The 70,426-nt window shown below is 51.0% G+C and overlaps 1 protein-coding gene and 1 long non-coding RNA gene across 5 annotated transcripts; one reads left to right on the top strand and one right to left on the bottom strand.

The window, feature by feature from the left end:
* Positions 1-13,503: 13,503 nt before the first annotated feature.
* On the bottom strand, positions 13,504-17,522 carry LOC118583186. The gene is made up of 3 exons (XR_004944831.1): positions 17,449-17,522; positions 14,032-14,141; positions 13,504-13,754 (listed from the first exon to the last, which is right to left on the bottom strand). It is a non-coding gene; the product is annotated as an uncharacterized LOC118583186 (long non-coding RNA).
* An 848-nt stretch (positions 17,523-18,370) lies between these two features.
* On the top strand, positions 18,371-56,805 carry Olfm1 (olfactomedin 1). Of its 4 annotated transcripts, none has more exons than XM_036186580.1 (6): positions 18,371-18,833; positions 33,971-34,120; positions 38,610-38,765; positions 40,813-41,032; positions 48,627-48,733; positions 55,117-56,805. In XM_036186580.1, the coding sequence occupies exons 1-6, from the start codon at positions 18,768-18,770 to the stop codon at positions 55,789-55,791; spliced, it is 1,374 nt and encodes a 457-aa protein (XP_036042473.1). In that variant the 5' UTR covers positions 18,371-18,767; the 3' UTR covers positions 55,792-56,805. The 4 variants fall into 4 exon arrangements, with proteins under 4 accessions (XP_036042473.1, XP_036042476.1, XP_036042472.1 ...); XM_036186579.1 differs by lacking the exon at positions 18,371-18,833 and adding an exon at positions 31,524-32,020; XM_036186583.1 differs by lacking the exons at positions 40,813-41,032; positions 48,627-48,733; positions 55,117-56,805 and adding an exon at positions 40,298-40,634 and having other exon boundaries at positions 18,470-18,833.
* The last annotated feature ends 13,621 nt before the right edge of the window (positions 56,806-70,426 follow it).

The following is a 70,426-nucleotide window of genomic DNA, read 5'->3' as shown; positions in this document are numbered from 1 at the left end:
GAGGTCCCTTCATGATGGCCAGGAAGCAGAGAAAGGAAATTCAACAATCAGCTCTTTTCCCCCACTCTGCTCTGTGTGGGCTCCCAGGCCGGAGCATGGTGCTACACACATTCAGAGGTCTTTCTCCTACTGTCGACACACCATTGGTAGGTCTCCACCTCCGAAGAGACCTTAGATCTCATGAAGTTGATGGTGAAGATTGTCACAAATGACCCATTGATGGGTACCTGGGCAATCAGCTGAACAGTTAAACAATCAGCTGGGCAGTATAACAAGGTGCGTCTCTGAGGGTGTTTCCAGTTGTGGTTAATATTTGTGTTGATGAACCCAGTTAAGCTGAGGAGCCTCCACAGTGATGGGAAGACCAGCCTACCAAGGTCGGCAGGGGCAGGAAGAGGAATAAATGACAGCAGCTGATACCAGCCCTCTGCTGCTGCTTGACTAGGAGTCACACCGTGCTTCCTCTGGCTTTCTGACCTTGGCCTTGAACTGGAACTGATGGCCACATTCAGCAGCTAGTCAACCCTGTGACTCCCAAACTATGTGATTACGGGAACTGGTCCCCCCACCTTCCTCTCCAACTTTCATCCAACCAAGTAATTGACCATTAAAGCAAAACAAAACAAAAATCAGGGTGAGGGGGACAATATATCAGAATCCGAAGTCTCACAACATAACGTTAGATAATGATCTATGAAATTATCTGACATTTAAGTATCAAGACCACGTGAGTCCCTGTGAAGAAGGGGTGCTCAGATGAATCAGCCCTGAGATGAGCAAATGTTGGGATTGCTAGACAAAAGCTGCTATTTTAAATGGTGATGTGTGTGGAAAAGGAAAATGTTCTCATGTCGGAACGGAAGACAAAAAACATCATATTGCAAAGGCAAATTTTTTAAATTATTAGATTTATTTATGCAGTGTGTGTGTGTGTGTGTGTGTGTGTGTGTGTGTGTGTGTGTGTATGTGTGTGTGTCCCAAGTGTGGAGGTCAGAAGACAACCCACAGGGGTCAGTTATCTCCACCTATCCTATGGGTCCTGGGGGTCAAACTCAGGTTGTCAGCTTGGCAACAAGCACCCTTACTTGCTGAACCGTCTGCCCGTCTGAAGGAGAGAAAAAATCGAACTGGAAAACAAGAACAACGTGAAAAGAGTCACCTGGCAGAGGGAAGACCTGTATTCTTACAGTTAGAAACACCAAAATCACCCAGTGTGCAAGAAAGAGGAAATGCAGAGTACCTCAGAAACTCATGAATGTTTCTCAAAATCTTATACATAAGCACTTGAGTCTCAAACAAAAAAGAGAGAGAAACAGTGGATCTGGGAGGGGATAAAAATGAAATAATGTTGCCAAAATCACCAAATTTCATGAAAGATGATGCTCAGGGACCCACGAATCGGACCCATCCACAGGAAGCCACATCTAGACATACTAGAGTCAAAGAGTTAAAACACAAGGTAAGGAGTTGATATTAGCGAGAGTCGTGTGTGTGTGTGTGTGTGTGTGTGTGTGTGTGTGTGTATGTGTGTGTGCGTGTGTGTATGTGTGTACCTGTGTGTATGTGTGTGCATGTGCATGTGTGTGTGTGTGTGTGTGTTAATTAAATGGTGATAATTCCCCCAAACTACAGCACTTTGCATTCCCCGAACTGAAGGAACATCTTGTCCCTGACCTTTGCCGACCCTGCTCTACAAAGGTTGGCCACTGAAGATGTTTACCCATCACATGCCATTCTATAACTCATCCTCCCTGGCTACCCTAACAAAAAAGAAAACATTTTAATCGTCCCAGGAATCCCCAGGTACCCAGCATCCAAGCAGACAGCGGCTCTAATTCTCACACCAGGGATTTCCCCATGGCAGCCTTTCTCCCAAATTAAAAAAGCCTATTCTGGGGGCTAGAGAGGTGGCTCAGCACTTGCTGCTCTTCCAACGGACCCAGGTTCAACTCCCAGCACCCACATGGCAGCTCACTCCTGTCTGTAACTCCAGTTCCATGGAATCGAACACTCTCACACAGACATATATGCAGGCAAAATACCAATGCACATGAAATAAAAATAAATATTTTTTAAAAGCCTATACTGCAATGTAATTGTTCATACCCTTGTCTGTCTTTCCCTCCATAGATCTTTTGATGGAAGCAGAGGAAAAAAGACAAAAGGAGACCCCAGTGTCTTAGTTAGGGTTTCTCTTGCTGTGAAGAGACATCATGACCGGGGTAACTCTTATAAAGGAAAGCATTAAATTGGGCTGACTTACAGTTCAGAGATTTAGTCCATTATCATCCTGGTGGGACATGGTAGTATGCAGGCAGATAGGATGATGAGAGTTCTACATCTTGATCCACAGGCAGCAAAAAGAGACACTGGGGGTAGCTTGAGCATATGAGACCTCAAAACCCACTTCTACAGTGATACACTTCCTCCAACAGGGTCACACCTACTCCAACAAGGACACACCTCCTAATAGTGTCACTCCATACGAGTCTGTGGGGGCCATTCCTATTCAAACCATCACCCCCCATGTAAATGATCTCAAAGTTCTCATCGGAAATAAAGACAAGTTCAGCATGATGGCACACATAAGATCCCGGTGCTGAAGACTGAGAAAGGAGGATGACAAGTTCAAATCCAGCGTGGGTTACATAATGAGATCTTTTCAAAGGAAAGGAAGGAGGGAGGAAGGAAAATAGAGGGCTGGAGCGAGGGCAGGGGGGAGAGGATAGACTCAAGCATCGACTGAGTACAGTCTCCCGTGAGAAGCAAGAGGTCATCAGAATGAACTTTGAAACACAGACCATACCTTTGTACTGTCCAGTAGAGATGCTCTTTAAAAAAAATATTTAATTGTTTACATGCGTGTATGTCTGTGGGTGGGTATGTGCACCTAAGTGCAATGCCCTTAAACGCCAGAAGAGGGCATCAGATCCTCCAGAGCTAGAGTTACAGGTGACTGGGAGCTGCCTGGTGTGGGGGCTAGGAACCAAATTCAGGTCCTCTGCAAGGGCAGCAAGCTCAGGACTGGAGAGATGGCTCAGCAGTCAGAAGCTCGGCTGCTCTTGCACCCACATGCTCACACCCATCTGTAACTCCAGTTCTGGTTCTAAAACCTGCAGCCCAGAGGTCTACCTCAAGAACTCAAAGATACAAACTCGATCTCTAAAAGCAAAACAACAACAACAACAACAACAACAACAAAATCAGCAACAAAGGAATCAAACAGGAAACCAGCATCAAGAGGAGAAACAGACACTGGGACAGAGGATGAAGCCAAGCTTGAAAAGATGGAGCGACTGAAAACAACTAGGTGAACCAAAAGAACAAACTAGCCCAAACCAAGAATAGTTATTTCATATCTTACACGCATCCAGAGCGTAACAAGAACATGAGTGACAAGATGCCAAGCCCTTAAAAAGATAATATGACAAACAGCTTTGTGCCATCCAAATTGACAACTCTGATAAAAGGACAAATTCCTTCTAAAAAAAATATATAGCTTGCCGAAAGTGCGATATCAGAAGAGAAAAAACTATCTCCAATAAAAGTATCGTGTGTGTGTGTGTGTGTGTGTGTGTGTGTGTGTGTGTGTGTACCCATGCCATGTTCACACAGTGCCCTCTGAGGCAGGTGTTGGATCTCCTGGACCTGGAGTTACAGGTGGGTATGAACCACCTGACTTGAGTGCCAGAAACCAAACCTGGGGCATCTATAAGACCAAAAGGGCACAACCACTGAGCCATTTCCCCAGCCTTTGTATAGTTACTTTTTGTTTTTTTGAGACAAGGTTTCTCTGTGTAGCCCTGGCTGTCCTGGAACTCACTCTGTAGACTAGGCTGGCCTCAAACTCACAGAGATCCACCTGCCTCTGCCTCCCAAGTGCTGATATTAAAGGCTTGTGCTGCCCTACCACCCAGAACATAGCTACTTTTAAAAACAACTCTTCTATTAAAAACAAATAAGCTGGGCACCCAGTCTTGATGCAGGGGGAGGAACTTGGTCCTACCTCAATTTGATGGGTCATGCTTTGTTCAAGCCCATGGGAGACCTGCCTCTTTCTGAGTGGAGAAGGAAGAGGAGTGGATGGGGAGGGAGGTAGATGGGAGTCAGTGAGGTGGGGATGGGAGGAGAGTGGGGGGGGGACTGTGGTCAGTGTGTAAAATAAATGAAAAAAAATGTTTAAAAAATAATAAGCATCCCCAACAAGAAAAATCTCAGACTCAGCTGGTTTCACTGGTGAATTCAAGTGTCCCAGGAAAGAAAAATAATACAAATTTGCACAGACTCTTTCAGAAAATAGAGGAGGAAGGGAACTTCACTACTTGTTTGTGAGGCTGGCAAAACCTCTCTACCAGATGGAAAAATTTATTAGAAAAATCTTCGAAATCTCCCTAACTGTTCTCTGTCATGAATACACTGGAAAACATCCTCAACAAGATGTCTGTGACTCATGAGATCCAGCAACATATAAAAAGATAATTCGCTTCTGCTAGGTAGGGCTTATACCAGAATGCAGGTGGTTTTTGACATTTAAAAATTGAACAATTAATTCACCATATTAACGGCAGAAAGGAGGGAAACCATACAATCATTTCAACAGGTACAAAATGCCATTTGGCATGATTAAATACCATAGAATAAGCCCAATATAACACTTACAGAGCCAAGAGGAGGCAGGAAGGGGGAGAAAGCCATGCAGACTGAGGCTAGTGTATACTCCGTGCTCTTCTTGTGAGATCAAGGGCCCCTGCTCTCACCACTTCCCCTTGGTATTTATTGGATGATTTAGTGATTCCAAAAGGATGTCCAAAAACAAAAAAACAAAAACAAAACAAACAAACAAAAAAAAACCATACAGATCTGTGAACATATCAGCCAGCCTTTATTAACAAGTAAGGAATTGCTTGTGTAAAAATTTCCAAGATGCCCATATAGGAAACTCCCACCAAAACCACGTGAAGTCAGCAAAGATGCACAATACAAGACCCAGCTGCATCTATTAGCAAACAATTAGGAAAAGAGGTTTTAAAACCTCCTGTGAGAATACCGCCGAAGACCACAGAAGGATAAATTTAACAAAGCAGGTGATTCATGCTCCAGACAGCCATGGGCATTGCCGAGAGAAGCTGGTGGTAACTCCAGAAAGCGGAACAAGGATCCCATCTGTGTCCTGAGACTCCAGCACCCTGGGCAGTCTAGTTCTCCATAGGGGAGAAGTCAGGGCGAGTTGATGAAACCTCAGCAACCTTCTAGGGGAACTGAAAGGGGGTGAAATTCAGATGGTAACAACCTCTATCCAAAGCTGTGTTTTACCAAACAAAATTGAAGTACTTAAACCACTGGGCATCAAGTATGCCCACCATGAGCATATTGTAATAAAGACAGGGGAGTTCGGCACGGTGGCACTGGTAAGAACATGTTAGAATCCAGCTGCTCCAGCAACAATAACCTCCTTTCACACACACACACTCACAGGCCCCCTACTGTGACAGCCTCAGTGAGACCCCAGCTCACTACCAGGGTCTCTCATCAAAGAGGTCCCCTTTCCCACTCCTCACCTCTTCCCTGCCTCCTGCCTGGGAATCAGAGAGCCCGGCTGCAGCCCAGGAACCTCCCCATCCTCAGAGAGGTGAAGAAGAGACTCTATTTCTGTCCTGTGGGCTCTGATTCCTCTCCTCAGAGGCCCCACCAGTGTGTCTGTCCCTAGTGCTGGGACCTGATTCTCCTTGGAGCCCCCCACCACATTGTTGCCCCTGTGCCTATCTGTCCATGATATTGAGAACTATCTAGCAATCTCCTTTCTCCCCAGTGATCTGTCTCAGTGTCTTGGAACCTCCTCATCCCAAACCTTTCACTATACACCCATAATCCCAACACTTGGCAAGAGGATTGCTGTAAATTCAAGAATAGTCTGGGCTATGTAGAAAGTTCCAGCCTGGCTAGGGCTACATAGTGATAACCTATCTCAATAATAATAGTAAAGGGGGTTGACTTAGTGAATAAAGCACTTGCCACACAAGCTCCAAGACCTGAGTTCAAATCCCTGGGCCCCATGTAAACCTGGATGCAGTGGATGCAGTAGCACAAGCCTGTGATTCCAGTTCCTGCTGTGTAATGGGAGGTGAAAAATGGGAAATTTGGGGGCATCAGTAAATAAGAGACCCTGACTCAACAAGGTGGGAGGTGAGGCCAACTCAAGGCTGTCCTCTGACCTCTAAACCTGCACAATGGCATGTGTGGACCCACACTCATGCACCTATACAGGAATGAGCACACACACAAAGACCTTTGCAAAAGGCTACCCCATATAAACCTACAATGCCTAACAGAGTCCAGAGGCACTCTTACAGGTGATGTTAAACAGATGTCCCATGGGGCGCATCAATGTCTCAAAGTGGGAGGAAGGCCACTTGGACAAAAGTTCCTGAGCCAGCAGGAGAGGATGTGAGAGGAAGTAGGTATTGTCAATTCCACAGATTCGAGGAGAAAGGCCACCAACCCAAATCACAGCCAAGCTAAATTCATGTGCATAGGCTGTCTCCCCCTAAGGCGGGGTTCAAGACATCGGCTGTGGACATGGGAAAGATTGGGTTTTTATAGCTCAGGAGTAGGGATTTCCACATGGGGGATTTGGCAGGCAAATGAGTGGATTACAGAAGCAGAACATAAGCATAACAAGGTGGTCATAACAACCTCCTGAAACAAAGGCATGGTTGCTGTTTCCCAAAACAGGCAGTACAGAAACATTTGTGGTTAAGGTCACAGGAGGAGTATAGCTTGATCCTTGAAAAACAGAGATTTAGTCATAAACAGGAACAAACCTCATTTGATTTTGCTGTAAGATGGTTTCCAAGCCCAAGCTGGAGGCCAGCTGCTTCATTAGCATCGACCCCTACCTACCTCACATGCAAAGACCAGAACCACAAAAGCTCAGGAGAAAAATCTTCCCGTCTCTGGGGCAACAATGTCCTATTTTAGTCCAAAGCACAACTCTCAAAATAGAAATAGATACATTGGACTATGTAAAAAGTTAAAACCTTTGGGCTTTGGAAATACCAACCACTAAGAAAACAAAGATGGGGTGGTGAGATGGCACAGTGTGCGAAGGTGCTTACTACCAAGTCAAGCAACCTGAGTTTGATCTCTGGAATCTACCTAGCAGAAGGAGAGAAGGGGCTCCCAAAAGTTGTCCTCTGACCATCACACATACCGGAGCACACAGACATATACAGACACAATTAACTAATTAATATAGAACAAAGCAAAGGACAGAGTGGGAAGAACATTCAAAATCTGTATTTGACAAAAGATTTGTCTACCCAAAATATGTAAAGAAATTTTACAAATCACTAAGATTATGACCCCCTGAGACAAAGGGCAAGACAGTGCAGAGGTTCTTCCATCTTGCATTCTTATTGAGGCCATTTCAGGTTTAACTAGAATTTAATCTCCTTGATGGAGAATCTGTGGGAAATTACCCAACTCTATTCCAGGACCTGAGGCCAAGATGCCCGAGCTAACTGATTATCTCAGCTTCTGTAAACTGCCTGCTTGGGCAAACCTCCCTTAGCAACTGCTGAGCATTGAGGTACCAGGATGTGGTTTTGTCCTTAAAAACCTCTTGGTCTAAAAGCTCGGGGGCTACATTTGGGTTCTCAAATATCTGAGTGTGGTTCCAGCTGGCTGGAACAAAGACTTTCAGTTGGCTAGAAACTGTGTCTTGGTGCTTATCTCTCGTAAGCTCCCTGTAATAAGATGACCCCCACTCCTCCAAAAAAACACCTTAATTAGAAAATGGTAAAGACATTTGGATACTGTAAAAAAAAAAAAAAAAAAAAAGACAAAAGAAAAAGAAAAAGAAAAAGAAAAGCCCACAGCACTGTCATAGGACAAAGATGAATCAGGGGGGAGGGCAGCAGGCTGCTGGGAAAGCCAGGCTGAGGCCCAAGGTGGCTCCAACTGGCCCACCCGAAGTCACAGACTACCACAGATGCAATAGTCCTGAGGCCAGTTTAGAGGGAGAAGGGGGCTCCGCCCCACAGGAAGGAGGAAACATGGCTCACACAGGAACAAGTTTGATTTCGGCCAGGGAGGAGGCACTCAGACAGAGACATGGAGTCCTATGTGGATTCTTCGGCTCCCTCTGTCTGCTGGTGCCTGCAGTGACTGCTCTGTCAGAAACATTCAGATGTCAGGTTATAGAAACAGCAGGCCCGGGGAATTGGAATTTCTCCAGGAATCTCATGCTGAAAAGGAAAAGGCTGAGGTTTGGTGCCAGTTACAGCAGGACATCTTGTCTCCCAGGAAGCGAGTCATCACAGTTGGGATAACCTTGCAGGAGAGACCGGAGCTGAAATAATGGCGGGTCGTGATGGGGGACCACACCTTGACCAGAATTGCTGAGTTATGCATACCTCTTACGCTCTAATTAAACCTGAGCCTCCTGTCAATACCCTGGAGATGGACTTGGGGGGTCACTGAACCTCTTTATCTGTCTTCCAATATGACCATGTTGAATAAACCCCCTCTGCTTCTTGCTGTTTACTTTGTCTCTTTAACTGGGCTGTTGAGGATAAATGACTGAGTTTATCTTGCTAGCCTGGGCTCAGACCCTAAAACTCCAGTTAACAGCAGGATGCCCTGGGTGGTCCCAGATACCCCCCAAAGAGGCGCAGGCAGATCTAGCTGTAAAGATGAAACCTGAGGGATGAAGACAAGGGTGGACCCCAGAAGACTGACCACCCCTGAATTCTGGCTCTTACTCTCTTCCCTCTTGACCAGGGTGGGCACCTAGGAAGGCTTTGGTGAAGGGAGTCTGAGATGCTGGTGACAATGGCAGATAAATATTCCCAGATCCAGCACAGCCCTCCAAGCCCTCACCTGGAGGACTGGGGCAGGGTTCTTCTGTACATGATAGTGCACAGAAGTGCATGATGGTGCAAAGCCAATCTGGTCCCAGCGTGTTACCACAGCCAGAGATGCTGTCACCACAGAGCCAAGGAGGCAGAGACCTTGGCTGTCCATCACACCTGTCCTCACTTCTCACAAATTTGTGCCATCTGAGCATTGGGAGTAAATGTGGTGCTGGTTCTGGCTGGTCACTCGGGGAGCCAAAGCCCACTGGAGGGTCCTTGTTCAGCCCTTTCGTATACCCATCACTTTTCAAGCTCAGAGACCTGGAAACAAATGTGAAGGTCAATCAATGGGCAGCTTTGTTCCTGTCCCCTGGCCACACCAAGGCATCTGGTGAGCTTGCTCCTGGAAGTGGATTTGGTACAGAAAAAGAGGTACCCCTTTTCTCTCTCCCCTTCTTTCTCTCTCTCCTTCTTTCTCCGCTCTTTCCTGTCTTTCTTCTCTTTCCCGTTTGTCTTTCCTGTCTCTATCTTCCTCCTTTCCCCCTCTCCTCTGCCTCCTTTCTTGACCTGTCTCTCTCCATCTTTCTCCTCTCTTTCATCCCTTTCCCATTTCTCCCCTCTGCTCTCTTCTTTCTCTCTCTACCTCCCTCTCTCTCATCCCCCCTCTTCTTTCCCATCTTTCCTTTCTCTGCTATCTCTCCACTCTCTGCTCCTTGTGTCTCTGTCTCTCCCCCTCCCTGCCTCTCCCTTCTCTCCTCACTCCCCCATGATTAATTCTGATGGAACATGGAATACAAGCAATAAGGACGGTGGGAATGGCTGGATCTTATCTCCTTTCGCCTTTTTCTACACCAATGACCATCACTAATGCACTTAATAGCCTGTGAACAAATAGCCTTTGTTCTTAACCTGAAGCCCCAGGAGGGCAGCTGATGAGGCTCCAGGTTCAATAAAGCACTCTAGCTGCAGATGTACCTGTGTACCTTAGAGGCAGGATACCCATGAAAGCGAAGGAGCCGGGGTGAGGGAGCCTGCCCAGGTTGGATCCTATGGGTCCTGCAGTTAGGGCAACCTCTGCTACCTCCCAACCCTGTAACCTTGAGCCAGCACTTCCCCTCATGTCTGCCTCAGTTTCCACATGAGTGCCTAGCTCAGATGGTGAGGGAGCAAGGAAACGGTGCAGCACAGGGCTTAGCTCAGAGCATCTCACAAGCCGATGTTCAGTGGAGCAGCGTGCTCCTCGCATTCCCAGTAGTACTCTGATAACTCACAGCTGCAAGAGTGGGATTCAGAAGCGGCACCCAGCTGTCCAGCCCTGGTGGGGGAATGGCCAAATCAAAAAGCAGCAGTGTGGTGTCGGGAAGAATGCGCATCCTGGAAGGCTGCAGAGCCAGGCTCTGCCACAACCTGAGGCAGAGACTTCACACATCTGAGCTTCTGCTTCCTCAGCTTGAGAAGGTGAAGGTAGGGGTGCTCAAATATAGAAGTGAGGATGCATGTCCCCCAAGTGCGCCAAATGCACACACAGTCCTGACGCTGTGAGCCATGACGGGATCAGCACACCCTCATCTTCTTCCTGCTCCCCTCACCCAGAAGAACCTGCTACCTGCAGACCCACGGTGGGAACCGCCCAGAACCTGCCTGCTTTCTGCTGAGAGTCTGTGCTCCCAGGCAGGAACAGGGCCACCGAGTGAAGACCCACTCCAAAGTAGACACCCAGAGCCTCAAACCAATGCCTGTAAACTAGCTGGTTTCCCTTCCTTCCCCACCTCAACCCCAGCACCCTAGCCCTGGCCTTCACCAGAACAATGCACTCCCATACCCTTCTGGAGCTCTACTGGCCCTCAAGAATGGTCATGCTTCACATGAACCAACTTGGCGCTCCTAGGATGATGTCCTACCCCATGGGGTCCCACTTAAACTCCCCACTCTCTACTGAGAGACAGAGTCCCAAAATGAAAGCCAGACAGACCTCTTCCCTTCCTATTTGATCCCCCACCCCGGTCTGCATTCTCATAAGAACAGAATCCACAGGTCATGCACTCTGGCCCCATACCCACCCAGCTTCACCTCACACCTCCTTCCTGCCCCCATTGTGCCTCTCTCTGCCTCTCTGTCTCTATCTGTGGTTCTGTCTCTGTTTCTCCACTGTCAGCCTCTGTGTGTCTCTCTCTTTGTAACTTTGTGTCTCTGTCCATCTCTCTCTATGTCTCTCTGTGTGTCTCTCTCTAGGTGGCCTGGCAGAGGGATAGGCTGAGGGTCTTAGCTGACCTTGAAGTCTGGAGTGATGTGGCCACAAGCATGGGGCACCGGGCAGTGCAAGAGGCAGGAAGGACATGTCTCTGGAGGGAGCACAGCCCTACCCATGCTTTGGTCTTGGAGTTCTGGCCCTCAGACTTGGGAAGGAATAACCAAATGTCTGTTATGCCAAGTCTTCCTATCCCTACCACGGGAGAGCACAAAGCGCCCTCCAGTATGCAGGCCTGGCCACTCGGCCTTCAGGTGGGGGGAGCAGAGGAGACGCATATGCCTACATCAGGCAGTAAGAAGAGCTAAGCAGAAAATGAAGAGGCCCAAGGGAGGCCATGCTGATCTTGCCTTGGGGGTTAGGGCGAGTGTCCTGGTTAGCTTTCTGTGGCTGCAATAAACACTATGACCAAAAGCAGCTTAGAGAGGAAAAGGTTTATTTGACTTACACATCCTGACCACAGATCACCACTGTGGGAAACCAAGGCAGGAACCAGGAGGCAGGAACTGAAGCAGAGGCCATGGAGGGGCGCTGCTTACTGATTTGATGAGGTTTTTCACTGTTTTGTTTTGTTTTCTTATACAACCCAAGACTACCTGGGACACACAGAGGGCTGGGCCCTCCCACATCAATCATCAACCAAGATCATGCCGCACAGACTTCCTACAGGCTGAGCTAATGGAGTCATTTCTCAAGTGAGGTTCCCCCTCATCAATGGCCCAAGCTTGTGTCACACTGACAAAACCTCACCAGCACAGAGGGCTTCCCAATAAGAAGACACCTAAGCAGAGGTGTGAAGGACACTACTGAGTTTCTGACAAGTGACAAAGGAGACAAAGGAGACAATAAGATGAGATAATTAAACTATATATATTTATATATATATATATATACACACATATATATACACACACATATATATACACACACATATATATACACACACACATATATATACACACACACACACATATATATACACACACACATATATACACACACACACATATATATACACATATATATATATACACACACACATATATATACACACACACATATATATACATACATACATACATACATATATGCATGCATGCATGCCAGGAGTTGTGGCACATGCCTTAATCCCAGCACTCAGGAGGCAGAGGCAGGCAGATCTCTGAGTTCAAGGGGCCAGCCTGGTCTACAGAGGGAGTTCCGGGAAAGCCAGGGCTACACAGAGAAACCCTGTCTGGATAAACAAAAACAAAACAAAATACAAACAGAAAAAATTAATTTAAAAAAAAAAAAGATCAGAAACCCAACCCGAAAGTAGGTGGCTTTGTTTGTGAACACTGGTGGTTGGGTGGTGGACCCACAGGATCTGCTGCTGGGCTGGCTGTGGGGACTGAGAGACCCTGGGGCCGGGAGAGCTGAGCTCCTGTACGCCCAGTTACAGAAACAGAAGAGCAAACTCGCTGGCGGTGGGCATGGGAAAGGGCAGGGCAGGGCTGAGGTGGTTGGAGTGGGCCTGCAGACATGGCAGTTACTCAGTCCAAGAGAGCCACCAGCTGCAGGCCAGGTGTGAGTCTCTAATTCAGGGGAGAGACTCTTCAGGCATGAAAGGATGTGAGTACTGAGGAGCGGGGGAGGACCCGGCGGGGAGCGCTGAGGCCTGAACTCAGGGTCATCTCAATCTTTAAGGATGGCAGGTTGGAGAAACCACAAAGAGCTGAGGGGGGCTAAGAGGGCCTGAGGGTATAGAAAGGGAAGCTGTGTCCAGGCCAGGAGCAGCCATGGCTCCAGGGAGTGGGTGGCGGCCACTGTGGATAAGGTCATTGCTAGATTGTAGACATTGCTGGTAAACTCGTTTGCAGTGGTCCTGAGGAGCAAGACTTGCCACTGAGGAGGCTGGGAAAAGCAGCTGCTGACTCGGTCGGTGATGACCCACAGCTCTGCATAGGGGTCTAAGAGGTGAGCACAGTGGATGCTGGCCGGAAGGGGTGGGGCGCACTTAACTGAAGGTGGGCAAACAGCTATGTGTTGATGCTCATAGAAATGAACAGGTGGAGAGGCTGGTCTCCTGGGCCAGAGCTCACCTATCTACAGAATGAAGTGGAAGAAGGCCCAGCTTGTGGTCACAGAGTGGAGATGGGATGAGGCATCAGGCTCCCCAGAGAGCACCCAGTTAATTTCCCCCACAGTAGCAAGAACACAGAGTTGGGGTTGGAGGGAGTGAACTTGAGTGGGAAGGAAGGTCAAACAACTTCTAGGGTACCTGAGACCCCTTGAGTTGGGAGGCCAAGACAGCAAAATGGGGTTGGGGATTTAGTTCAGTGGTAGAGCGTTTGCCTAGCTCAATTCAAAAAAAAAAAAAAAAAAAAAAACCTTAAAGGGAACAGAGTTCGTAGTGCCTGCTCTGCTATCTGGTAGCAGGGGATGGGGGAAAAGAGACTGGGCTCAACATAGCCCATGTGGCCAGGACAAGAAAGGTAGTGGCTAGGCAGGAGTGGCTGTATCATGGTGCTGGAAACTTCCCAGCCCTTCCTCAGGACAAGGGTTCCATAGGAGCATGTAGGTTACTGCTTCATGACCAATCCAGATGAAGGGCTAAGAATTGCAAATAACTGGGATGATGGGTTGAGTCTTCATGACCATAGCTGTCAATCCTGCAGAAATAGCACACAACACACAGGGGTGAAAGCAGACACCCCATCATCCCCCAACAGCTTCCAGATAGAAACAGCTGGTCATAATGCCCAAGTCTGTTGTCCTTCGTATGAGCCCATCTGCCATTGACCCTTTCTCCAGCCTGCCCTCGGCACAGTGCCTGTCAAATAGTGCGTTTCCAATAAACAAACGTCATTCATGAGACCCAACTTAACAAGCTCGGTCAGAGGAGGCAGAGCAGAGACCTGGGAACAGCAGGCTGCATGGGGTACCTACCTCAATTGCACCATGACAATGGGAAGCTGGCCATCCGAAGGCTCTGGGCTTGGTTCTGGTGGCAAAGACCATCGAAGCTGGACAGCTGGGAAGGTTTCAGGCCCCATTTGCTAGGAAATTCAAAGAGAGGACAGGGAGTTAGTGCCGTTACCTTGGCAACACTCTGTCACATTATAATGAGGCTCAGTGGTAGCAGGAAGCCTAGCTTAAAGGAGTACAAAGTATATCGATTTGCCGGTGTCCTGAGGAGGCACACCAGGCAAGCTGGCTGGTCCATCAGGAAGACAGCGGGTGAGGTAGTTAGGGAGCTAGGAAGTGGGGCGGACCAAGCTGGCCCTTGTGTAGGGTAGCCCCGGTGGCTGGGCACCCACTGAGTCATGACTGAGACAGCACAGATTCAAGGCTGGCATGGGGAAGCTAGGGCTACCCAAAGTGCGAGCCCTTGAACCTAGGCAGGAAAGCCTTGTATCTGGAGAGTTGCATGAGGTGTGGCAGCCTGGAGGACTGGGCCACCCTGAGACAGGGTGGGTCCAAAAGAAGCCAGTGGGCAGTGGGACAGGAAGGGTGACCACTGCATCCACCCTAACACAGAAATAGGGCCAGCCTGCATAGGCTTCAACCTTGACAGCACAAGCTGAGAGAAGGGCCAGGCATGGAGCACTAAGGGCCACAAGGAGGAGAAACTGAGCACATGAGCTGCTGGCCTTCAACACAGGACTGAGAGTCCAAGTGAGGATGTGGGGTGGAAATGCATGGGCCCCCCATCCGTGGCAATCTTCACAGATGTCTTTCCCCACGATGATGAACTCGAGGGGAGGCAGTAGCTTTGGCTCTGCCTTATTCTCTCCTTTATATTCAGTGCAGTACTGTTGGCTTCTGTGTCTGTGGGTCCCAAGTCCACAGATGAAAAACAACCCCCAGGAATGAGAGATTAGAGAGGTGGGCTGAATGGTACAGCATAATAACTGTTATACATTTTACATTGCACTGAGTATTATAAACAAGGCAGTATGTGGGAGAAAAAGCAAATATGATGAATCAATTAAAAATACAAAATTTCACAAACTGAAATAGGGGACTAGAGAGAGTCAGCTCTTAAGAGCCATTGCTGCTCTTTCGGAGGCCTGTAGTTACGTTTCCTGCAACCACTTTGGATGGCTCACAACCACCCATAACTCCAGTTCTAGGAGATCTGACACTCTCTTCTGTCCTCCATGGATACCTGTGCTCACCTGCACAGACACATAATTAACAATAATACAAACAAATGTTAAAAATTAGAATACATAAAGCTGAAAACATTGACTAAAATAAGCAAGGCAGTAAGATATACAGGAAAGTGTGTACAAGTCATAGGCAAACTCCACACCACTGTGCTGAGGGATGCTGAGTTTCCAGGTGGAACATGCAAGGCACAGCCTCACTCTCTCCCCGTCTCCAGCCATCCCTGAGTGCCAGACAGGGCTGGGTGCTTGACTCTCACTGGTCTCCTTGCTCCATTGGGTGGACACAGTGGGGAACTGATCACCCACTCCACTGGCAAGGGTGGGTGGGGCACCCAGAGGTGACCAGCCAGGATCACAGCCACTCCTGAGAGGCAGGGCTGGATCAGAACCTAGGCCCTGTGGCTGTAAAGACCCAAAACTCCCAATCATTTGTTTGTCTTCTGTTCATGTGCATGACAGAATGGACGTGTAAGAACCAAGTTGTGCCTCAGTGGTTCTGAGGGTGGGCTTTCTTGATGCTAACCTCATTGTATTATGTTTGATTATGTTTTTTAAATCATGCAATAAAACTATGTGTAAGCTCTCTCTCTCTGTCTCTCTGTCTCTCTCTCTCTCTCTCTCTCTCTCTCTCTCTCTCTCTCTGTCTCTCTCCTCTCTCTCTCTCTGTCTCTCTCTCTCTCTCTGTCTCTCTCTCTCCAATAAAGGATTGTCCCTTATAAGGTTAGTCCACTGACAAGAAAGATCTGTGTGGCTCTTTTTGGCATATGGATTTTTTTTCTGTGTGTGTGTGTGTGTGTGTGTGTGTGTGTGTGTGTGTTGTTGTTGTTGTTGTTGTTGTTTATGGAACCCATGGCCCTGTGCCTGCTCTATCACTGAGCTACATCCCAAGACTGTGTAAGTAATTTTTTAAAACCAGTTTTATCAACACTAACTCCCATCCTACAGAATTCTTCCATTTAGAGTGCTGGGCTGTTCTTCCGGAAGACCTGAGTTCAGTTCTCAATGCCCATATTAGGAGGTCACAACCACTTGTAACTCCAGCTCTAGCGGAACCAATGCTCTCTTCTGACTTCAGTAGGGACTCTCATACATGGCACACACACACACACACACACACACACACACACACACACACAAATAGATAGATAGATAGATAGATAGATAGATAGATAGATAGATAGATAGATAGGTAAGTCTGAAGTGTGCAAGTCAAAGGTTTTGAGTCTATGACATTATTATCTTTTTATTGGGCTAAGAATATATCCAATACATGACATTTCAAGTGTACAATTTACTACCATGAATTGAAGAGTCACCATTCTGTTCAGCCATTGCCTCCATCTTCAGAACCTTTCTCATGACCCCAAACATGACTTTGTTCTCAGTATCCATTCCTTACTCCCCTCCCTTCAGCCTCGGGAATGCCTAATCTCTCTTCCGACTCATGAGTGTGTGTGTGTGTGTGTGTGTAGGCCTGAGGTCACTGTCAGGTATCTCCACCACTCACTCCTCTTCTCTCACTGTACCTGGAACTCTCATGGACTGGCTGGATTGACTGACCATCAAGCTGAAGGATCCCATGGCCTCTGCCTCCCTGGCACTAGATTACAGGCTTGCCCAGCTTCTTACAAGTGTGCTGGGGATCCGAACTCAGGCCTTCAGGCTCCTGCAGCAAGTGCTTTGCCAACTGAACCATCTCCTCAGCCCATTTGTACTTTTCAAATTACACAGCCGTCTGGCCACTCCATTTCTAGGAATTGAAAGCAGCACCTGAGGCAGGTGTTTACCCTCAGCTTCACAGCAGCTTTCTGCCATAGCTGAGAAGGGAAACACCCAAACACGTGAATAATCCCTGAACAAGCAGACAGATGGAGAATCAAGGTCCACCCTCAGAGCCATGCCCCATGAAACACTGTTCAACAGTGAAAAGGGAGAACATTTGTCAGCTGTTACCATGGGGATGAACTTCACCCAGCCACACTATTCTTGTGCCACTGGACCTAAAAGAAGCCATCTTGTGGCCTACTCATGATCCAAAGCACAGACCAGGCCTGCTTCCCTGCTAGAGTCCGCTCTCAAGAGCTTGGAGTGGCCCTGGCAAAGCCCCTGACGATGCCCACACAGGAACTCACACCCCACCTTGCTCGGAACTATCTGGGTAGGTCCCACACCAGAGCCCCTATGTCCTCACCTGCAACGTGAAAGCCTGGGGCCACATCCCATCACTGCTCTGCTATTTGCTACTGGGGATTTTCTTTCTGGAGTTCGTTTTCCCAAGACTGAAAACAAAGCGATGGGAACAAATCAGCTGAGAGGCCTCCAAAGCTTTCAGCTGCCTGAGCTTCTCAGCAAACAGAGGTCCTTGGGGACTCCTCCCCCAAAGTGTGCGATTTAAATGGAAGACAAGCCTGGCCCCAAAACAAGCTCCTCCAGTCTGCAGCTTTGGGTACAAGAATACACAAAAAGGGCATTTCCACCCCAGCTGAGGACTCTAGAGCCAAGAGAAGGGACAAGGACAGGTAGGCCCCAGCCACGGACCCTCTTGGGTGCTCCTTTCCTGACCTACGGCTCTAACAAGGTATCTAGGGGAAAGAGTGACGAGGACAGACCCCCACCGCATGTATGTGGGTGTCACACACACCAACACAAGATCAGACCCCCATCCCAGCCCCCACCTGGGCATGGAGCACAGCACCTCTCCCTACTCACACTTCAGCCCCTACCTGACCACCTACAGGGTAAAGGAAAGGCCTCTCCCAGTCTTGGATGACCTGACTCCTCAATGTTTCTGGAAATATCCTTGCCACCCTGCTCCTTAAGGGTCCCTTAAGAGGGACCCATGCAGCTTATGGGCCCGGCGTCTGAGGATGCCACTTCACCCATCCCCAACACCTCTCTTTACCACCATGTCACCACTCAGGGGTCCCTAACTCAGTCTCCAGCACGGGTCTCCAGAGCTCCCCCTTGGCCTAAGGCTGCCGGGATGGAGTTGTCTGGCCCAGTTCAATTTCCCCCGCCTTTTTGATGTCACATCCTGTCCCAGCCTGCTTCCCCGCCGGTCGCCGCCCTCCCTCCTCCCTTCCCCGAGCGAGCTAGGCGCGCCGGTCCCTCGGCGCCGCCCCCGCCCGCTCCCCTCACCGAGCAAACTTTTGGCATCGCTGCAGCCCGGGCGCGCCGCCGAGCTCCGCAGGGCGCGCCTCTCCGCCGAGCCCGGGCTCGCGGGGACCCGCCTGGCGCGCGGGGAGAAGCAGGCGCAGCCCCCGCCCCGCCGGCCCAGCCCTGCCCGAGAGGCAGTCGCTCCGGAACCGGGACCATAAATATGCAGAGCCGAAGCTCAGCGCAGCACAGCCCGCGCGCCGCCCGCCCCGGCTGCTGAGCAGGCGCCGCCGGAGCCGAGCCGCGGCCGGAGCCCCAGCCCCAGCCCCAGCCAGGAGCGCGTCCACGTCCCCGCAGCTGCCAGCCGCCAGCACCCAGGCCCCGCACGCCAGGACGTCGGAGTGGCCGCGAGACATGCAACCGGCCCGGAAGCTCCTCAGCCTCCTGGTCCTCCTGGTGATGGGCACCGAACTCACCCAAGTACGTGTGACCAACGCCATTTTCTTCTGCCAGGGCCACTGAGAGCCGGGCAAAGTCGGGGAGCTGTCCCCGGGGCTGGGGCTGAAGAGGGGACCCTGAGTGCCATCCGTCCGGGGCTTGAGGGAGGGGTGCTGACTGATCTAGACAGGTTTCTGCGGCGCTGGCTCTGTGGGGCACAGCAGCCCCTCTCTCAAGACCACCTCCCCACTCCTGCTGAGAAGTTCAGAGGGCAAACTAGGGTCTTCATTTCCTGGGTTTGTCATCTAGTAGGGAAGAAAGAGGTGACAGCCAAGCCCCCAGGCATTTTTGCCAGCGGAGGTACTTAACTCCTGCCTCCCAACACACCCCCCTCGGTGGCCCGTCTGTCCCTTTGGGAACAACGCTACCCTCTGCACGGTGGGCATGGTGCCACCAAGCCCTGGAAGGGCAGCTGCAAGGCGCTGGGGTGCATTGTTGGCTGGTTGTGGAGGGTTTGAGTGATGTGCTGTGTGCATGTGGGACGGCTGGAGATGCCCAGCGCTCATCTGTCCAGAACAATGTACCAAGCGAAGTGTGTGTCTGGGAGGGTATTCTCCATTTTAAAATTGCAGCTTGGGAGGCTGTGAGCTCTCAGCTGGGAGGCTGTTTTGCTACTAGGGTGCTTGTGCTCACAGGAAAGAGCCTGCCAGCTTTGGGGCTGCTCAGGAGTGACATTAAAATGCCCTTTGTGCGGTGCCACTGTGCCCTGATCTGAGTTGAGCCCCCCACCGTGGGCAGTCGGAAGTCCAGGATGTGGATGACAGCCCACCTTTTGGTCCCAATCCCAGCTGCCTGGACGATCTATCCATCTCTCAGAATAAAAAAGGAGACAAAGGAGAGGAGAGACCAGAGAGCAGGAGGAAGACTCTAGAACACGCTTCCCTTGTTCACCTGGAAGCCCTTGCTGGCTTGGTTAGCCCTGTCCAGGTCACACAGTTCAAACTTAACCTGACAGTGGGATTTGTTCACCCTCTGTGCCTTTTGTTTGGAGCTTCCTGGACAGTTACTCCTAGAGAGGGTCTTTGTGGAACTCTGGGAAAGGAGCTTCTTTGACCCCTCTGGGGAAAGCCTGGAAGAGGGTTCTGGCTGGGCATGGTGTATGGATGGATGGATGAATGAACACACACACACACACACACACACACACACACACACACACACACACGTGCCAAAAAGAGCCACACAGATCTTTCTTGTCAGTGGGCTAACCTTACAAGGGGAAATCCTTTATTGACATATCTTGGCATAGAGATGGCTGGTCCTGGGTAGTCTTGAAAGTGACTGTCCCCATAGACCCTCCAGCCTTAAAGGCTTTTTTGTCCTTCTGGGCACCCTAGGCCTCCACTGCCTGACTACAAGCTTTTCCTCCCTAAATCCTCTACCTGTCTTTTCAAATATCCACTGTTACAGGGAGAAACTTTTAGTTCAACTTCAGATAGAAGCTTTGTCTCTATGGTGGTTGTTTGTTGATCTGTGAGAACAGAGCCTGCTCTCCAGCAAGGGGCCTCGGCAGACCCCCTACACACTCAACACTGGCATCTCTGGGCCCAGAAGGAGCTCCCTCCCCAAGGGCTGCCTTCAGGACCCTGGTCAGCTCCTGCAACCCCAAGCCTTCACAGCACTTGAAAGACAATGAAATTATTTGCTTACCTAGAGGGTTCTCTCTTAGGGCCTGAGCCCTGAGGTTCCTCTGAGGACAGCCAGGTGCACTCCCTCCTCACCTCTCCTGCCCTCCTTGGGCTGGCCCCTGAATTCTCCTTTGTAGAATCATGTCTGAGAAACCCGTTATCCCCGAAAGATGGGATTTCAGCACCAAGTCTCATGAGCCAAGATCTCTCAAACTGCCCAACCACATTGTGTCTAGGAAGGCTCAGGTGCCTCTACCCAGGTCAGAAGCCCCACTGGGATGGGGACAGGTGGTTCTTGTAGTCAGTGGTGACAACCTGAGATGTGAGTCCAGGCTTCACTGAGTCAGTTGGTCCCTCAGGATATCTATGCCTAGAGATCTGCTTTCTCAATTCTACTGTGACGAGAGACACTACTCAAACACCCTTGGGCCTCAGAAAGCATTCATATTCCGCCGCCACCACCCGTGACAGGGTAAGTGCCCCCCACAGCCACACTTGCTTTCAGCTCTTCTAAACAGTGAGGACCCAAGATCCCAGGGTGGTGAGTTTGGACTGGTGCAGGTGGGCATGGGAGCCAGTCAGAGATGGATGGGCCATCCCAGCCCATAATGAGGGCTGCCTTCAGGATCTAGGCAGGCAGGTGGGGCATAGAGCATGTGCTGGGCCATCTGTTCTCCCAGAAGCTGGCTCAGAATGATCCACTCAATCAAATGCCAAGTACTGATTGACAGCTTGCTCCATGCAAAGCTGTGGCCGTCATGAACTTTGTCCTCAGACAGAAAGCACTTTGGTGTGGCTTTGTTCTGTGGTTTTCAATAAAAGGCTGACATCCATGCTCTTTGAGGACAGTGTCAGTGACATCACCCTGAGCCTCCTGGTGGGGGCACTGGGTTGTTTATTTCATTCCTGGGTTGGAGGCATGACTGGGGCTCCCTGTCCCAGGCCCATGCACAGCCACCCCAAGCCTCTGCTTACAAAGAAGTGTGGTCTGTGGGAGTGGAATAGGAAAGGCTGGGAAGCTCTGCAGCAATGACCTTGAACCCAGGGTTTTGTTCTTACTCTAGTCACACTAAGCACTGACCAGGTGACCTTGAGTCAGGTCTCTGCCTCTCTGAGTCTGATTTTCCATCTTTTTAGAACAAGGACAATTAAATGGGACGATTTCATGGATTTCTCTGTCCCACAAACCCCCTGTCCAATTCTTGCATCTTCTCCACTCAGTAGCCCTCTTCTGTAACAAGCCTTGGCCATCAGCCAGTTGGATTTAACCCCTTCAGCTATGGCCTTATGGTCACACACCAATCTAAGTCCTTGTCATCGTCACCTGGGGCAATACACTTTGTTGGAAGATGTAGGGCTCTGCCATGTCATTTAACACAAGTGGTGTCTGGGTCAAGTGCTCTAGAGGGGAACAGAAGAAACTGGGGAGAAGGGTGACACCCCAGCTGGGTACTAGAGTTGTTTCTGAGTGACCCCTAGCAGGAAGATAGAGAGGAGGATGCAGGAAGGAAGGGGGCTGGAGAGGCTTCTGTTGATCAAAGGCTCAGAAACCTTCCCTCCTGTACCCCATGCTCTGCAACTGTGCTGGGGAGCTGCGTCTCATCAGCCATCACTCCCAGCCCAGCGTGGCTTTCTCTAGCAGTGCAGTGTCACTGGCGGTCACCCTAGTGAGGCCAAAGCTGTCCCTGCTCATAGAACTTTCCCTCATTCCAGCTATTACTGCGAGTGTTGTTCCGTTTCTGTCTTTACTGAGTGACTACTATGCACTTGGTCCTAGATTCTGATGGACTGTTGGTCACTGTAGGTGCTTGCAGCTATAACAAGCCTTGGCCCCCACCGGGCACCTGGCTACACCTAGGTAGTTCTGTGGATGGGACAGGTAGAGACAGAGCAGGTAACGTTAACTTCACCTTTCAGAATCCCAGTAAGCCTGAGTCAGGGGGTGTCATGGACAACTTGCGCATCTGCCCAGCCCTCCCCTCACTGCACCCCTCATCTGCCTTGGTCACACAGCATATGTGACGTGGAGGACCAGGGAGCCAGGCAGGACTGGGCTCTTCTCCTGCAGCTGTCATGTTAGAACACATAGAACTTCCTCACTGGGCACTGCCTCGGGGACTGGTGACACTTCTCACCACAGTTGGGGGCTCCTGAGGCACAGCACTGATACCTGGGCCTACCTTGCTGATGGGCAGAGTACTTTAAATCCCTCACACTCATAGCAATTTGCTTCTCATTCCCACCTCAGCTTTCTCCAGTCAAGAGCAGGTGGTTGTCTGCCTTGGGTAGTATTTATTGCTAAAGTTATCAGGCCCTGTAATCAGTATTAACATCACCGTGTAAGGCAATACAAAACTAATTACCAGCTACACTGAATTAGATGTGGGGGGGGGGGAGCTGTGAGCCTGAGCTGGGCTGGTGGGGAGAAGAGGCAGCTTCTGGCCTTTAGAGAGGGTGTGGATGCTGTTTCTGTGCAAGTTGGCAGAGACCAGCAGCCTTTGGCTAGTCCCACCTCCAGGTGACGGAGGTCAGCACTGTAGTCCAATGGAGGGTGGGAGATGGAAAGCAAAACCTCCCCCTCCCCCTTTACTCTTGTTCAGATTGTTACACATAGAGCAGCTCTCTAGAGGCTTAGGGTGCGGGAGGTCAGCCAGCTGTCTCTGACACCCTCCTGTCTGTAGGGGACCAGCTTTTCATATCATAATGTCCCTATGGCCTGGGGTTGCCCTCATTCTCCAAATGAGGACACTGAGGCTCAGGGAGGAGGAGCAATCTTTGTGGGGGGCCCCGGATGCAGCTCCAGTTCTGTCTGACACCTGAAATTCAGGTGCCTGCTAAAACAGAAAAATAAACAACTCTGTGTCATGAAGCACCTGAAAGAGGAGGTGCCTGGTGTGTCCCCAAGTCACACCAACCTCTAGTACAGAGCTGTGGGTGGCTATCTAGTTGTGGGACAAGATGCTGACCTAGACAGTTGACATTCAAGGAGAAGCAGGAAAGGCAGGAAGGAGCAATCATAGGGTCTGAACTCCATGATAGAGGTTTCTTTCCTCCCACTAAGGCTCAGGCTTCAGGGGGCCCCCTCACCTGCAAAGACCCAGAGGCATCTGATAATGCATGCTGAGGTTCCTGGGCTCAGTCTTAGAGCAATGCCAGAGTTTGCATGGGAGTCCAGCACCTCCTTGGCATTCCAGCATTTGCTCAGTGACTTGAGATCCCAGAAGTTACAAGTGGAACCTAGCCATGTGGAACAGATGTCACCTACTTCCAAGTCTCTAGATCACCCAATCTCTCTGTGTGTGGCTCCATTACTTGCAAGATCTGTGCAGTTTGTACAGTGCAGGGATGACCTAGGCCTCCTCAAAGGGACCAGTGCTGTCTATGTGTGACCTGCCTTGTTTGAGGCTCCTCACCAATAACTTTTTTGCCTAGACCACCAGCTCTCTGCACCCAGGTTATAGCTAATGACAACCTCTCAGGAGACAGCCAGAAAGAGTGGCTTCTTTACAAATATGAACATGACTTCTTCTTGCTCCACAGAGCTGTTGGTTTCTTCCGATCCCAGCTCTAACCAGGATGCTCCTTAGGTACAGCTTGGTGACATTTAAAACCTGACACCCCAAAATACAGCACAATTGGTGGAGTGTTTGCCCAGCATGTATGCAAGTCCTTCTGAGTTCTGTCCTCAGTGCCACATAAAACTGGGCTTGCTGGAGAACACCCCATCACCCCAGAAGTAGAGCCTGGAGGAGCCAAAGCTTGGCGTCAGCTGCATAGAAAGTGTGAGTCAGTCTAGGATCCCCAGGACTCATCTGAAAATAAAATCTGAAGCCAGGTGTGGTGGCTCATGCCTATAGTCCCAGCATTCATGAGACTCAAGGATTGCCTTGAGTTTGAGGCTAGCCTGGGCTACAGAGTAAGACCCTTTTCTAAACAAAACAAAGTATTTGGTAACAGAGTAAATAGAGTAAATGAGAGAGAGAGAGAGAGAGAGAGAGAGAGAGAGAGAGAGAGAGAGAGAGAGAGAGACTGAGGAATCCCAGGGAGAGATGGGAGAATGTTGACTCTTCAGCATCTCTGATTGGTTGACCAGTAGTGACCTTACTTACCTAAATCAATTCTATCCAATCCAGTGTCTGAGTGGATCCTGAGAGGAACTGTGCTCCTGCTCAGAGCTGCCCCAGCATACAGAACGGCTCTTCCTTCTATAGGCTCTGAGAAGGGACTTTCCACGGGCTGCCGGTGAGCCTCAGAGTCTGAGGCTCAACGAGAGAACATGGGTGCATTTCTCACTGCATCGCAGGGTGCTAGTTACATTTAGAAGCCATAGCAGAACTCCAAGAAATGGCAAGAGGCTTTTCCAGTAATTGTGCCTTTAGAATACTAGTCCCTACACCCTGCCGCTTACCCAATACATGGGGGCTCCTGCTCTGTTACCTAGGACTGCCTGGCCTCTGAGTCAGTCTCCTGATTAGGTTGTGTGTATGGCAATCAGGGAGAGGGCCTGACTACTGTCCTGTGCTTATCAGTGTCACTGGGGACTCTCAGGCAGGAGCTTTTCCAAAGATAGCAGAACCTTTGTTAGCAGTTGCTGAGAATCTTCACAGCTCAGCCTTGACTCTGCAGCAAGAGGCCCCCATGCAGGGTTTAGGGAAAGCCCAGCTTGGAGAGTAAGTGTCTTCAAGAGAAGGGAACAGGTCTACAGAATCTGACAGCGTTAGAGTCCACAGGCTGAGCAGGTATGAGCTCCTTGGTGTTCCTCCACTCCCAGCTGGACAACCCCAGTCAACGTGATGTTGCTAATCATGCATAGTTTAATTCACATCTAGGTCAGGTGCTGCTGCCAGAGAAGTCAGCCTGTCCTCCGCTGTGGAGACTTCTCTCTCCTGGGAAGGAGGAAATGGAGTGTTTATAGCTCCTGGAAACTGTAGCTTAGCCCCGAGGGTAATGTGCCCACTGAGAGGCGCCACTCCCAGGGTTTGGCCCCAGTTCTACTGGACAGCTGAGGGCACTTGTGCTGAGGCTTCCCACAGACATTAAAGAAGCTAGAAAAGGACAGGGGCACCGCTAAGGCCCGAGGGGGCAGCATGGCAATCAGCTCTCTGGATGAACACAGGAAGCAGGTGCAGACACAGTGAGCCAGAAACACAGAAGATCTGGCCTCAGTAGGGGTCACTGTCTTAGGGACAGCTGGGGGTCATGGAGTCTTCTGCTAAGAGGGTGTGGCACTTGGTCACTGGGAGACTTGAATGGTTGGGACCAGAGTAGAAGAGAGTGGGGAGGGAATGTCAAAGGACCTCAGGTCCCTGGATTAGCTCTCTTGCTAGCTCTGAGAACAAACCCCAAATACAGTGGATCCTGGTGGCTGCAGTGTATTTCCCTCACATGGCTGGGCTGGCCCTGGCAGCTCTGCCTTCTCACCAGGACCACAGGGAAGGACAGCCCCTCTTGCCCTCACTTCCCATGATACAGACAGAGAACAAGGGCAACAAGACATAGGGCAGCAAGACATAGTCCCCAAAGCCACTCAGGCATGCCAAAAATGGCAGGTCATATACCCGTGGCCTGCAGGTGGTAGTCCAGAGTCCAAGGAGCCAGGCTGAGGTGGGAGTGGAGAATACAACTTCACCCATCTGTGTGCTCCTGGAGGACCCACATGGGCTTATGTGAGCAATATAAGGTCGGGCTGCCCATGGGGCCTTTTGTGACTGCTGGAAGAATGTCCTGGGCTAAAAGCAATTATTTTCCTATTCCCAGAATGGTCCTGTCTGTGTTAGAGAATGAGAAAAAGCATGGAAGGGGGAAAGAAAGCTCCATGTGGGAACTCTTCTGTTTGTCTCTCTGCCACTGTCTGTCTCTCTGTCCCTCTCTCTGCTTCCTACCCATCTCTGTATGCCTCTTTGTCTCTATTTTCCTTTCTCTGTGTCTATATCCCTGTCCGTTTGTCTGCCTCTGTATTCTCTGTGTTTCTTGATGTCTGCCTCAATCTCTCTATCTTGGTCCCTCTATTTCAGTCTCTCCTCGTCTCTGTTGCTCTTCTTTCTCTTTCCTCTCTCTCTCCTACCCCCTTTCCCTCTTCCTCCCTTTCTGGTTTTCCTCCCCTCTTCTCTTCCCCCCTCCTCTCAAACTATTTGAAAATAGGCCACACGGACATTGTCATAGTCAGTGTGTTGTCCAGGCTTTGTCCTATGGAGCTGTCCTTTGCTAGGGAGCATCAAGAAATGAACTGGAGACCTGCTTCCCTCCAGCGGTCACTGCCGGCCCCATGCCTGAGCAGGTTCCTGCATTATGACCTCAGTTCTCTGGTGCTGAGGTGGTGCTGGTGTCCTGTGCATCCCTGGCCCTCGTACCCTGTCATTGCCAAAAAAATTCCTTAGTATCCCTCACCCCCTACCTACCATGTGCTAGTCCCTGGCAGGAGGGCTGTGTCTGGGCAAGTGTCCTGACCCAGCTTGTAGACTCAGCTCTCACTTTCAGAGCTGAGGAACTCAGGCCATGGAGGGAGGCCAGTATTCTTCTTTTATGATTGTTGATACATTTGCCAAGGCTGGCCAGGGGAGGGTATGAGGATAGATACCTGACAGTGTCACCACAGGTGACAGAAACACAGGTCTTCCGAGATCTTACCAGCTTCAGCAGAGAGCTCTGACTGATTTCCAGAGGTCATCAGGATTGAGAGTTGTATAGGTTGCATAGTCCCAGCACTCAAGAGACTGTTGCCAAGACATCCAAGAGGCAAGGACACTGCCATGATTTGGGGCTTTGCCCTGAGAATGCGCTGTCTCACCACACTGCCTGGGCCATACCTGGTCATCTTCCAAAGCCAAGCAGCTCATACGCACAGTGGAGCTGGGGGTAGCACTCCCCTGTGGGCTTCTGTGACACAGTGACATCCTGGATGGCAAATCCTCAGGACTGTCTGCGCACAGCACCTGCTCTGTCAGTGTGATGATTATTCAGTGGCAAATGTGGGCAAACCCTTGCTTCAAGGGAAAGCGTGTAAAATCAGGGTTTGAGTTTCTCTTTAGGAACACTGGCTATTGGCTGGCACCATGGATGCTTTAATGTAAATGCCTATGTTCTTCCACAACCCAAGGATCATTTCTGGAAATGCTGTGTAGCACACTAAATCAAACGACACTCCAGCTCTTCCCAAGGTCCCTCACAAATGCCTATGGGAGAGTCAACCCTTCTGCCAAATCTGGAAAAAGACTCTCAGCAGGACTTTGCTTGGGACCTGGAAGAGTTGGGAGAGATTAGCTTGAACCTCTCAGCTCCTCAGATTAGCTAAGGTGAAGGTGGGGCAATTTTGTACAGGTGAGAGAAACTGAGGTACAAGAGGAGAGGCTCGGGTGCAGGGGAGAGGTTCAGGCCCAGGCGGAGAGGCTCGGGTGCAGGTGAGAAGTTCGGGTGCAGGTGGAGAAACTTGGGTGCAGGTGGAGAGGCTCAGGTGCAGGTGGAGAGGCTCAGGTGCAGGTGGAGAGGCTCAGGAGCAGGTGGAGAGGCTCAGGAGCAGGTGGAGAGGCTCAGGCACAGATGGAGAGGCTCAGGCGCAGGTGGAGAGGCTCAGGCGCAGGTGGAGAGGCTCAGGCGCAGGTGGAGAGGCTCAGGAGCAGGTGGAGAGGCTCAGGTGCAGGTGGAGAGGCTCAGGCGCAGGTGGAGAGGCTCAGGAGCAGGTGAGAGGCTCAGGTGCAGGTGGAGAGGCTCAGGCGCAGGTGGAGAGACTCAGATGCAGATGAGAGATTCAGGTGCAGGTGAGAGGCTCAGGAGCAGGTGGAGAGGCTCAGGAGCAGGTGGAGAGGCTCAGGAGCAGGTGGAGAGGCTCAGGCGCAGGTGGAGAGGCTCAGGTGCAGGTGGAGAGACTCGGGTGCAGGTGGAGAGGCTCAGGCACAGGTGGAGAGGCTCAGGAGCAGGTGGAGAGGCTCAGGTGCAGGTGGAGAGGCTCAGGAGCAGGTGGAGAGGCTCAGGTGCAGGTGGAGAGGCTCAGGCGCAGGTAGAGAGGCTCATGTGCAGGTGGAGAGGCTCAGGTGCAGGTGGAGAGGCTCAGGTGCAGGTGGAGAGGCTCAGGTGCAGGTGGAGAGGCTCAGGCGCAGGTGGAGAGGCTCAGGTGCAGGTGGAGAGGCTCAGGTGCAGGTGGAGAGGCTCAGGTGCAGGTGGAGAGATTCAGGTGCAGATGAGAAGTTCAGGAGCAGGTGGAAATGCTCAGGAGCAGGTGGAGAGGCTCAGGAGCAGGTGGAGAGGCTCAGGCACAGATGGAGAGGCTCAGGTGCAGGTGGAGAGGCTCAGGCGCAGGTGGAGAGGCTCAGGTGCAGGTGAGAGGCTCAGGCGCAGGTGGAGAGGTTCAGGCGCAGGTGGAGAGGCTCAGGAGCAGGTGGAGAGGCTGGTGTTCTGGTGAGAGAGGATCAGATGTGGGTTGGAGCTGGAAGGCTAGTTCTGTATTCACTGTACACCTCTGTGCCAATCACACTGTCTATGGGGTGATCAGATGTGTGTTTCTCCAGTTCTCTGTCACTTTAGACAAGCACCAATGTGGGTAGGGTTAGCACTTCTTTCCACCTGGGTGAATGCTTGCCATTCGATGTCAGCTTAGTTCCCAGGGACCTTGGGAATTTAGTGGCCAGTTCTCTGGCAAGTTCTATGTGAGTTGCATCAACTACATTTAGTACTCCTTAGCTATGACTCCCCACATAGGCTCACAAGGAATATGAGCTTGGGGTCAAATCTCCAAGTCATGGCACAATGATCTGTCCTGGTGAGGGTGGAAGACAGCCCCTGGCCGGTGGTACTGAAGGCTTTCTACTTATTTCTGGAACTACTTGAACAGTCCCAGGCTTCATTGTTGCAAACGCCCTGGATTCCATTTCCGTTCAAAAGCTCAGCTAAGTTAAGCTTCTCCAATTCAGGGCAGCAATTGTGAACCCAGGCACATTACTCACCTAAAGAAGACTTGGGAGCTCTTCAAAACCATTATGGTTACATGTCTACCATAGATTACCCCACCCAGAAGGGATCTCCACTTATGGGGGGCCACTTTCAATTCTCCATGGCATTTGACTGACAGCAGCCCCAGAGAAATGTCAGAGGGCTCAGGGGCATCACATCTTGCATCAAATCCCAGCTCCACAGCCTGCCCAGCACAGGTTGCTGGCTGAGTCCACTTTGTCATTTGAAAAGGTGACAATGACTGTCACCACAGCATGCAAGGCTTGTTCCTGCACTGATCCTTTATTCTAATGACACCTTGCAGAGGAAAATTACTATTGTTAAGCCCATTTTTCAGGTGAGAGAGCTGAGCCACAGAAAGGCTCATTAGCTGGTTCATCATCTCATGGAAGTTCATGGCAAAGCTCAGCTTGATCCCAAGGTCTACATGTAGAGTGGCCACTTGAGGCCTTCTTCCGCTTGGGGACATCTGCCTGTCAGACAGACAGCAAGAAAGGTTTTACGTATTTGGCCATGTAATGTGTCTAACAAAGCCAATTATGTCCTCCATGTTACATCTGACGTGGAGCTTGGGGCCATGCTGCCCCTTGTATTGCACTAAGTAGGGTATTCGATAAAAGTCTGTGACTTCTGAGATGGCAGCGACTTTGGTGGACTGGACTGGCTAGATTTGTAGTTGTTGAGAAACATTAAGCATCCCTTACCTTTGTATAGTGGAGAGCAAGTGTGTATGACTTGGGCAGACACAGCTCTGGCCCTGAATCTGTGTGAAATAGGCAAGTCAGGACAAGTAGGACGGAGCCTTCGCATCTCTGTGCGTGCTGAATCCAGCAAGACCACTGGGTGTGACTAGCCTGCAGTACCAGCTTTCACTGAGAGATGGTGCCCTTCCCCAACTGTTGTAATTTGCTGGCATTCGACCCAAACCGGAGGCACCAATGAATGCCAGGCATTAACCAGAGAAACAACTCCAATTGACTTCTTGAGCCAGCAAGTCTCACACCCAGCACTCAGGCCAGGATCATCTTGGCTGTTGTTGAAGTTTTCTCCGTAAATAGGGACAGAAAACAGAAAGACAAGCCCTAGAAAGGTGTCACATCCCTCTTGGCAGATATCTGCAAGTCTCCCGTTGTCCTGACATCTCTTTCAAGGCCCCTTCCAGGGAGTCTCTAATCGACCAGGTTAGAGTGCAGTGGGAGTTGGGGAATAGGATGTCTTTCTTTAACCAGGGCTGGGACAACTTGGAGGAATGCCCATAGGAACTGGCTTTCCTCAGCTTCTTCGAAGGCTGCTGCAAAGTCAAAAGCACTATTAAGGTGTGGTGCCGGCTGTGCTGTTGTACTGAGAGACTGCTAAAGCTCGCCCTGCCCCTGAGCTGGATTCCTGAGAGGGACCCCTGCCTATCTAGACCCACAGCACAGACGCTCGCGATCCTGGGTGTGGTCCCTCTAGCGCCTGCTGAGCCCTAAGCTTCCAGCAGCTCCTGATGGTAGGTGGGCACACTCTCCTGCACCCCCTATTGTGCACAGCGGGCACACCAACCCCCTCTCTGTTTAAACCTGCTCCCAGAAGCCCAGGGAGGTCCCCGCTAGGAATTCCAACTGTCCCTTCCTTCAGAGATAGTTGCCAAAGGTTCCCGGGAGTTTCTTTCACTTTGTAGCCACCTCTTTACTCCTGCGCCGGCACTGGAGACCTCACCCGAGCTTCTCTTCCTTTCTGGAGCTCAGGGGAAGCCCCAGACTGCCTGGGACTCAATCCACCTGGGAAGACAGACCCCAGCAATAAAGGTGGTGTGGCCCATCCTCAAGGAGACTCTTAGCCACAAGCAGGCCTGAGCGAAACCGGGGCCTCAACGAGGCAGGGTCGTGAGTGTGACCGAGAGAGTTGAGGAGGGAGGACAGTGGACGGGTGCCATGCGAGATTTGGGGGCTTATATTTGTTTACGGTTTGGGGCAGCGTTGTGTCTGTCCTCCTGAGTGACCCTAACTCTTCGGCCGACGAGTTTGCAGACCTCGCTGCCTGCAGCCAGGGGGCGGCGGGGAGCCGGAGCTCGGAGGAAAAATCCACCCATTTCCTGGGCAGATTGCGTCGGCCGCCGCCCGGCCGTGTCCCCGCCTCCCAGCCGCGGCCCCCGCGCACAGCCCGCGCCGCGCTCAGAACCCGGTGGCCCTTCTCGGCAGCGGAGCGCGCGGGGACGCGGCAGCGGCGGGCAGCGCGGGCGGGCAGCGCGCGCTGGGCAGGGCCGCCTGGTCACCTCCCAGCGCCGGGGCGGCGCGGCGATGGCCAGGGCGCACAGGGCGGCGAAGACGGGCGGGCGGCGGCGGGCGGAGGGGGCGCGGGGACGCGGCCAGGCGCCCCTGCCCGCCGTGGTGCCCGCCGCCTGAGGCTGCCCGGGGCGCGGGAGCCAGCGCCGACGCGGCGCGGGCGCAGGAGGCCACTCGAGGCGCGATGTCGGTGCCGCTGCTGAAGATCGGGGTCGTGCTAAGCACCATGGCCATGATCACCAACTGGATGTCCCAGACCCTGCCCTCGCTGGTGGGCCTCAACACCACCCGGCTCTCGGCCGCCAGCGGCGGGACGCTGGACCGCAGCACCGGCGTAAGTGAGCCCGCCTTGCGCCCTCGCGGCCCCTCCTCCCTCCTGCCTCCTCTTGGGTCGGAGCCCCGGGCTGGCCAGGCTGTGCGACACAGGATGGGTTCACTCGGGGAGGGAGGGATGCAGGGGCCGGGGTCACGAGCCCACCCTCTGCTTTGCAGCTAAGCAGCACCTCCAGTTGCGGCCGCCACCCGCACTCTGGCGTCTCGGGGCGATGCTTCCTGCGCCCGGTCCCCTCAAGGGGCTTGAGGACACCTGCTCAGGTGGTAGTGGAGGGGTTCAAAAGTCCAGAGTCCTCGTTCACCAATATTAGGAAGTCCTTCCTTGCGAAGCTTAGGAAGCCGAAGCTAGGGACTTGGGGACTTAGCCAAGGTCACTCAGCAAGTAAGGGGTGGAGATGCTGCTTAAAGCCTTTTGTGGGTTAGGTCCAGCCAGGACTCAGCTTGCCCCACTTTGTAAACGGCAGACTGGACTGGCCCAGAGTGGGGCCCAAGGCAGAAGATAAGAGCTCGGTGGTCTCATCTGAGTCCCCCCAAATCCCAAGGCACCCTTCTCTTCCCATCCCCATTCAAAGATCTAAGTAAGGATCCACTCCAGAGGAGGTTGAGGAGCTGGGCGGGACTGGACTCCCCACCACCACCTCCTCCTCCGTGTGCCTTCACCCACCCCTCTCTACCCGCCTCTGAAATGGAAGTCGCATCTCCGTGTCATCAGCAACCTAGGGAGGGGAGTGATGGCTAGGGTTTGGGGTGGAGGGTCTGGGTAGGGCTGACTTCCATAGTGGCTGGAGCAGGCTGAGCTGAGACCACCCTTCAGTGAGGGGTCCCGGCCTAACCTTCTAAGTGGAAAGGAGAGGTGAAGGACGAGTCTCCTTTTTCCTCCAGTTCTGCTTCCAAGGGCTTGGTGGTGTGACCCCACACAAACACACCTATGACTCTTGTTGGGTCTACCTCTTCTGTTGTTTTGAGTTTCCCTAGTGCCGGGAGAGGTGTCAAAACCTTTAATCCCAGCACTCAAGAAGCAGAGGCAGGTGGATCTCTGTGAGTTCGAGGCCAGCCTGGTCTACAGAGCGACTTCCCCAAAACCAAACAACCAAACAACCAAATCAAGATGAGTTTCCCCGATAATGACTTTGCCTGCTTCTATGTCCTGAGCTGCTGAGGTGGGGTGAATGAAATATATCACTACTGTAGCTTCCCTGCCTTCCTCCCCATCCTATCTAAAAATAGCAGAGAAGAGCAGGATGCCAGGGAAAGATTGGGAGACAGTGGGCAGGCTGCCGTGGCAGGAGGGCAGGAGGGCAGGAGGGCATGGGGGTGTGTGCAGAAGCCTTGGTGTCTGTTGCCCCTCTTGTGTCTCTGAAGGTCAGAGTCACTGGTGGTATAGAAGACCCGCAAGGTGAACCTAGCCACTCACAGCTCTGGGTCCCTGGTGGTCGGTCTTTGGACTGAGGTTGGGGGTGACCCTTACACAACATGTTTGTTGACATCCACCAAATGGCTGGTGGGTGGGAGCTGCATGGAGTTGGAAGGCCAGCCTCTTAGCCAGGCTGCTTTCGGGGAGACAGCACAGCTCTAGGCCATTGCTGCTCTCAGTTTGTAGGTGCTGATGGAGACTGTTAGCAATGGTGCTTGTCTTCAAGTGTTAGGGAACAGCAGATCAAGGCTTGACTGACCTACTACAGAAAGACAGTGTCTGATTCCCTAAGATGTTAGCCACTTGGTTTCTCATATGGCCCCTCAGCCAGCCTAGCACATCTGCAGCCCCTCCCACCTCCCCAAGCATTAACCTGGTTAGATGTCAAAACTCTGAGCATCCAGGGCTGAACTTGGATTTTAAGGCATTGTGTCCCTCTGACCTGCTTCTGTCCTTGGCACCTAGGCACAAGCCTCCCTCATTCTCACACTCATTCTCTCGTTCTCTCCCATTCCCTTCCCCATCTGCCCCCTCCAGGTGTTGCCCACCAACCCCGAGGAGAGCTGGCAGGTGTACAGCTCTGCCCAGGACAGTGAGGGCAGGTGTATCTGCACGGTAGTCGCCCCCCAGCAGACCATGTGTTCACGGGATGCCCGCACAAAACAGCTGAGGCAGCTACTGGAGAAGGTGAGTCTGTGCAAGGGGGGGGAGGTGAGCTTGCACATGCAGAGTGCTGTGTGCCAGCATGAGGGTTGGCCAGCCTGCAGGGCCCACCCCAGGCTTTCCCTGGCATGGCCCCACTCTAAATATTTGTGAATGAATGAGTGGGCAGATGGCTGCCTGGAAAGGAAGATGGAAAAGAACATGGTGACCCTGGTGGGGAGATGAATACACCTGCTTCCTGGGCTCTGGGGGCTCCATGAAAGAGCTTGTTGGTAAGACCAGAAGCATGGCTCCATCCTATGCCATTTCCCCTCTGAGCAATGCTCAGGGTCTGGTCCAAAGGGCTCAGCAAAGCTGCCAGGAAAACTGTAGACTACTGGTGCCTGGCACACAGGCTTTACAATGGCGATGCTTCTGCTCCATTTGTGAGTGGTCACACCTGGCAATTCATTCCCACCATGGGTGCTTCTAACAGAAGGACAGTAGTGTGTAGTCCATGCATACCTTTGAGTCTTATCTCATTTAATTGTCACAAGGCCAGAGTAGAGCTGGTGGCATTGGTTGCTCAGATTGATGTCCCCAGGCCACCACAGCTGGTTGGAAAGGGAGCTAGTCGGAGTCATAGGACCAGCTATCTTCCTGTTTGGCTTCTGTTTCTCAGTAAGAGTGCCTATAGGCTGCCCCCCAGAGACCCCAGACTCTGCGGCTAACCTCACTACTGTAAGTCCCTGGAGTGCTATCATGAGGAGAAGGAAAAATGAGGACTTTTCTTCCTGCCCATCTCACTCCCCCAAGAAAAGATGCCTCCAGGTGGGAACCCTTCCCACACAGAGACAGTGAGGTCACCTCTCTCTCTCTCTCTCTCTCTCTCTCTCTCTCTCTCTCACACACACACACACACACACACACACACACACACACACACACACACACACACACACACACACATACACACACACACCAGGAAAGCTGGGACTATCCCTACTGAGCAGACTTGGAATTTTCAAGTCTTCACCTGTTCAAAATCTATGGGGTGAGGGGTCCTTTGTAACTTGAACACAAGCTCTGTGGACAGACATCACCTTGGTTTCCCTCCAGCTGGGGAAGGCAGGCTGACTTTGGAGGCCAACTTGAACCCCTTCGAGGACCTGGCCTCTCCAGCTAGAATGGGGATGGCTGCAGGCCTCCCACCTCCTTGGGCACAATGGTTCTTTTTCCTGGACTCAGCGGCTGAGGCAGGAAGCAGCCTGGGGACTGGGATGACTCCTGAGTTGCCAGTCCCCATCTGCAAGAGACGTGGGACCTGCTCTCCATTACGTGCCTGTGGAGAAGGTTCACAGTAAAGGGGTAGAGTGTGTGTTGGTTTCTTGGCCTGTTTTGCCACCTTTAGCCACCAAAGTAAATCATTTGAAGAGAGTTCAAGTAAAATACATTTAACAGATCCCACGGACATTTATTTACACCAAACTAGACTGGAGCCTAATTGAACCTTTAATTATTCAGAACTGTAGCAAAGGGGCGGGGCTTGGAGGGGCCTGAGGCCCAAGCCAAGGGGCCTTGGGAGAAGGGCAGAGCTGGGAAATGGTTCCAGAAAGCTCTAGGGGCCCCTGAGAATGAGGCCGCCCAGCTTTCCTTTCTGCCTATGCAGGCCACAGTTTTGCTGCTTAAAAATTTAAAGCCCCATTTCCTGCCTCGTAGACTCTATTTTGGGAGGGCCTGAGCACTAGCTGGAAGAGAGGCCCTTCATTTACTGTGCCTGCCGGCATTGCTGAGACAAGCCTGCTCCACCTTTGTGCTCTAGGGCTGGGCCTGGTCAACAGGCCTCCTGTCTCTTCTACTTTGCTTTTTCTCTGCCGATGGGGCGGGGCCAGGCCTGGCACAGACAGCACCTGCCATCTTGAGCGGCAATAGAGGAGGCCCTGGATTCCTTGGTCCCCTGCGGCTCGCCGTAGCTGAGCATCCTGGAGCTGGTTCTCTATTGCTACCATCTGCCTTGGAGTTAGACCCACCTGGTGGCACAGCAGGGCAGGTCCTGGGACCCAGCACTAGAGGCTCTGTTTTTGTCTAGCTTGAGTCCTTGCTGAAGACTGAGTAGCAGCATGCCTGGGCAGTTCCTCTAGGATCTGATGCCAGAGGAGGGGATAAGGTGGACATAAGGATGGGGCTGTGTCCTCTGAAGAACACAGTCTGAGTCTGAGAGCAGAGGCTTTGCAGTCCCAGACCTTGAGCTGGCTGTGTGATGGGACCAAGTTTTCTTAACTCCTGAGCTGGCATATCTGTTAGCATGGGGGACTCAGAACTGGTTTTATGAAGATCAAATGAGATAAATAGCATAGCCATCAGGCCAGTGCCTACGTGGGCAAAAAACATTAGCAATTAGTCATTCCCACATGGGGACAGGTGTGTGGCTGTGGTGCATGTCCCCTCCTCACTTCAGGGCACCTGCTGCAACAGCAGCTAAGAGCATCCTGTGACCTTGTGACCTTGTACATTGCTTGTTGGCTTCTGGGGATACTCCAGGAACTAGAAGAGGTGTGTGGAAGCAGATGTTGCCAGAGAGTTAGTATGTTTGTCACCCATGTTTTGTTATGGGAGACTTAGCTGAGTGGATGGCCAGAAAGTGGGGTCAGATGTCTGTTGGTTCATCTTAAAGCAGCCAAATAATTTGGCATCTTTAAGATTTTTTGTTTGTTTGTTTAATTTAAAGGCTAATCTTTACATTTTAAAATTCATTAGAAGCATTGGTCCTTGGTAGGGAAGACAGAAAATCTCCTCCCCACACTGTGTGGTCTCTTCCTGAAAGCTGGTGTTGGGCTGAGCCCTTCCCCCGCTCCCAAAGGCCACCCACTATTTGACCGGTTGATATCTGAGCCCTGTTCTTCTTGTCTGTGTCATATCTCCAAGGAGGAGACTAGGAAGAGAGGCTCTGAGCAGAGATGCCCATGTTGTCCTTCCTCTGAGCCAGACAGGCGGCACAGGCTTCCTGCACTGGCTGTCCTTATTGTGGGTTCAAGTGTGAATAAAGCCCACCTCACCCTCCAGTAACGTGGTATTGTTCCCAAGTAGTTCAGTGTCCTTGGTCTGAGCTCATCCAGGAAGCCTCCTTGGAGGCAATGGCCTTCGGGCTGGGCCTTGAAGGATGGACAAGAGCAAACTTGACATCTTTTCCCAGAAGCAGCATTGCAGTCATTCAGAGGGGCGGCGAGCGGGGAGAGAGGCTGTCAAGCAAGAGCAGGTCGATTCCCCCTAAGAGAAGGGAGCAGTCAGCCTCATGCACAGCTGTGCTATAAATTGAAATGTGAAGGTGAATGTGTGTGTTGCTTTCAAGTCCTAAAATCCCATATGGTTTTAAGTGCTGAGATGGGCAATATCGGCCTTTGGCCAATGAGAAGGCATCTTGCCGCTCTTTCCCATTTTACTCCACTTACTGGTCTGAAGGGTTTGTGGTGGGAGATGGGAACCCTGACCACTGAGCAGGGAAGCCAAGCCTCTATCCCAAGGACTTTGTTCCTAGAAGGGGACAAATTTCTCTTTTTCAAATTCAGAAAGAAAAAAAAAATCCAGCAGTAAGACCTGTCATTCAGGACGCGTCTTCCTTGCTAGTAATTGGATTAGATTCTGAGAAAATGACCCAACCCACTGCGGCATCCTCAGCAGCATCCTCAGCACCTTGGCTCCCTGCCCCCCTCGCCCCTGGTGAGCATACATTCTCACATCAGCCATAGCCAGTTTCCTGAAAATGAAATGTGCTGGCAGGTGGCCGCACCAAAACTGTTTTTCTTTGACGCTCTCTGGAATCGTGCTGAATAATAGAGTCCCATCTTGAGGCTGCACTCCATTCAACAATGCCCGTAAGGATGTAAAACAGCGATCCTTCATTTGCTGGGTGATTGATTCCTGACTCTGTGTTCTGAATGTGTGTGTTTGCCGAGCAGTCATCTGCCTATGATATTGTGGGGGGTGATGGATGGCATGTGCAGTGGGGGAAAGGCTCGGCACGGAGCCTAGAGCGGCTCGCTACCCCTTCGTTCCACACTTAGAACACCAACGCTGTCAGCAAGGACACTCCAGGAGACTTCAGGGGAAAGGGGATTTATACCCTAAGCAGGCCTGACGTCGTTCCGGATTCATCTCTTGCTATGTGCGCTTGCCTAATGATGTCAGTCATTCCCCAACGTGGAATAGAAACAGGCCTCACCCTTAAATGCAGAGAGAAATGGCCCCCAACCCTGTGCCTGGAGCAACTCAAGGCTCCTGCCCTGATCTGTGTACCTACTGTCAGAGTTCTGCTGGAAGAGGGTAGAGGGAATGTTTACCCAGCCGATCAGCCGTGTTTGGGGAGTTCTTGGTCCTAACGATCTGATGCTGGTGATTAACTGGTAAATCATGCTTGGGCCACTTCTGGCTCCCGGGGTGGTGCTGTGGGAAAGGTCAGCCTGGCTGATGAGCAGACAAATGAAACCGCCTGACATCTGCTGCAGCTCTTGCCTTGAACCTGTTACCCTTTTGACAGGTGCAAAACATGTCTCAATCCATAGAAGTGTTGGACAGGCGGACTCAGAGAGACCTGCAATACGTGGAGAAGATGGAGAATCAAATGAAAGGACTGGAGTCCAAGTTCAAGCAGGTGGAGGAGAGCCATAAGCAACATCTGGCCAGGCAGTTCAAGGTATGTGTGTCCCTCCTGGAGCTTTACTCCGCCCCTCTCTTCCTCCTCTCTCCTTCCTCTTCCCTGCCCTCCTCCCTCTTGCTTTCCCTCGTCTCCTCCTTCTATCCCCCTCCTCCCCTCCCTCCTCCTTTTCCTCTATTATCCACTTCTCTTCACCCCTCCTGCCTTCCCTCCTCCTCCTTCTCCCCCTCCTCCTCTTCTTCCTCCTCCTTCAAGTCAGATTGTATCCCCCTTCCTGTTCCCTTTCCCCACAGAGGTAGTGACTGGGGACCTGGGGACCACCACAAGAAATGTTCTCTGCCTTGCAAAGCTGTGACACTCTGAGAGGAGCGAGGCCACCCACTCTGGCCACTAAAGAGGTTGGGGCTTGATCAGCCCCGTCATTGCACACTGGCCCCTCTCTCCTTCCTTCATCAGAGGAGGAAGCAGGGGTCCCAGGCCCCCTCCTCCTCCAGCTGAGGCATTTTAGCCAGGCAGGGTATCATTAGAGGCCCTCAGCATTCCACAGCTGCTGCAGGTAAATCACATTAGCTGAGGATTAGCTTAATTGATTAGAGCCATTTCTGGGCCCAGATCACTCAGGGCAGTTTTTCACTTCTGACCTAATTTAGCTGTGACAAGGCACACTGTAGATGCAGCTGCGTTAAGTGTTCTGTGTCTCCAGGTGACCCTGGCCGTTAAAACCTCCATTCCTTTGACCTGAAATTATATATACATATGTCCAAGTATGTATATATACATGACTCTCCGCTAGGACTAGGCTGGGAATTATCTGCCACCTTAATTAAGGTGTTCATGCATGTTAATTAGGAATCAGGCCCAGATGTAAATGAACAGGTCAAATTACACAGCCGCTTGGCTGGAAACCGCTGAGCCCTTGCCTGTCCCCCCTTTCTTTTATGCTAATGTTATCCTTTGATGCACTCCCTACGTGAAGCAGGAACTAATTCTCCTTTTAAAAGCAGTGCATTAGGTAGGCAAAATGGCAAGCTAATGAAGTTATAAATCTATAATATACATAAAATAATAGCAGACAAATCCCACTGAGGCAAAACAAGCCACTGATTCTTGTCCCAGGCAGGGCAACACTGTGCCCCTTTTCTCATGTACCATCATGACTTAACCTTGGAGAGAGATTCTTGACCTTACAGACCAAAAAGAGTTTGTGTCTCTCCTGCCCAGCATCTGCCCTCCTGCGCTCAGCAGACTGTGAAGACAGAGGTGTCTTCAGCGACATGAGGTAGCTCTCCTTGGAGAGTGTCATCCACAGAGCACCCTCTGAGTTCCAAAGTTGGGGACTCTGAGACTCTGGGACAGCAAAAGCAAGCCCTTGCCTTTTACACTGTAGTCACTGCATGAAGGGATTCCAGGAGAAACCGTGAGGGAGACCCTTCACCATTTGAGTAACTTGTTTTGCTATCATTAAAGTGTGATTTTTCTTACGTGACCATGCAAATATGTGTCTTTTAATGGCTGTTTGAGGCAGGCTAGTGAGCTAGCTTTTCAACAGTGTTTCATTTTCTTGCTTGCAGGGCTAACTTAAGAGTTTTTTCAATGCGCCAGTGACTGAAGAAGCAGTCCCCCATGTAACCATGAGAGAGCCAGAGAGCCTTTTGCACCATGCATTTTTACGATTCTTTTCCAATCCTTAGCACCATTTCACTAAGGAACCTTGAATCCAACCAGGATCCTCCTTTTGCATGCGACTCTAGATGCATCCCATGAATAGTTTGAACCCTTGTCAATGCACTTTTTGAAAAAGAAAGAAAGAAAAAAAAAAAAGAACCACAAACTTTGTGTATGTGACCTAAAGCATGTAACCTTAAGATGTTGCATTCTCGACTGACAAATAAAGAGCTTTCCCAAATATGTTGGTGTTCTGAGGACTGTTTAATACGCTATCCTGACTCACTGGGACCAGATAACTGATGGATGACTAAAATGGGAGTGTGCACACCTTCCCTCTCAGAGCGAGAAGCCAGGCCAAGGCAGGGCATTTCAAGTTCTTGCATGCACCGCACTGAACCAGCTTATTTTAACCTTGCAGGCAATAAAAGCGAAAATGGATGAACTTAGGCCTTTGATTCCTGTGTTGGAAGAGTACAAGGCCGATGCCAAATTGGTATTGCAGTTTAAGGAGGAGGTCCAGAATCTGACGTCAGTGCTTAACGAGCTGCAAGAGGAGATTGGCGCCTATGACTACGATGAACTTCAGAGCAGAGTGTCCAATCTTGAAGAAAGGCTCCGTGCATGCATGCAAAAACTAGGTAGGCCCAGCAGCCTGCGGGTGTGGCACTGCCTGGCCCGACTCTGCCACACACGCAGGTGTAGGGAGTGGTGCTGAAGCCACAGTGCCTGCCTGGCCTCAGCAGGTGATGGCTGCATCAGGGCTTCTGGGTAGGGCCACCCAGAGAGAGCATCAAGGAGTGCAGGCAACACCCACCTCAGGGCATCACCCACGTGCAAGCCCCATGCCAAAGCCAGTTCTAGACCCCAGTGAATCCCACATTTGTAAAAAAGAAAAAGAAAGAAGGAAGGAAGGGAAAGAAAAGAAAAAAGAAAAGAAAAGGAAAAAGATGATTTTTAGATGCCACATACTATCAAATGGATGGGTGTGTGTGTGTGTGTGTGTGTGTGTGTGTGTGTGTGTACACGCTCATGCACGCACAGGAGTGAGTGCTTAATATGTATGTGTGTGGTCCATGCATGTGTTTTTAGGATAACTTTAGAAGGGCTGGAAACACATCTCCACCCAGGCTGAGAAGAGAACTGATAAAACACCTTGAGACAATGCACCAGGGTTAGTTGGAACTAAAAAGATGTGGTATAGTGGCAGCAGGTTTTGGACAGAACAAGTGGGGGCCCTCAGCAGCTTGGATGGAATGGTCTAGTGAGCAAGTCCCTCTCGGAGTCATGTTCCCTGACAGTCTTGGGGGCCGGGGGTGGGCATCTGAGTTCTCATGCCTGACTAATTACCCAGTCAGTGGCTTCGGCCAGACTGCACTTGTTGGACATTCAGGGCCATTTTTAAATGGTACATTTCATGTCCTGACGCCAGCTTTAGCATTCCTCCACAGAATGACCAACTCATTCGTTTTTATACCGTGTATTGTTAGGGTGACTTTGCCTCCACAAAGATTTTTTTGGACTCCATTTGATGCTCTGACTCCATCTCCCTTTATCCTTACCTTACAAATTTAAAACATCCCAAAGAACAAATACCTTTCAAAAGCCTTGGCATGAGCCAAACAAATAGTTCTCTTGATTAAGTACTTCCAGAGCAAGCAGAAGGACATGAGTTCAACACCCAGAACTCATGTAAAAATAATCCTAGCACAAGGGAGAGGAGACAAGTGGGTCTTAGGGCTTGCTGGCCAGCCAACATGCCTTACTTGGGAAGTAAAGTGGTGAGGGGCACTGTCAAGGTGGATGACTCCTGAGAAACGATACCTGAAGTTGTCTTCTGGCCTCCACAGAAACACACATACACGTGTCCACCTGCCCAGACCAACACATGAGTGCAAATTCCTGGTGTTAGGTGACAGATGAATGGGCGTATTCACTAGACACGTAGTCTCCTGGCTTCCGGGTGATCCCCAGCAGTTGCTCCTGGCTTGCCCCCAACAGAAGTGTAAAGTTTTGGGCTCCCAGGCCTGATTAACTAGGAAACAATGGTGGCCACTGAGAACTAATTGTTTTGAAGAGATACTCACAGGGCCACCAGGGAATCATCTCCCATTTATGTTCCTGCTTCTGTATCTCGTGAAACCCGTGACCCATTGTGACAGGGGTTGCTAGCCTTAGTCAGCCCACGAATGGGGCTGGATGACAGCCTCCTCCACCGTCATGCATTCTAGGGGTGCATAGAGTGCTGGGCTGAGGAACAGGCTATGGGTCCTCTCCAGTCCTCCCTTAGGTGTCCACCATGGCCTCTCTCCCAGCCCTCCCAGCCAAGCACTTAAAGGCCTTCCTGGTCTCTGAAGAGCCCAGAGGCTGGTTTTGTTTATTTCCCCATAAATGTTTCCCCTGCCATGTAACCAGGCAGGTTGTTATACCCAGGAGAAACCAAGAGACTCTGGATGGAGACCGTGGTGGGACATTACCAAAGCCACCAAGCTAATGGGCCTTTGGGAGAGGGGGGCAGCCCACACAGCTCTCCAGGTTATCCCAGCCAAGTCAGACTTCCCATCTGTCTCAGCCTATTTTTAGCAGCTGAGTGAATTTACCTTATGGCTAGGATCTTGGGGCTTTCACGTGGCTGCCCTTGGGCTGTTAAGACACATATGATTCAGGAACAAAGAGAGAATAATGAGGCCAGATAGTCCCACCCTGGGGTGCCCCAGCGAGGTGACCTGAGCAGGTATTTCTTTCTTAAGAGGGGCTTCAGTGAGCATGTATTTGAAAAGAAACAGCAACTGGGGTCGGGACAGGGGGCTCTGCCCCAGTTTGGGCAGCCTTGAGGTGCTCAGCTGTAAAATAGCCAAAGGAGCAAGGCGCTCAACGGCGGGTGTCTCCTCCAGATTTCTGCCATCTTCCACTGCAGTGTCTCCTGCTTTGCAACACAAAGGTACAGAGAGTCCTTGGGCCCTAGGGTCATTATGGGAATTTGCATATATTGTCCATGTCACCAGCTCTGCACTGCCCAGCTCAGAGGAGCTGGGGGTATCATAGGTCAGTAAGCAGATGGGTAGGCAGGAAAATGGGGGTGGGGAAGTATAATAAGTGGAAGGACAGAGGAACAGAGGGAGACATAGCTGATGATAGATGGATAGACTGGTAGAGGATTGGTCAATGACTGGGTGATGGATGGATAGATAAGCAGCTGATAGAAATGGGTGGCAGATGGTTGACTGATAGGTCTATAGATAGGTTTAGCATCTGTCCCAGACCTTCATTCAGCCCCGAAGCATAAGGACTAAATACCCTGTGGCTGTTTTAATTCAGTCTTTGCTTCAGTCTTACAGAGAGGCATCATCCCCCAGTGTCCCCAGCGGCCCACTGACAGGATGGTGATGCCCAGGATGTGGTCTCTGTCTGTGGACAGCACTCACTGCTGGCCCAGTGGGTGGGACTCTGCACGTGTAGAAGCTCGGTAGTTGAGTGTTACTTCTTAAGGCCTCAAGCCCCAGGCTCCTTGGTGTGTCTGCCCCTGCAGGTGCTTGGTTCCAAGTTTATGGGGAGTAAGGGAGGTAAGGGCTCCATGCATGTCTCAAAGTTTCTTATCAGAACTGTCTTAAATTTCCTGGTCTTCACACATGCAGAAAACGCAATTCAAGGACCAGAGTTACAGTTGTTTCTGGTTCATTTTGATGGGGTAGCATGCTTTTTCAAGCGTCCCAGCCAGCACCTAGAATTTGAAATATCTTCCTTTTAGACTGAGCATAGAGCTTAGGCATAACATTTCTTGGGCCTTTTCTGGAAAGTGCAGTCCCCTGGAACCAGTCTTGTCCCCCAGCAGAAGAGAGGCAGTGCTGCCCAGAACCCTGATGTTTCCTGAGAGGACGTTGCAAGGTCAGATCCCAGCAGCCAACCTGAGTAAGACTAGAATCTGGGCCCCAGCACAGGCTGCTCACTGCAGCTGCTCCCCAGACTCAGGCTGCACTGGTGCTGCAAGCTTCCTTGGTCCCATTGCCATTGAGGACTAGCTGGTTGAAGTGGTGTCCCTGTCATACTGTCCTGGCACTGATGCCAAGGGCTCCTTGGTGGAGTTTGTTTTTGTTTTGTTTTTTTCTGCAGGTAGGTTGGAAGTCTCCAGACAGCTAGGGCCAACCAAGGGGGAAAGTGTGGTTTTTGCTCTCCTGAGGATACATCTTAGTAAATCTTGTGCCCCCCCACCCCCCCCCCCCACTTACAAGTTACCTGCCAGCCAGGTGAGCTGTCCACACTAGTAGGCTTCTAATTGCAGGCTCCAGGGTAGGCGACACTGGCTACCATGCTGTGCTGTGCCATGAGCTCTATGTACTCTTCAAGGAAAGTCAAAAGACACCTTCTTAACACTTGAGATGCCAGAGTTACCTGGTGGAGGCTGGCCTTCACTAGCAGGGGCCATGGGGCTAGTGGTATGATCACTCACAGAGGAGAGCATTCAGGCTGATTTAGCCGTGGAAGCCTAAGGGAAGAGAGTTCTGGAGCCAGCACCCTAACAACACCTGCTAGACCAGCCCTGACTCCTCCATTTCTTCTAAAAAGTGGTCCACTAGAGGCTTGGCCTTTCCTGGCCAGGGCAAGAGGGGAAGGATGACTCTAGGATGATGTTCCCAGGCCTGCTGTGGGCTCTGGATCCAAACCTGGGTCTGCATTAGGGCTCTTTCATCCGCATCTTGGATCCTGTTCCCAGCCTGCAGACTTCTTTCCACATAGCTCTTCTCTAGTTTCAGGGCTAAACACTGAGAGTGGAGGCCAGGGTCAAAACTTGGCTACAGACCTTCCTACCCAGCTCTGCTTCCCAGTGATACTCAGCCTGACTTGACCTTTAAGATGGTCCAGGCTCTTCTCAGCCTGGCATCCTCCCAAGAAGTGCACAAGGCACATGGCTTGTCTAGCTCCCAGCTTGACCAGGCATCTCTATTCCAAGACCCTCCCAACTGGGCATCATCCTTCCCTTAGCTTCTTTCTGAGGCCTCAGAGCTTTCTACCACCCCCCATATGTATCCTGAGTGTGTGACTGGAGAGAGGTACTTTCTAGAACTGGGTGTGCCAAGCCTCTGCCATGGACTCTTTTAGAGCCTGTCATTTCGAGAGGTCTTGGCAAAACTAGTGTGGACAGAGAACTAAAAATAACTCCGTGACTTAAGGAGGGCAGGCAGCCTCCAGCCCCATGGGTCCTGGGAGCTGTGCCTGCCCCAGCTGCTCAGAGAACAGGAGACATTTTGGCCATGCCTCCCTACCCTCCTCAGCCAGCACTGGAGCATTGAAAGGTTGACTGCCCTGGAGACTGTACACCAGGGAAACACACCAGAAAAAGGCTGGGTGTGGCTGGCAGGCTGGACCTCCTGGGCAACCTTCCTGTAAAACTCAGACATAGACTTCCTGTCACTTTCTGAGATAGTTTAAAAAAAAAAAAAAAGGTGGGGAGACAGTTGGGCAGAGTGTGGTAGGATTGTTCGAAGCTGCCCCTGACCTGGCTGAGAGCAGAGTCACACATTCCCATCTGAGCTCATGGGGGACTGACTGAACAATCCAGACGTATTCTGGAAAGCGTGAGTTGTTCACCCATGCTGGTTTGCTCTCTTGGCAGCACTGGTAATATAGTGTCTGCTTGCTGGTAACTGAAGCAAATACGGGTAACATGAAGGATGGGCTTCACTCCCCAGAGGCTAACCCTACTGACCCCAGCACTTCTCAGCTGGTGAATTGAGAGGCTCTTTTGAGAGCTATGTCCTTTGTTTATGGGGAAGTGGGGTGCGTGGAGGAGACCTCTTCCTGGGGCAGCAAGCCCCAGGTGCTTTTGTTGGCAACCCTAGGAAATGTGGGGTTCAGCTGAAGTCATTTTTAGGGTCTAGGCATGTGTCTGGGCCCAGCCCTAGGAGCTTGGTGGGAAGTTGGGATGCTGTTCTAGAGTGGGAATAGAACAGGCCTGGCCCTGGAGGCAGGGAAGGCTAGGACCAGAGCTAGGCATCCAAGCTGGGCTGGGCATTCCTCTGAAACTCTGTCATGTTCAGGTGATACACGGGAAGATGTCAGGTTTCTTCAGGAGAAGATGTCCAACCAAGAAGGGACCTCCAAGGGGATTGGGACAGATCTAGTGTGAGTTGGCATCTCAGAAAACTCTAGTGTGTGGCTGAGTCACGTGTTGGCCTCAAGCACCGCATGCCATTGGGTGATAAGGATGTCTTCCACATGGATCGCCAGCCCTGACACCTGTGCATGCTGATTTCTTTGGACGTTAGCCTCCAGGAAGCTCATAGATCATATATCCTGGATTGGTGGGAGACCACCTATGAGAAATTACAGGGACCAATGGTTCTGTGGATGCTGGGACTGGATGGCAGAATGGGATCTGGGAAGAGGACCTGCAAAGGGGTTGGCTTCTGTTGGATTCTTTCCATTACCACCCATTTTGGAGGGATCCTCTGTCTCCTGGCAACCCAACACCCACCCCCAAGTCAACAGGAGCGAAGGAAGAAAAAGTGGGAGTGAGTGAGGGGTGGAGTCCAGCTTGAGCATCCGGCATCCCCTGCCCAGCCTCTGCAGAAAGCCCCCAATGAACCCAATTGAACCTCAGAAGCATGCAGGTGTGCAAACGTGTGTGAATTTGTGTGTGTGTGTGTGTGTGTGTGTGTGTGTGTGTGTGTGTTTGGTACCAGCACTCATGGAAAGGAAATTTTTCTACAAACCCATCAGGATCCTCACCTCCAGCTCCTGCCGACACTGATCAACCTTGGCTTCCCCTGGTGCCCTTCTTTTTTCTTTCTGTTTCCTTGGTGTCTCCTCCAAACCCAGGGCTTGGGCAGGGCAGGGCAGTATGTACAGAGGCCAAGTGGGCATGCTTTGTGCTCAGCAATGGACCTCTCAGACCCTGCACCCAAGTTCCTCCTGGAAGGGGGGTACCTTTGGGGAAGGGACAGGAGAGTGGGCACAGTGTGGCACTTCTCCCAGTCTGGGCAGGAGTGCCAGTGCTGGGGCATTGGTGGGAATTCAGGCCTGGAGTGTCTGCAGTGCATACAATGTCCTCTCAATCCTGCTGGGCTCCCTCCATCCAAGGCCCCCTCTCTGCTGGCTCTTGGGCCACGCTGAGCAGTTCATCTTGCCAGTCTCGTACAGTGCCACTGTGGACTTGCTCACCCCATTTCAGGCTTGGGGAGATGGTGTTAAGTGTGGAAGCATGGCGAGCCGCACCCTCCCCTGGCCTTGACCCGCCCTGCTCTATGTAGGATTATCTCTGCTTCCCTGTGGTCTCAGGTTAAGTCTTTCACAATCTCACCTAAGCACCTGGATCTTCTCTGAACTTTGCAGACACTGTGTATGTATGTTAATGTGGCCCTTGGTGGGTATCTTATAGACTTGGGGGAGGTCACACTCAAGCCTGACCTGGTGGGATGGAAGAGTCCTGCACCTCAGGCTTAATCTGGAGGTTGAGAGCTGGCAAGTACGCTGCAGGCTAAGGCAGGAATGCTGGATCACAGCCTTACCCACTCCCGACTGACCAAGTTGTGGCGCTAAGGTCATCTCTGGCCATCTGTGAGGTGGGAGGGCTGCAGAGGTCATAGTCAGGATCCCAAAGAGCATGATGCTCAAATCCCAGCCATCCTGCCAGGGGCTGCTCCTCTTGAGAACATGGAAAGCCCACAGATACCCCCATACACACACATAGCAGGACAGCAGCAAGCCTCCATCTGCCTCCAAGATGCTTCCGAGACAGTCACATGCACAAGGGAGGACAGACACATGCACAAGGAAGGTGCTCCCACAGTGTGGGTGGCTAGGATTGTCTTTCTGTATGGGGAGGTGAATTCTGCCTGGGTCCAGTATCTCCCATAGAGCCTAAATTCCCTCCTGCTTCCTGCCATGCTGGCTAAGTACTTTATTCCAGCGGCCAGAGAGGACTGAGCTCTTTTGCCCCATTTTCCAGAGAAGAGTGAGGCTTGCTAAGACCAACCCTCACTTGTTACTGGGGCTGCCCTGGCCTCTTGCTCGCAAGGAGTCATGCTAAGGCCTGCTCAATTGTTCTCTTTAGAGGAAGAGGTGGCTCCTCTGAGACACTGCTGGGGCTTGTTTAATTGCCATTATGGGCTGCTGCGCTCCAGATCTGGAGAGAAAGAGGATGAAGCCCCCCCCCCCCAAGCCCAGCTGTGCCATTGGAGGAGGGGTCCAAGGCTCTCAGTCGTCTGTTAGTTCTGACTCATGTGCACTCTGTTCCAGCCTGCGGGAAGCTGACAGGCATAAGTGACCCGGTGACTGTCAAGACCTCTGGCTCAAGGTTCGGGTCCTGGATGACAGACCCACTGGCCCCAGAAGGAGATAACAGGGTAAGTGTCCCTGGAGCTCTTAAAAGACTTAAAAGGCCTGGTCTCTGTCCCTCTCCCTAGTGTCGACCTCCCAGGCAGACAGCTTCAGGGGCTGTAGACTGGGTAGAGCCAGAGCTTCCCAAGGGCTTCTTCCTAGGAAAGCTGGTAGAGGCCCCTCTACGAACACAAATGACAGATAATGGAATGGGGAGGCTGTCCCTTTGAGGATGGTGGTGACAGTCATGGTGCTTGGACATCTCCTGTGTGCTGACCGCTCTGGGCGGTTCCCATCACTGCCTCTGCTTCGGGCATAGAATCTATTAGGCCTTTCTTGTTTTAATGACAGCTGATTTGTACTCATTTGCCATTCCTTTCATGGCTGATAGAAGCTCTGTGTTCCTTTTTGATTTTGAGAAGAGGCCGGGTTCCTGTTTCCTGGGTGTTTTCCCCCTGGGCAAACCTCAGAAAAGAAACATGAGCCAATGGCCCATTTTTGCCGACTTCTCCTTCCTGGGGACTGGGCTGTGGCCTCTTTAGGAACTGAGCATTGGGAGTCCAAGGCTGGGAGACCCCTTAATGGAGGAGGCCTGTAAGGAGCAGTCAGGGACTTCTGGAGGCTCTAACGGAGATGGAAGGGAAGCTGTGCTTCTGTGAATCAGGGTCCTTTGATGCAGCACAGCGCTAATCACTGCAGCCAGGATGGGCCTCCCGGGGATCCAGGCACTTCTCCCCAAGGCTCTTCTTTTCAGAGGTCTGCAGGATAGTGGGCTGAACTGGAAGCTCCTCCCTGGGCCCAGAGAAAGGAGCCTGAAATCCGAGGTCCTGTAAGCCTTATCACATCTCTCCATGGCAGGCAGAGCAAGAGAGACTCACATCTCTCCAGAGCAAGACTGGGCAGTACCGGAAATAAGAGGCAACAGGGTGGGCCAAAGACCCTGTAGATGTGTCAGCTTTAGAGACCAGTGCTGCTAAGTACACAGGCAGCTCTGGAGAGGTGCCTGGGCTGCCGCTAACGTGTAATAGGGTCAGGGATGTGTGGGAATAAGTTGTTTGCACTGTTTCCTAGACTGTGATGGTAACATAGTTTCTCAACATTCTAGTTTGTTTTCTGTGGCAGTGATAAAAACACTTTGACCAAAGCAACTTAGGGAGGAAAGGGTTGATTTTATGTTACACTTTCAGGTCACATTCATTAGGGGAAGTCAGGGCAGGAACTCAAGCAGGAACCTGAGGGTAGACCTGTTGGCTGCTCCTCAAAGCTCCTCTGTCTAGGGAACTCACCCATATCCAAGAAACTACAGCAGGAACCATGGAGGATGCTAATCAATGGCTTGTGTTCAACTAGCCTTCTAACGTAGGTCAGGACCACCTGCACAGTGCTGCCCACAATGGGATGAGCCTTCCTATCAGTTACGGCAATCAAGACAGTCCCTTCTAGGCATGCCTATAGATCAACCTAACAAAGACAATTACTCAACTGAGACTCTTTATTCTGTTGATTCTAGGTTGGGTCAAGCTGACAGTTAATGTAGACCATTAACTCTAACTAGGACACTTAGGTTGTGCTAGTACCCACAGTCCATCAGAAAAACCTACCTCTGCTTGAAGTTTGGTTAGGAACACCCCTTACTATGGATGTGGATGACAATGGCATTATGGGGAGAAAGACAGGGCCAAGACAGGAGGTGCTTAAGAAGCCCAGGCCAGTGTGCCAGGCTCTGTCTCAACCATCTCATGTCTAGTTTCGAGCTCTGGATTGCAGAGAATGATACATCTGTGCCCCCACCCACCTTCCCACACACCATGCTCTCTGTATGGTTTCCAGCACCAAAACCTCCTTCCAGGCTTCTGAGAAAATGTTAATACCACTCATAGGCCATGTCCTAACTATGGTCCTCAGAGGCTAGTCCCTGGTGTCACTGAACCTGTGAGATTCTGGACTGAGGCTCCTGATGCCACCCACAAAGGCCCTCTCCCCATATCACAGAGCAGGAAAACCACCAGCAACACCACACTGGCTAGCCAAGCAAAGAGAGGAGCCCAAGTCTGGAGCCTTCTGATATCACATATATGTGCCTTGGCCTCTAGGATGCAAGGCATAGCAAGGAAGCAGGTTCAGAAAGCTGTCAGGATACCCATGGGTGCTTGTGACAATTAAGTCTCTATTTTCTGCTTCATGTCTGCCTTCCAGGAGAGGAGATTCTGGTAGCAGACATCGTGGCTAGAAGGTGGAGGGGCCTTCATGAGGGCTGACAGCAGGAAAGGGGCAGGTTGCCGACTGGCAGCAGACACACAGTATTGGGTGCTGCTCTGGGCACTTTAGGCTCCAGTCATTCAGAACCACGTGCTCCCCACAGTGGCCCATGCATCCAGCCTGCTAAGTGACATGTCGCCTCGTCCTGCCATTGATCAACACCAGCAGTGTTTGTTTTGTTTTGCTTTCTTCCAATCTCCTGTTCACTTTTGATCACATACACACGGGAGACCAATAACTTGACACACACACACACACACACACACACACACACAAAGAGAGAGAGAAATTGATGTTGGCCTTAGAGCAGGTCCCTGTGGAGGGTTCAGTGAGAGGGATGGGGTGAAGCAGAGGGAAGAATTGTGTGGGACCAGGGAGGAGGCTTCAGGAAGCTGCAGAGCCTCTCGTTAGCGTGTGCTGAGGGGCTGTGCTGAGCCAGCTGCCCCCACTGCCTCTGTGTAAGCTGTTAGAACAAAATTAGCTTGGGATACCTTTGCATGGGCCTTCTTCTCTGTGTCGATCAAGCACCAACTGTGTACAGGTGCTGTGCTAAGAAACCTCCTGTGCGCTTTCCACAGCCCCTCAGCCCCCAACAGAGGCCAGGCCCTTTTCACCAGCGTTAGAAGTAGGAAGGTCTTGGTAGGAGCTGGCTATATTTCCCATCTTGTGCATAGAATACATAAGCCTACTACCCTGCCACACCTCCAGAACCCTGGAGTTCCAAAGACTCCATTCTGGATTCTAAGGCTCACAGTCTACTTGCTCTGGGACACCCTGACAAAGTCATGTACCACTCACCCCCCCTTTCTGCTCCCTTACTGGTCCCCCACCTTAGAAGTCCAGTCTAGCTTACACAAGATATCAGCGAGGAGGCTTGTATCATGCTCCCGCCACCCCCAGGAGGTTCCTGTTCAGAGGGGTGGCATATTGCTCAAACCCTCACTTAGCTCTGTGCTTCAAGGCCCCTTCCCTTGTCTAAACAGCATCAAAGCCAGCAGATGATCCTTAGAACAGAGGGTGGAATTATCCAGAATGCTTTAGATTATGCAGATATGTGGGTCCCTACAGCTCTGTCTGCTGGCAGCTTAGACATCCCTTCTAATCCTTTCTCAGTGGGAGTACTTACTGGGACATTCCTGGGGTGGCTGGCATCCTGCCACTTCCTCCTAGCCTCCCACTGAGGCTCTCTCCACCCCTTCACTAACAGCTCCCTTTAGAACATCTTTTCCAAGGCTGAATTCCTTGATGTTAGCAGTTTCAGGAGGACATTTGTCAAATACTTGCCAAGCCAGAGAGAAGAGCTAACTAAAGTCCCGTTACTAAGAAAGGCCCTGAAATAGCATCACCTAACACCTCGGCTGTACTGTAAGATGCTGGGCAGAGGCCCTGGCAGCCCTACCCTGGCCGCCCTCCTCACTGAAAAGCAACTGAATTTAGTACAGTTAAGCAGACCTCTCTGACATCAGTTTTCTCATCGGAAAATGGTGAAACCAGCAATTCAGATACAACTTGGTGATGTACAGGACAGTTCAAGGAGCCCTGCAAAGCTTTGGGGACCTCTACACAGGCAAGCCCGGGCCCTTGGCCTCCACCCCAGGAGAGAAGGACAGAGTGAGACAGAGGCAAAGTTAGCAAGTTAATTGACGAAGCAGAAAGATAAGATGCTCCCAGAATCAAGCACAGATGTTAGAAGGACACCCCAATCTGCCTGAGCAGTGGCCACAGATAGGATTTGGGACTTGGAAACTACAAAATCTGTAACTAAGTCTGGACGTTAGGATATGCTGACATATTCCTTTTCCTTATCCACAGAGTTCATTCCCTGAAGAGCAGGCTTTTTTAGAGGTCCACTATGCAGCTGGAGAAGGGCAATGAGAGATAAAGCATGGATCAAAGGAATCCTTGTTCATGCACAGGTCGCGGTGGGGTTGAACTTGAGGCATGGTTCACGAGCTGTTGTAACAGTCTCACTTGTGAAGTTACTTAGAAAAAGGAGTGTGTTTTTCTCTTTTGTGGGTGTTCTGGTCAGTTATGTCAGAATTCTCAGGGGTCAGCTATTGAGAGACAGAAAAATGAAGGTGGGGTGGCTTTTCTTGCACTGGTTTCCTCTATTTACTAGCTGGAAGTCTTGCCTCAAAGGCAGCTCAGCTGGTCCATGGGCTCATATGAGGAGGGTTAATAGTGCATGATGACACTTGTGTCCTCCAGATAGTCATGCAATTGTGTAGGCATCCTGACCCCTTCTACTCCGCCCTTCACCTTTAGCTGGGCATTCTTGAGTCTAGTTGGATCCTTCCAGAGGACATGAGAGCCAGAAACTGTCTCTGGGGTCACTTCCCAGGGACAGCATCAGCCCAAGTTGGCTGAATTTGGTCTAAACCATCAACCTTGGAAGGAACAGAAACCAAGGGCATTTCAGATGGGAAGGTCACAGTGCCAAGGGGAGGAGCAACCCCCCCCCCCCCGAGGAAATGGGGCTCCTTCCCATGAGGCTCTCTGGGCTTTGAGTCACGTCCTCTCCTCTGCAGAATGGCCCATGTCCCAAGCAGCCTCCCTAGCATGAGGTTGAATAATCAGTCTCTGGAGCCCGCTCCCCAAATGCATCGTAAATCTGTGTTTTCAGAAAGTGGTATGCCCTGTGTCTGATTTGCCAGTGAGTGGGAGAAGAGACCCTTTAAAAGTACTTAGAAACTGGTGGTTACACACTGGGCTCAAGAAACACAGAAACCAATCACTAGCTTCCACCATGATGGAGGGCCTGCTCCAAAGCGCTAAGAAAGGTTTTCTTCATAAGTGGACGGGGAGGGCTAATGGAAGGTGGTTCAACAAAAGCTGCAAAGAGATGGAGAACTCCCTGTCTCACGGGGCAGCCCAATGAGGGCGGAGTGGGTGGGCAGCTCTTCCCCAGAGAGACAGGGGGTGATCTGTGCATGTCCTGATCCTCCAATACTCCTCTCCATTCTAATCCGTGACCCATATCACTGAGGGATGGTCGGAGAGAGACTGGTGATAATAACCACCTCACACGAGACCCTGTCATGCTGTTGTTGTTTTTAATCTCATTAAAAACAAAAGGCACATCTGCTTCCAAGCATCTGAACCATGTCTCAGGAACAAATGTTTGGTTTTTGGGGGGTTTTGGGGGTTTTTGTTTTGTTTTTACAAAAACGTCATGCCAAGCCCGAGAGCTGCGGCAGCCCTAATCCCTGCTCAGCTATCAGTGGATAAAGCAGCTGTCTGAATGCCAGGCAGATACCGCTGCCAGGTCTCCCCTCCTAGCCCCACCCCTTTCTCATTTGCTACAAAATTGCTTCAAAATGACTAAAGGTTTTTGTTCCAACTACAGATGATTCTTGGGTCTGTTGGCATGCAAAGAGTCATGAGAAATCACTTCCTTTGTAACCCTTCAAACTCAGGCCTCCGGCAGTTTGTTACTTGATTTCCTGAGGCCCACGTTCCAGTCTGAAAAGTGTTTTCCCCAGATTAGGGAATGCACTGTTGCCCCCCACAGCCAACCAAAGCCCCAGTTAATTACCTTTCCCTGCACACCTCCCCCAGCATAGATGATGACTCAGACTGTACTTCAGTAACTGCCTGGTGGAGTGGAGAGGACTCACTCAGTGTCCCATGGTGAGACTGGAAAATGGCCCTTCCCAGTGACCTTGAGAGCCAGTTGTCATTGCAGACAGAAGCTTGCCAGTGTGTGTGTGTATCTACTTAGCAGCCATACCCTTTACAAGGCTGACTCCCGCATTGAGTCCCAGCTTCGGTGACACTCCCCAGCCCTTGGCCAGGGCCCAACAATGACCCTTGTCCTATAACATGTCTCCAGAGAGGACTCCATCTAGGGACCTGGTGGGTCTTCCCATAGCAACCACTGGTGTATATTGCATAGACTATATATTGTGGACTGTGGATGTGTGAGATTCCAGAGCACCTTCCTGCCTGTCCCATATAAGTCCCTCCACTGTATCCTACCCTTCCCAGGGGTCCTGAAAATCAGCCTGAGTGGGGACCAGGCAGGAATCCAGTGTTCTTGGAGGTAGGACAGAATGGCCTACAGTCTTGATGGCTCTTCCAGACAGACCCTTCTGTTTTGTTCCCACACCCTCCTGCTGTGGGACACTAACGAGGTCTGCTCTCCCCACAGGTTTGGTATATGGATGGTTATCACAACAACCGCTTTGTCCGTGAGTACAAGTCCATGGTGGACTTCATGAACACGGACAATTTTACCTCACACCGTCTCCCGCACCCCTGGTCAGGCACGGGCCAGGTGGTCTACAATGGCTCCATCTATTTTAACAAATTCCAGAGTCACATTATCATCAGGTTTGACCTGAAGACAGAGACGATCCTGAAGACACGCAGCCTGGACTATGCTGGCTACAACAACATGTACCACTATGCCTGGGGTGGCCACTCAGACATCGACCTCATGGTGGACGAGAATGGGCTCTGGGCCGTCTATGCCACAAACCAGAATGCCGGCAACATAGTCATCAGCAAGCTGGATCCTATCTCACTGCAGATCCTGCAGACATGGAACACCAGCTACCCCAAGCGCAGCGCCGGTGAGGCCTTCATCATTTGCGGGACCCTCTACGTCACCAACGGCTACTCGGGGGGCACCAAGGTCCACTATGCTTACCAGACCAATGCCTCGACCTACGAGTACATTGACATCCCCTTCCAGAACAAATATTCCCACATCTCCATGCTGGACTACAATCCTAAGGACCGCGCGCTGTATGCCTGGAACAACGGCCATCAGACCCTCTACAATGTCACCCTCTTCCACGTCATCCGCTCCGATGAGTTGTAGCTCCTGCTTTCCCAGAAGCCCAGGGTCCAAGTCCTCACCTGGAGGACATTTCCATGAAACAGCTGCCAAAATGATTCCAAGAATATTAACAGTCCTGATTTTGAGAAATCAGCGTGATTCTGACGCCCAGGGATGGCGTCACTTCTGTGTTCCTACTACTCATGCAGGTGGGCCACAGATTTCTGAAGAAACCGCCATAGATGTGGATGGAACTGCAGCCCAAGACTCCCTGGCTGTCCCCATCCCACCCCCATCCCTCTCTGGTCAAATAACTCAAAGAAGCAAGGCGATGACTGTTGGCCCTTCTCACCCAAGAACAACCCACTGTTAGGATTGCATGGACATTTCCTTAGGTCGTGATCAGCTCGATGACGTGATGGCCATCCCCCTGACCCGGAGTCCCCCAGCCCCTGCGGCACTCAGTGTAGGCTGCTTTAGCCCACACGTATCGCAGCTGCCTTTTTCTTGACTGTGTTGTTATCTCTTAGATTAACTGTGCTGAGACTCCCGGTAGCTCATGGACCTGTGTCTAGTACTTTCCCGAAGCGATGGTGGGTGTGCGTAGAGTGAAGTTGCCGTACCCACGTTGTTGAACTTGCGTACCCTGTAGCTAGGTTGTGAGGTGTCCGTCTGTTATACCCCAAGGTGGTAACTCTGTGTGTTCAATTTATGCAATGAATGTTGTCATGCGATGCCGTAGTTTGGATTGATAAGTGGATGGTTTCTGTTTCTAAAAAGAAAAAAAAAGAAAAAATCAGTGTTTGCCCTCGTAGGAGACATAGTCAAGTTCATGTTGATAATAACCCAGTGGAATTTTTCTCTTCTTGTCAAGTTATCTGAATCGTGTAACCATGGATGGGAAGGACGCATCTTGGGAAATTTTAGTTTCCAACAGGAAGAAACTCCCCAAGGGCAGCCATGTGTGGAAAGTTCATTTTTTAAGAAAAAATAAGTAGAAGAGGGCAACTTTGTACTGTTCAGTTATCTGAAGAACAATAAAGACATTAGGAGACATCCTTGCTTTGCTTGTCATTTGTGACAAGGGAGATGTGACAGACATACAGGGTCTTCACAGCTACCTTCTAGACGGTGGACCCTAGCCTCCTACTCCCCAAAGCCAGAAAAGGCTTGGTGCTTCTCCCACTGGGGCTGCCCCGGGGGGCTCCCACCCCTCACCTACACTTCTCTACTAGAGCAGACACCCATGTCAGACAGCCCCAGGGCCGTGGGCAGTCACCAGCCGAGACGATGCTAAGTCAGCGACAGTGAACCTACCCACTTCCGGCCCAGCCTTTCACCAAGGATTGCCACAGATCTAGATAGAAGGTGCCTAGTCCTCCCTGAGACCCCTAGATGTGTATATCTTGACAATTCCAAAGAGCTCAACATGCAGATAATGTCCTGGGACACCCAGGTGGATCCCCATATCTAAGAAAGTCCTGAGGTTCTTGTGGGACAAATCACAGCCCCAGGTTGAGAGCCTTTCTAGAGTGCCCTGGAATTTAATGCCAGGTAGAGAAGTAATGGATGAGAGGAACTTTCCCTGCATATGGTGATGTACCTAACCTTAGATTTGACAAGGTGGCCGCTGTCTATGATCTGTTGTGGGTTGGGATGTGATAGCTAGCTCCTCTCACCTCTACAGTTGGACATCTGTCACCCCACTCAGGGTGGACATGGTTCAGGGTGCATGTTCACCAACCAGTGAGCATACTAGTCTCCCATGTCTCCATGCATGTCCATGCAGCTGGTTGGTCCCCAGGCAAGATATTGATGGTACTCGGGACAAACTGATACCCATGATGTTCAGTCCTGCTGTGGAATTGAGAGTCTAGGGATGTCTAAGGACAGACAATGGTTCTGTCTAGGAGTTGGCATCACTGCCATGGTGAGCAACTAGGAAGGAAGTAGCTATGGACAATAGCTGTATGTGATGGTGAGAAGGGACCTGGGAGACCTCTAGAGGGGTGCTGAGCACTGACCAGCCAGGCCTGACATGGTGTTCCCAGCCACTGCTACTCCAAGGACCACAACCTGGACCCTAGGCTCCTTCCTTGGTGATTATGTGGGCTGCTGATACAGATAGCTTATCTGGTGTGTCCAGTCTTTTGACATTTTGACATGATGTTATCTACAAAGTTCAAGTTACCAAAAAAAATTACAATAATATCTCTTATTGTTTCAAGTAAATTCATGATTTTGTTCGGGCCACATCCATAGCTGTCCTCGGTTGAATGTAACAGAACTCAACCTTCAGGTTGTACACACTTAGTTTCCTGTACAAGAACAGGGCCCACTTTGGCTCTCTCTCACTGTGTTCACCAGACCCCAGACATGGGGTCCTAGCATGCTCTCTGGTCATCTACTTTCTAGGCTCAGAGCCTCTCCCCATCACACACACACCTTAGAGGCTTCCCCTCTTCCCCACCTGCTGGAGGCCCTCCCTCCCTCCCTCCCGAAGGCTCTCGGTCCTTCCAGGAGTATTCTCATCCAACATGTTCTGGGACCTGGGAGAAGTGGTTTAGATATCCAAAATAGGTAAGTCTCAAAAGAAGAGGGGGAGGGGAGGAGGGGGAGAAGACGGAGGAGGAGGAGAAGGAGAAGAAATCTTTTCTTCTCTTGGTTTCTCTTCTGCCTGGGAGTCTGCAGGATCTACCAAGAGGTGACAAGGAGGAAGGAGGAGAGAGGGGGAGGTCTGGGGAAAGCTGATCCTTAATTACAGCCTCATTAACTGCCAGGCTCCCTGAGCAAGTCAGCTCTCAGGGCCACACGGACACGGGAGGAGCTTCCAATTAAAACTTTCAGAGGTGGGAGGCATTTTTTCATACTTTCATGTTTACAAATTATCTGGGGGTGCAACAGCATATAGAACCCTACCCCCATGAGACAGAGTGGCTGCTTGTTCATCTAAAAGACCCAAGTTTCAGTAAAGCCATCATTCAAGCTGTGAGGCCTCTGCCCTATCCCCTTTTGATGGAGCCCTGTACACACACCATCAGACTACGGCTCTGTGATTACGGATGGTAACTGTGGGCTGATCTCTGTATAATTTCTCCTTAATGACACAGTTTAAAAAAAATCATAAGTGAGCAAATGCCCATTCTGTGAATCACTAAAAGACAAAATAAGGATGTGACAGGGCCACATGGATTTGCTGTCTCAGACAGTGTATTTGCTAGGGAAAATATTCTGCTCAGAGATTAAATACATAAGAAAAATGGCTCCATCCAGAGAGCAAATAAAACAACCCCTGCCACTAAATCTCCCAGATTCCAATAACTGGATATATCAGCCAATAGCAGAGCATCTGTGGATGAATTTTCTTTATTAAAAGTTTGGCCTGGAATCAAAATCCTGCAGTTCTTTGAGATGCTCAGAGATCAGAGCATAAAGCCTAGGGTTCTGTTCACAGCTGGGGGGGTTCCCCAGTTTCTACAAGTGTTCTGTTCTGTGGCAAGACTATGTCCAGCCACCAACCCCAGGTGCCTCGTGGTTCTTCTTATACTCTCCTGGAGTTCCCAGGCCTGGCTCCTGCAGAAGTCACAGAAGTCTGATGTGCAGGAACTCTTCTACCCCCCAATGCTCGAGCCCCGAGCCGCAGAAGGCAGCTGCTGTCCTCTGTGCCCCATCTTGGGGCACACGTAAGTTGTAGTGGAAAGATTGGTGCTGGCATCAGCCTTGGACAGGGACAGACAGACAAGGCACTCATTTTTCAGTGGGAGGATTAAATAGGCCATCAGGTTGTTGGTTCTGTTTACTGCAAACTTCCATGTCTTACACTGTTTGTTTTTCCCCACTCATTTCTTGTTCTTGAGATTTTTTTTAAGCATGTGAAACTATTTACCTCTGTGTGTGTGTGTACTGTATATATGTGTTCTATTTGTGTACATATCTGTGTATGCATATGCACCTGTGTGCAAATGCACACATGAGGCCAGAGGCCAACATCGAGTGTCTTTCTAAATCACTCTTCACCTTTTTAAATTGAATTTTTATTCAGTGTGTGTGTGCGCGCGCGCGTGCATGTGCGTGTGGTGTGTCTGTGTGTGTGTGTGTGTGTGTGTGTGTGTGTGTGTGTACACATGCATGTGCACACACATGCCATAGCATGCAGGTGGAAGTCAGACAGCTTTCTGAAATTGATATTTCCTTCCACTACATGGAATTAAATTCATGCCATCCGGCTTTGCAGCTGTCTGAGCCATCTCACCAGCCCCACATATTTTTGAGACAGGATCTCACCAATTGGGTTTGACTGGGCTTCAAATCCCAGGATCTATCTCTGTCCCCACGCTGAGGTGACAGGTATGTACCACCTTGCGAGGGTTTCAGGTCGGTGCTGGGAGGATCTGAATTCACGTCTTCATGCTTGGCATCAATCACCTTACCAGCCAGTCCTCCTGGTTGCAGATCTGTCTACTGCACTCAAAATTATCAGTTATGCTTAGAGCATCTGAGTTGCAGGTAGTATGTCCTGTTTTCCCCACCCCTAGGTTGCAGGGCCCGGGCCCAGGAACCCACTGGGTATGCAGGCTCCTGTGCTGTTTGAGACAATCAGTCCTTTGGAGATTCTACAGTGAAGTGGGCACCATCCTTATTGTCATCCAAAGGGTGCCCATTTATTCCAATTATTATTATATTTCTATTAAACTGGCTGATTTTCTCCACTGAACCTGTTATTGAAACCTCAAACGTTGAAGGTCTGGCCCCTGTGCTATTAGGAGGTGACTAGATTGTGAGAGTATTAATACATTTCTCCAGGGAACTCCATTGAACAGTTGCCTGGGAGCCAAGACCTAGCTGGAGAAAGAAAAGTCACTGTGGTGTGCCTTTGAAGGATAGATCTTGTCCTTGTGCACACGCGTGCTCTCTCTCCCCTTCCTGGCTTGTGCAAGGTGATTGGCTTTCCCTAGCCATGACCTGAGACCATCACGGCCTTGACCCAGACTTACAAACACTGCAGCCAGCAGGCCATGGATGGAGCCCTGAAGCCATGAGCAAAGCAAACTTTACTCCTTGAGTTATTTTCCTCAGGGATCTACACTCTTGAGTCTGTTTCTGGACTGTAGATCTTACTCAGTCTGATGCTGTTCTTGGAAACCTTATTCTGAGGTTCCAAGGTCCATTTATGCAAGTTGGGCATGACATCTTTAAGATGCCCCCCAGGCATGGTCCCTGTGGCATCTTTCTATTTGTTTGTTTGTTTGTGAGACAGTCTCTCTGTGTAATCTGGCTGTCCTAGAACTCACTATGTAGACTAGGGTGGCCTTCAACTCAGAGAGATAGCTGCCTCCACCTCCTGAGTGCTGAGATTGAAGGCATGTACCTCCATGACCAGCTTGATTCTGATACTTTATTTATAAATATAAGCAGAAATTTTCCCTTCATTAATCTTGTCGAGTCTGTAAAGAGCTGGTGATTTTGAGATACTAGATTTCTCTGAGGTAGATCTTTGTCTTAAATCTAGTGCCAAATTCCTGGGGCTTCACAGAGCTTCAAAGACAAGCTGAGTTCTCTACGTAACCTTTCAGGGGCTCCCTCACCTGTGTGTGGCTGCATCACCTCCTCTTTGAGAAATGGGCATAAGGCAGTAAAACAGAAGCCAGAACCAGGCTGACAGGTGGCAGGGACAGCCCCTAACCAGCCTTTGTGCCCAGACACAGGAGCACTCTGCAGGTGAGTCACGGCTGCTTACTCACCACACTGCAGGCAGGAGAACGTGCCAGAGCCTTCGTGCAAAAAGGAGCTGGGTTTGTCCTCTAGCCCCCAGAATCCATGAGTCACTGTGGCTTGGCACTGAGAGGGGCCTTGGAAGGAGTCATGATTCTGGCCAAAGAACACGAAGCATTGAGTTGGGCATTGCCTATCTCCTCTGCCTTGGTGGAGAGGGGCAGGCAAGTGGGGAGGAAGGCCTTTCTCCACTCCTTTTTATCCTGTTGACTTCTCTTTCTCTCTCTCTCTCACACACACACACACACACACACACACACAGAGAGAGAGAGAGAGAGAGAGAGAGAGAGAGAGAGAGAGAGCCAGGAGCAGAGTCCCTCCATTTTAACAGATGAGCCATACAACTCAACCTTGCTCCCTCAGGCCCATACTCTCCCAGCAACAGAGTAGGTACTCAACCCTTCTGCCTCCAGGCACATGTTTCCTCCCATAGCATCCCTCTGCTACCTTCCACTTGCTCAGGGTTTCAATGGCTTCCTGTCTAGCCTGACACTGTATGGCTATGACTAGACAAAGTGATGCCCTGGTAGGTCACCCAAAGCTTGGCCCAAGTGTTGTCCAGTCTGCTGGCCCTACACCATCTAACACTTGGAATGCCAACATTGGCCTCGTGGGAGGGGCCTTGGGAAAGAGAGCTCAAGACCACTGCCAGTAGCCATCCTCTTTAACAGGGTCAGCCACAGAGCTGCAGTGTCTCCACCAGACTGCCAGAAGCACTAAGCATCATGGCCATCGAATACCTGCAGGTGTCTAAGCCATTTAGTCATCAGATTCTATTTTACTTATGTCTATTATCAAGAAAACCGATGATAACAAGTGCTGGTATCCATATTTCTGAGTACTGGCACAGTACTCAGAGAGCCTGCACACTCTAAGAGTTGTGTCATGATCACTCCTTCATGGCCAGCAGGACCAGCATCCTGGGAAGCTCTAACTTCTCAGCCTGGGGAAGGTGCCGTCCCCTTAACACGTAAGGACTTGGCTCTGTCACTGAAGCATCGTTGTCCCCACTCTGCAGGTAGAGACACAGAGGCCCGGAGAGACCAGTTAACGCCTGCTCCAGTTAGAACAAACTCAAGGAGGGACCCAAGTCCCCTGGCACCTTGGACTCAAGCCAGATACACCAGCTGCACTGTCACACAGCAACTGTCTTCCAATTGGCTGGCTTTGGGAGTCCTGAAGGACTGAGGCTGCGTCCCCAGTCCCAGCCCAGGCCTGTTTTCCTCTCTAAGCGAGGCCCACAGGGACCAGAAGAGCCCAGCAGACTGGAGAAGTGAATGGATTTCCTTATTGATCTCTTTCTTCCCACCAAGGCCTGGAAAATAAGGTCGCCAAGAATGATATCTTGGGCATGAGTTCCAGGATGTTTTTATTTCTGTTGACTGAATTTTGTGTGATTCCTGGAGGGTTCTTACCCTCATCCCCAGCAAGGGCCTTCCTTAACTTTCGGCCTTTGGGACACCTGCGGCCTTTGGGACACCTGCGACATCTGGAGCCCATTCAGACCAGCAAGACCGCTTACATGCACAGTCCGATGCAGCAGACAGGCACTGGTACTTCCTCTCCCACTGCCTCCTGCCCTGAAGCCACCCCTATAATTAGCTGGATGGGCTTGCAATCAGCTCCAGGCTGTTTGTCTCACCCAATCTGGCACTGTCCCTGTTAAATTGGCTGTGGCGAAGCCATAATAAAGAAGACAAACAGCGTCTGCATCAGGTCATCCAGAGGAGCTACCTAAGGAAGGACCGGGAGAGGAAAGATTCAATTAAAGGCCACTGCAGCTCAACCTGACCTGCTTTTTCCTGGAGCCAAGCTGTTGTGTAGATACCCCTCCTCGGCATCCCTTCCTTCTGGGAAGATGCCCATTTGCACCAGCTCTGGGAGGCTGTGGCCACCCCCAGAGCCACTGTTCCTGACTTCCCTGGGGAGACAGAAGCAGTTCCAGGGCTTTTCCAGGTCTCCAGGTCTTGGCTATGAAGCTGATCCCCAGCCTGCTTGCTGCTATAAAAATGCAATGTGACAAGAGACACTTAGGCAGCCTCTTCTGGTCCTTATCAGTCCTATAAATGCAGGCTCGGCCACCTAATGGTGGTATTCTGAGACCTTACCCTCCCTCCCCACACTCCTGCATGACACACACACTAGCCCCTTAACACTGTGTCTCGGAGATCCACTTTCCATGAAAGAAGCAGAAAGGAACATAGTATGGATGCAGTTCTGGGGCACTGACTTGGGTGTCAGGTGCATGCAGTAACCAGACAGAGCCCCAGCTGCACGTTGAGCCCCAAACTTTGATCTGCTCAATGAGATTTGCAAGGACTCACTCAGAGACCCTCCTAAGGAGTTCTTGGGCCAGTCCTTTGGCAAGTAATAACTCAGGAGCTGTACCAGGATGCCTTTTGGGGGTTTCCAGGAACAGGATAGAGACAGGAGGGGTCCAACTCACAGACAGATTCTAATGTCCAGTGCAGAGGGTTCAGACAGAATGGCCTGGCCAGCTGCTGGCCCTTTCTTCTCTGTTAATCCCAATGCCCCACACTAGACTGAGCCTCAGGCACTCAGTATCTTGTCCATCAATAGCCCTTCCCCATTTCTTCATACTAGAAAACTAAGTTTACCTGCTGTACTGAGGAATCTGTCTCTCTGATAAAGCAAGGGCACCACTGTGGAGACAGAAGGCAAGGGATGGGAAGGGGGGACCCAGCTCTCGGATTCCTTACTTCCAGGCTTTGTGGGAGCGCCCAGTCTCCAGGAGCAGAGCCCACTGCCCATCAACTCCACACCCAGTCACCTGTTGGTGGGTGGATGTGTCTGCCACCCCTACAGATGTTGACATTGACCTCACAGGAGTCAGAAATTCCCTCCTGGTCCTAAGCTCACCCAGGGGCCCATTGTATACATGGCCTGAAGGAGGGGCTCAGTACACTCAACCCTTTAGTAGACATTCCAACACAGGGAAGACTGGAGGTACAGGTGAGTAGGACACCCATGAAGACTGTTTTCCCCCACAGGTTCCACTGCACCTGAATTAGTCTGTCCTTCCTGGGTAGATACCTGTCACCAGCCCTGTACCACCTGCTTGCTTAGGGCCATAACCAAGTGAGATCAGCACTACCTGAACACAAACACCACCATACTTTGGCAGTCACTCTGGGATTAGACCATTGTGAGTACCCAGGGTGCCCTGGACACAGGATTGTTCACACCTAGCAGGACATACTGGGATGCTGGAAGATCCCTCCCCTCACCCCACACTCCTATCAGAATGAGCAATAGAAAGCTGAGGAGTGTATTAGCTCTGGAATGATCCATTTAATATTGTGGGGCCTGAAATGACCACAAGACACTGAAACCACGAAAAAGTGAAACCTCTGATAAAGAGGAAGACTGTATGAGAACAAATGGAGGATGGATGGATGGATGGATGGATGGATGGAGGATGGATGGATGGAGGATAAATGGATGGATGGATGGATGGATGGACGGACGGACGGACGGACGGACAGACGGATGGATGGATGGATGGACGGCCACTGGGTACCACAAAAGTAGAAGAGGAATACAGCTTCCCACTGGGAAGATTGAAATCCAGTGGGAGTTCATACTTGGCTTCCAAAACATTCCATTATTTATTACAGTTTAACAGACATTTTGTAGGCGACACCCCTTTTTTTCTCCATTTTTTTAAAGAGATTTTCTATTCATTTACATATCAACCACAAATTCCTCTGTCCTCCCTCCTCCCACCCCCAGCCTTCCCCCCCAACCCACCCACCCCCGATTCCTCACCTTCTCCAAGGCAAGATCTGCCATGGGTCGTCTTCAGAGCCTGGTACATTCAGTTGAGGCAGGTCCATGCCCCTTCTCCCTGCACCAAGGCTGCGTAAAATGTCTCACCATAGGCACTAGGCTCCAGAAAGCCGGCTCATGCACTAGGGATGGGTCCCCATCCTACTGGCTGAGGGCCCCCTAAACCATTCAAGCTAAACAACTGAGGAGACACCCTTTGTGTGCTGAGTTTGAAGGGAGCCAGGAGTAATGGCACAAGACATTGAGGTTCCGGCTCTTGCCATCTCCTGGAAGGCCTGCCACATACACCAGGGGCTGCTGGGGGGCTCTGCATGCTGTGCCATGGATCACATCCCTAGCTTATTTCTATTTAGCTTGAGACTGAGCCTCCCTAAGTTGTCCAGGTTGGCTTTGAACTCATATGTAACCCAGGCTGACCTCAAACTTGCAAATCCTCTAGGCCTTAACCTCCTTAACCTCCTGAGAAGATGATATGCACGTGCCACCAGACAAGGATGGATTCCTTGTTTGCATCCCCTCTGCCCTTGGGAACAGAACACTGGGTCAAGGCAAAGGAAACACAGACATCTGGCCATGGCTCCCAAACCTCTTGCCCTTTGCTCGAGCTTCAAATGGCCCAGAGCTCCTGGTCAAAGAAGGCAGCAGAAAGCCAGCTCCCAGCCCCAAGCCACCCCATGCAGCTCTTTCGCCAGGCTTCAGCAGCAGGAAGCTAGAAGCAATTTGGTATGTGTGAATTATTCAGAGCAGGCAAAATGGAATGAGGAACTGAGGCGACGTGTGCAGACACCGAGAGACAGCAAACAGATCCCAACTGGAGCAAGCTGGTAAGGTTGATCCTGGAAACAAATTAGCTGTGAGTTACAGGAAACGTTATTTGATTAGATGCAACTGGTTGTTTCAAAAGCAATACTCATAAGCCGGGTTTCACCATGCAGCTTCACTGTATGCTGCTCTGTGGGCTTTCCTGGCATGGCCGCTGCTGTTATCCATCTCCCTGAAACCTGCTGGCTCCCACGGCTCCAGGAGAACAGAAGCCTCCCAAATATTCGCACGGTGGATAGTACAGAGGCTGAGTCCAAGGAGGCAACAAAGGATGTGGTGATAAGAAAGGGATAAGAGTCAGAGACAGTCAAAGACAGGGAGTGGAAAGGCAGCCTCGGTATGCATAAGGATGCTGTGCCTGGGACCCAAGAGAGGGGTGATATATGCAGAGGGTATACCTCCAAGCCGCAGGTGGAGCATGAGGAGTCAATGTCAGATGAGGTGCAGGGAGGAGGGGACATGTCCAGGCAGCCAGCAAAGAGGCCAGCGTTGGAGCTAAGCTTGTGGGACCAGGGTGAGCCATGGAGATCACTAGGAAGGCAGAAAGTGAGAGGTGTAGGGTCGCAGTGAGAATGTGGCCCAAACACAGGCTTGAGGTCTGAATGAATGCAACAACCTGAGTAGCCAAGATCATAGAAGAGGGAAACCCAAAAACTTGGAAGGAAATCCAAAGGCTTTGGGAGAGGGTAAGGAAGGGGCCTGAGGAGGACTTGGAGGAACCTTGAGGGGCTTGAGGCCACAGTGGGATCTCAGCACCGACAAGTGAAGGAGATGCAGGTTGAGGGAAGCAACCTCAGAGGTGCATGGGGTGGGGGGGAGCCTCTGCCATGGGGATGCCAGATCTGGGGACAGGAAGGATGACAGTGCAGACTGGTGGCACACAGCAGGACACAGAAGGACCATAAGATCAGGAACAGAAGCCATTTCAGGGGGCAAAGCTTTCATGACCCTTGGTTGACTTCAAGGCTGTAGGCCAAGCCACAGACAGTTGACTCTCTACACTGTGTGGGGTTGCAGTAGCTCCAATCCTGGGTTCCATAGTCCTGAGAGCAAAGGGTAGGAGGAGCTGCCTTGGCCAGAGACAGGGAGACAAAACCTAAATCCCATCTGTGATAGCCAGTGGTGACCCCAGTTGTGGGGTCAAGTTGTAGACCAAAGTCACTCCTCTTATTGAGGTGTGTGATCTGCCAAGAAGGCTGGAGAGGCAAAGGCAGAGCCAGCCAGGCCTGCACTCTCTCTCCCTCTTGCTTCATTCCATCTACTGTGCTGGGCAGGCTGGGATTAGCTCAGGGCTTCAAGAGTCCACATCAGAACTGCATCTTCAACACACCTGCCCACCCTAGCTCCCTCAGGACTCAGAGTCAGCCAGGCCACACTGTGTCCAAAGGCACATGCCCAAGGTACACGACCCTATGAAGAAAGAATTTGACATTTCCACACGTAAGCATGCATGCCTGACACCTCCAAGTGGGTTCACACAGAACTATCTCATTGGGGCATAGAGTGAGAAGAAGTCAAGAGAAATACAGACTGCAGAAAACTGTGAACCAGAGACAAGAGTAGCCTGGACAGACAGCAGGGTCTTAAAGAGCTTCTTGGATCTGGAGTGGGTACTGTCTGGCCCTCGATCCGTGTCAGCGTCAGCCCGTAGTTCCAAATGAGGCCAAAGGTACATTGGCCGCTCAACTTTGAGACATGAACCCACCAAGAACAGGAAGAGCCTGGGGGTGTCTTCAGTTCAGTCAAAATGGGGTGGGGAGAGTTGCAACAGGAGTGAGCTTCCTATTGCTTCTGGTATTCAAAGGCCTTTCAGTAGGGTGTTGAGAAAACTTGCAAACTGTACTAAAGACAGGATTGGATGTCCTCCTATCACCCTACAAACCGCAACCCCTATAATGTGTAAATCTGTGTGGCTCACAGCCTCTGCCCACTAAGTTTCATTACTGAGCAAACTGCAAGGCTGCAGCTCACCCTGGGGAATGGCACTGGCGGGGGCTGGTCATTTCCCCAGCATCACTCCAGGAGTGTGAGCCCCACCCTGAGCCATCTGTGCACTGAGCCAGATCAGTTTTTTTGTTTGCTTTTCTTTTCCTTTTTTTTTTTTCTTCCAATAAATCAGCATCAACCTAGAGAACCTTCAAACCACCCCGCCCACAGACAGGGCACGCCCCCTGTGGACGGCATTTCAGCTTCCTGCTCCAAGTCAGCAGAATGTGATTTTATTGATTGGAGACACTGGGCCTGTCGATTTTCTACACAGGAAAGGCATACATTTTCCTGTCTCTTTCTTAAACAAGTCGTAAAATGGATTGTGCATATAAAAGGGCAACATAAAACAGTGGCCACCGCAAGCTTCGTGGCATTCACTGACTTTATAAATCAGAGCCATGAGTTCAGAGAAGATGCCTTCTCTCTGGATAGAAAATGTTTGACTTCAAAATCGAGAGGGAAATGACCTAAATATCCCCAGGCTGCCGGGCAATGGGGACAAACAGGAGAGGCCCAGGAGAAGCGATGGGGTTTCCTAAGAAGCAAAGGCCAGACAGGATGGCGCCATGTCACCCCAGCCCTCAGGCTTTGGGGGACACATTCACCTCCAGGGCAGCATCAGGGCCTGACACAGGCCCCCTCTAACTGCAGAACAGCTCCCAGCCTCTGGATTCTGCTATCCCCCAGGACCACCTGTGCTGAGCCATAGATCACTTACTGTTTGAGAAAGAGCCTGCCCACCCCCATTGACTGGCAGGCTGCATTTTTCTGATTCGTGATAGTAAATGCCAGAGGTTAATGACCCAGGTCTTCTGTTCTTGGTACCTCCATTCTGCTCAATGTGATAGGTAGGGATCTAGGTTGTTCCTCCTGGGTCCTCCTAGGAAAGGGTGACTCCAGGCATGCCACATTGACACAGTGGATTACGTGACCCCGCCCTGAGCTCAAGAGAAGCTGACAGGCATGGTTTCCTAGAAGCAGGAAATGATGAGGGACCATCCCTGCCACCCTCAGTTTAAAAATAAAAAGCAAAATATTCACCTCTTGGAGTTTTTGTGGAGAACTGTTGAACCTCCAAGACTGTACCAGGAAATGCTGGGTTTGGCTAAAGTGAGGCCAACTGCAAAGCTGAGTGACCTCAGGGAGGTGACTCACCCTCTCTGAGCTGCAGTCTCTAATACCCAATCAGAGAGGCTCCCTTAAGGTTTACAGGGCTGCTAGGAGTGAATGTATGTGACACCAGACCCAGCAGAGAGCTCACAATGTGTGTTCAAGACCTGTGATCTTTAGCAGGTCCTCTCTTAATCCCTTCACAAATGGACATGGACGGGGTCAGTTCTCAGCAACCACTGCAGCAGCAATGGCTTCCTGTCTGTCCAGGGAGTGAAAATCATGCCTCACAACATGAGCCAGTGTATGTGGGGGCCACTGTGGGACGGCTACATCCTCGCCCTCTGCTGGCTGGTCCCATGACCTTCCATCTCAGCTCACAGACTTTGAGGGAACAAACACTCTTTCACCCAGGGCTGGGAGACTCTGAGTGGACTGAGGGTCGCGGGCAGCTGCTGAACATCCACAGGCTGCTGTGCTAGCGAGTGGGCCAGGGGCTGCCTCAGCTCTGACTCAAGCCTGCCCTTCCAGCAGGAGCCACTAGAAGGGAGGGTGGGGGTGCTGCATCTGATAAGAGGCAAGCAGAGTTGAGCAGCCCTGACCTCTTATGGGGCCCAGGCTACTATGTCCTCCATCACTGCCTCAGTAGCCCATTTAGGAGCATCTGGCCATGTCATTTGGTTGCTAATGACAGCAGGAAAGGCAGCAGGTAATCGTCCATGTTAGCATGTCATTTATTTTACATCTATAATTATGCTTCGCAGCCGGCAATGATAGTGCTGCACGCCAGCCTCCTGGTGCAGGTGTGCAGAAATAAACCACCCAGAGCTTCAGCCAGGTGAGCGGCATTCAAAGGTCCTTGGGTCTGTTCTTTGGCCAAAGTATGGCTGGGGTGATGCACCAGGCGAAAAACCTGGACCTGAGTGAGACACCCACAGACCCAGTTCTTCATAGTTCACAGTCCAGCCAGGAGGACATCTGAGAGCTGGCTCAGTGTGATGGTTGCATGTGAAGTTTGGCAGCATCCTCTTGTATGAAGGAAACTAATCCAAGGATAAGGCAGGAGGGATGGTGAGAGGCAGGAGTCAGAGCAGCACCATGCTGTCTCCCTGGAATCTACAAGCAGGGGACCTTCCGTGTCAGGGGCCCTTGGCTGGTGTGATTCACTTAAACT

This window comes from Onychomys torridus, chromosome 4 (genome assembly GCF_903995425.1).
Source record: "Onychomys torridus chromosome 4, mOncTor1.1, whole genome shotgun sequence".
Taxonomy (NCBI): Eukaryota; Metazoa; Chordata; class Mammalia; order Rodentia; family Cricetidae; genus Onychomys; species Onychomys torridus.
This window is presented reverse-complemented; position numbering and strand designations above follow the sequence as displayed.

What these genes read in the sequence shown, in the direction of transcription:
- Olfm1 (XM_036186579.1), top strand. Translation starts at nt 31,871, where the DNA reads ATGTCGGTGCCGCTGCTGAAGATCGGGGTCGTGCTAAGCACCATGGCC. An exon ending in TGAGGCAGCTACTGGAGAAG is followed by an intron (nt 34,121 to 38,609) that starts GTGAGTCTGTGC and finishes CCCTTTTGACAG; the next exon opens with GTGCAAAACATGTCTCAATC. An exon ending in TGCATGCATGCAAAAACTAG is followed by an intron (nt 41,033 to 48,626) that starts GTAGGCCCAGCA and finishes ACTCTGTTCCAG; the next exon opens with CCTGCGGGAAGCTGACAGGC.